The sequence below is a fragment of the Quercus suber genome, unplaced genomic scaffold, assembly GCF_002906115.3.
Source record: "Quercus suber isolate HL8 unplaced genomic scaffold, Cork oak 2.0 scaffold_522, whole genome shotgun sequence".
NCBI classification, from domain to species: Eukaryota; Viridiplantae; Streptophyta; class Magnoliopsida; order Fagales; family Fagaceae; genus Quercus; species Quercus suber.
The window spans coordinates 473,962-546,050 of record NW_027069971.1 but is presented as its reverse complement, the minus strand read 5'-3'; the positions used below and the strand labels follow the sequence as shown (position 1 = coordinate 546,050).

At 32.8% G+C, this 72,089-nt stretch overlaps 3 protein-coding genes, 2 long non-coding RNA genes and 2 other non-coding genes across 7 annotated transcripts; 2 read left to right on the top strand and 5 right to left on the bottom strand.

Annotated features, from left to right (window-relative positions):
* The first annotated feature begins 26,986 nt into the window (after nucleotides 1-26,986).
* On the top strand, nucleotides 26,987-30,235 carry LOC136063398 (receptor-like protein 33). Its single transcript, XM_065763746.1, has one exon. It carries the CDS (start codon nucleotides 26,987-26,989, stop codon nucleotides 30,233-30,235), a length of 3,249 nt encoding a protein of 1,082 aa, XP_065619818.1.
* A 3,494-nt stretch (nucleotides 30,236-33,729) lies between these two features.
* LOC112015467 (DNA polymerase zeta catalytic subunit) lies at nucleotides 33,730-45,033 on the top strand. The gene is made up of 8 exons (XM_065763745.1): nucleotides 33,730-33,971; nucleotides 34,634-34,716; nucleotides 35,217-35,274; nucleotides 35,537-35,586; nucleotides 35,717-35,829; nucleotides 35,923-35,965; nucleotides 37,010-37,094; nucleotides 44,651-45,033. The coding sequence occupies exons 1-8, from the start codon at nucleotides 33,860-33,862 to the stop codon at nucleotides 45,031-45,033; spliced, it is 927 nt and encodes a 308-aa protein (XP_065619817.1). The 5' UTR covers nucleotides 33,730-33,859.
* A 4,524-nt stretch (nucleotides 45,034-49,557) lies between these two features.
* Nucleotides 49,558-49,997, bottom strand: LOC111991081 (uncharacterized). The gene is made up of 2 exons (XR_002880732.2): nucleotides 49,883-49,997; nucleotides 49,558-49,797 (listed from the first exon to the last, which is right to left on the bottom strand). It is a non-coding gene; the product is annotated as an uncharacterized LOC111991081 (long non-coding RNA).
* A 1,164-nt stretch (nucleotides 49,998-51,161) lies between these two features.
* LOC136063400 (uncharacterized) lies at nucleotides 51,162-51,601 on the bottom strand. The gene is made up of 2 exons (XR_010625069.1): nucleotides 51,487-51,601; nucleotides 51,162-51,401 (listed from the first exon to the last, which is right to left on the bottom strand). It is a non-coding gene; the product is annotated as an uncharacterized LOC136063400 (long non-coding RNA).
* A 1,471-nt stretch (nucleotides 51,602-53,072) lies between these two features.
* TRNAS-AGA (transfer RNA serine (anticodon AGA)) lies at nucleotides 53,073-53,154 on the bottom strand. The gene has a single exon. It is a non-coding gene; the product is annotated as a tRNA-Ser (tRNA).
* An 82-nt stretch (nucleotides 53,155-53,236) lies between these two features.
* Nucleotides 53,237-53,309, bottom strand: TRNAA-AGC (transfer RNA alanine (anticodon AGC)). The gene has a single exon. It is a non-coding gene; the product is annotated as a tRNA-Ala (tRNA).
* A 4,880-nt stretch (nucleotides 53,310-58,189) lies between these two features.
* LOC111991028 (probable proteasome inhibitor) lies at nucleotides 58,190-66,535 on the bottom strand. The gene is made up of 8 exons (XM_065763744.1): nucleotides 66,212-66,535; nucleotides 65,930-66,101; nucleotides 65,707-65,838; nucleotides 61,386-61,472; nucleotides 60,473-60,550; nucleotides 60,310-60,373; nucleotides 60,163-60,257; nucleotides 58,190-58,464 (listed from the first exon to the last, which is right to left on the bottom strand). Exons 1-8 carry the CDS (start codon nucleotides 66,384-66,386, stop codon nucleotides 58,392-58,394), a joined length of 876 nt encoding a protein of 291 aa, XP_065619816.1. The 5' UTR covers nucleotides 66,387-66,535; the 3' UTR covers nucleotides 58,190-58,391.
* Nucleotides 66,536-72,089: the final 5,554 nt, after the last annotated feature.

Here is a 72,089-nt window from a genome sequence, read left to right as displayed (position 1 = left end):
AACTATGGAAAGTATAGAAATTAAATATTTCTTCCCATTGTATTTTATTTTATTATGATCGTTCATTTTATTTTTTTAAATGTTATCTTGCAAAATGTCTATAATATGCATATTATTAACTTAATTTTCTATTTTTAAATTTCATTAGATCTTATTATCAATAGCTTTTCTGTGCATTATATTCCACGTATTGATAACTAGTCATATATAAAATGTAGTTAATATAAAGTGTAGTTCACGCTAGTTGTCCTCCTCATTGATAGTATTGCGCTGTTTGATTACTGTCACAATTAATGCACTGGTCGTGTTGCCGTGAGGAACTGTGAGGGATCGAGTAAAGGTCAGACTAAAATCGTCGTGGCTTTTACAATTGCTCTCCACAGTTCACACTTCATAAACTCACTGATTGGTTTATTAGGTGAGTCCGTGCTTGACGTTTTCTTGACCAAATGGTTGTGTTCTTAGTTCACTCTTTTTCCATCAATATACTAAGGTCCGGTCGACATATGATACTTTTCAAATGACACGATTATGGACAAAAATTAAATATATAATGCTGTTCAGTTCTTAATCCTTCAAAATTAAGCACTATACACTTATTTATACTTCTATGGTCACAAATATATGTGTATTTCTGTGACGTGGAGCACCAATAATAAACTACAAATCATTCAAATGAACATTAAGATCGCATGAACTTTTCAATTCAAGCCTTCTAAATTTGATAGTTCCATCTAATAGCTGACAAGGTTCTGCACTTTGCTAACTTAATACAATGGTTTATGAGACCTTTAATTTAATCAAGTTCCATATGGACTTTCAAAGCAAACCTATATGGAAATAATGGGTACGTGGAAAAACAGCTTCACCTGTTTGTGAAAGGAATTTTGTGTAATCAACTATGGAAATCCAGTTAATCCTGTCTTTTCAATTCAACTCATTGACAGCATAGTACTCCGGACTATTGTTAGGAACAATCAACTTGACCGCATCGACCAATAACAGTCTCAACCCATTCAGTGGGTTATAGAATAGTAGGAATAAGACAAACAGAGAAATTATTCTGCACACCCAGATGAACATCAAGTCAAGACAGGTGGCTCTTAAAATTCAATTATAGAGGAGGGCGAAACTAGGATTCAAACTTAGGAAGGGCCAAAGTTCTTTGTTCCAAAATTTTAAAAAATTAGAATATTAATACTAGAGGTTGATTGCAATGCATTATTAGCATTAATATTTTTTTTTTTTGTATTTTTTCCTTTCCTAAAAATCAATAATAGATATTTATAATTAAAAGTTGTTTTAAGTCAATTAACACGTTTTGATATTTTCAATGTTTGACTGAGGTTAGACCAATTCTTTATTCTATATTCTATCCACATTATAAATTTTTTTTTTTTAAATCTATTTCTTCTTTTCACATAATTCTATATATAATAACTTCATAATGCTATATATAAAAGATTCTAAAAATATATATATATATATATAATAATTATAGTTAAAATTTCAAATCCATGTCTAGTATTACTTTAATGAAACAACTAAAATAATGGTTAATCAACATCATGCACTAATACTCAGCGAAAAAAAGGTGAGACAATTATTGGTGTCTTGGTTAAGGATTTTTATTATTATATTTATTCTATAATTACTTGGTTAAGGTTGAGGTAGCATAAAGATGTGAGATCTTTTCCTTTAAAAATTTGTCATTTTGAAAAAGTAGTAAAAAAGAAAAGAAATAGAGATCTGTTAAACAATCACATGATAATGAACGGTAACTTTGAGTCTTCAACTATGTAAATAATAAAGTTTTTCCCATCACTACCTTAATTAGTTAAGGCACAAAGTTTATTATCAATAAACTAATCACACACATGCTCTAGTGGCAGTTTAGGTAAAGCATAAAACAATAGATTGTTGTTATTTCACACATGTATTACATCTATGTAAGCATACCAAGTGTATCGCAAAGTTAATAAACATTAAAAATTAATAAAATTCTATCATTCAAAAATAAAAATTTCCACAGGTTGTGTTAAAGAGTAGTAGCTCTTTAAAAAAATAAAACTTTTCATGGATTGATTTAAAGACACCAACTGATTCAAGTTGCTGGTGACAGTAATTGGTGTGTGAATGGAGTGATAAGCAGTATAGAAGTTGTTTCTATGACTATGGAGTGGAGTTATTTGAGAGGAACAAAGAGCTCTTAAATGAGAGGTAGAAATTTGGTAAAGATTATTGGGTTTTTGTAATTTTTTGCTAGGATTTATATTTTTTTGTTATAATTTTTTTTTTTTTTTTTAACTTAGACCATGTCCAAAGATATTTATTATTATCTGAATATGTGAATTGTTTTGTATATTTTCCTTGTTGTCCAGATTTGTAAATTGTCCAAATGTTTAGCTAAATTTTTTTCTTGATATTCTTGTGACAACCAAACGAGGAATGATTTGATAATTTTTATTTTTATTTTTTTCATTTTTGGTTTCATGGGTCAACTTGTAAATTGTTTGGGAGAGGAGGGCCAAGTATATTAATTTTAGAGCCATAAATATATTTTTTATGCTAATATAAATACTAGGGAATTTTTTTCCAAAAGCTGGAAATGTCACTAGTGTCATTTTCAGAGGAGGTTAAAGTGCCATTTTCAAATATAGAAGGGGGTTTTTAACATTTCCTAAAAACTCATAAGATGTTAGTGTAATTTATTATTAAAAATAAATTCCAACAGTGGACTATGGAGAATTTAACAAAATAAGTGAGGACAAAATTGTTATATTCACTTTCTCTAGGATTACAACTCTGCAATAGTGTGCCAGAGAAGCTTTCACATTAATATCATAACTGCCTGTCTCTCTAACTTGCACCTAACAAATAGAAACAAATTTTCATTTTCCCTTGATAGCCCCCAAATTCAAAACCGTCCTTCCTCCTTCTAGGCTTCTATTCCATTCCTGGAAGCAAGTTCTCATGGCATTCCTCTAAATTCAAAGAGAATCAAGGGCAGATTCAGAGTCAGATATAAACGCCTTCAGCGTAAGGATCGTCACCATCCTTAGAGCATACACAGCCGGTTTTCATATCTCATCTTATTTTACCATCTCAAAAGCAACTTTATCAATTATACCATACCATTTTACAATACACCCAGCATCCCAAAACTCTATTATTTTACTATTTTATTAAAATATTATTTTTTAATCTTTTTTTTTTATATTATTATTTCTCTTTTTCTCCTCCTTTTCCTCTCTTTCACCCTCAACCTCTAGCACCGGCCTCAACCTCTAACAAACCCATACCCAACAAAATCACAAGAAGCAAATCACAACAAAAATTCACCCAAATCAAACAAGCACCAGAACTAAACAATCTCAACCTCTAGCACCGGCCACATCTAAACAAACAATCACCACCATGCCACCACTACCCTCTGCCCAAACAAACCCAACAAACACCGAAACCCACCATCAAACCCATCGGAACAAATCCCCTAACCCATCGGAAAAAATCACAACCGCCAGACCTAAATCCAACCACCCAACACCAACCCAAACACCACCCAACGCCAACCCAAACACCACCCAAATCCGACCCAAACGCCAGAAACCGGAACTAAAAACCCAAAAAATAAAAAAAATAAAACCCACCAAAATATCAAAGCAACCCAACCAACCAAACGCCGGCCACCAAACCCAGAAACCGGCCATCGTGTCAACACCACCAAACGCCGGTCTCTATGCCGATCTCCACATCGGTCTCCACACCGATCTCCACTATGCTGACCTCCAGCCACCACGCATATCGCAGCCGCGCCACCAGCCTCGCCACCACGCCGATCTAGAAATCCAATTCGGCGTGAGCTCCGATCTGGCTTGGTGATTCGACATGAGCTTCGAAAGAGAAGCTTGACAATGGCGAGAGAGAGAGAGAGAGGGGATGAGAAACAAAGAAGGAAGAGAGAGAAAAGAAAGAGAAAAAATGAGAGAGAAGAGAGAAATTGCCAGGCAAAAAGAGCATTAAAATTTTTTTTTATACCATTCAGATACAGTATCATCTTACATTTGAGATGGTACTATAGCTAAATCTAAAAAAAAAATTTTAAAAAGGCTTTTCCCATATGGTCTTCCAGTTGCTGAGCATTTGTTGGGCTTGTATGCCAAATGTATCTTACATTTGCCATATGGGAACCCCACTACGGATGCTCTAACGTGTCATTTGGAAATGTTAAAACCCTCTTCTATATTTGAAAATGTTACTAGGGAATTTCCTAAATGTTACACCACTTAATATTTTAATGTAACGGTGGGTTTGTCAAAATTCGCATTCAATTAAAAAGTAGGGAAAATTACATTTTACCACCCTAAATTATGCACTAGATTACACTTTGCACCCTAAACTATCCGACTGCACACTTTGCACTCTAAACTATCACACTTATCACACTTTCCACCCCGATGTTATTTTTGCTGTTATATTTAACAGAGTCTTGCTACACATGACAAGTACATGCTTCTTGCTTAGGTGGAACAAAGCAAGAAGCATGTGCTTTGACTAATTAATAAATGGAATATTAATTAGTCAAAACGCCCTTCTATTATTTTATTATTTGTTAATATTTTTGTTGGCAAGTTCAATTGATATGGAAAGAAGTTTCCAAGAAAATTAAGCGAATTCACATTACATCCTCAAAATTTTTGTCAAGAAGACTTTGTTAGAAAAGTTATTCATGCATTATGATCTTTATAGTCAATATATTGTCTTCCAAAAGGTCCAAAACTAAGGCACTGAAATTTTAGCCATAGATGATGACCAAAAAACTGCATTATTTTTGTGTAGTGTTGTTCATATTACTTCTAATATTATCTACTTATTTCACACATTTTACTATATATATTTTTTTTCTTCTTAAAAAAATATTATATATTATTTTTAAATGAAATGATGAGATTAATTAAGATGAGTAAAAAGAAACTCCCAAGACTATGTCGTGTTGAATGAGGCCAGATGGGGGATGAGGATTGATTAGTAGACAAGTTGTCAAAGAAAACAAAATTAAGGTTTGAAAAATAGAAATAATCCACTTAACTTTGTCAAGGAGACTTTGAATAGAAAAGCTAAACTAAACTAAACGCGGACGTTTTGTTTAGTGATTATCAAGCAAAGGAACACCAAATGGTGTCGTCCCAAACTATGCAGCCTTTGGTTCCAAAAAAGTCTGTTACAAATACAGCGGAGCATGCGGAATATTCTGTTATAGGAGACTAAAGTTTGTTACAGGGTTTCTTCTCTTTTAATTATGGTGTTATTAATGTATTAGTGAAAATAATATTCAATTTTTACAAATCTCTCTCTAAAGCTCTCTGTATCTTTTCTCAGAATTTTCCTTTACAGTTTCCTGTTTCTCTTTCACTTTCTTTCATTGATCAATTGTGAAATAGTGTTGCTTTGCTTCAATCTCTATCTTTTCCAAAGATCAAAGGTTTACAATTTTTCGATTTAGAGAAAAAAAAAAAAAAAAAAAAAAAAGCATTATTTTTGTGTAATATTGTTCATATTACTTCTAATATTATCTACTTATTTCACACATTTTACTATATATTTTTTTTTCTTCTTAAAAAAAATATTATATATTATTTTTAAATGAAATGATGAGATTAATTAAGATGAGTAAAAAGAAACTCCCAAGACTATGTCGTGTTGAATGAGGCCAAGGAGACTTTGAATAGAAAAGCTAATCCTTCCACACAACTTATTACATTGATTGAAATTGACTATCAGGACACATTATTGTCTTTAATCTTTATTGCCTTCGGATCTGCACTAACGTGCCAACACTAAAGTTCAGTGTGGCACACGCGCTGACACTAAACTAAACGCCGACGTTTTGTTTAGTGATTATCAAGCGAAAGAACACCAAACGGTGTCGTCCCAAACTATATAGTCTTTGGTTCCCAAAAAGTCTGTTACAGATACAGCGGAGCATGCGGAAAATTCTGTTATAGGAGACCGAAGTTTGTTACAGGGTTTCTTCTCTTTTAATTATGGTGTTATTAATGTGTTAGTGAAAATCATATACAGTTTTTACAAATCTCTCTCTAAAGCTCTCTGTTTCTTTTCTCAGAATTTTCCTTTACAGTTTCTCTTTCACTTTCTTTCATTGATCAATTGTGAAATAGTGTTGTTTTGCTTCAATCTCTATCTTTTCCAAAGATCAAAGGTTTACAATTTTTTGATTTAGGAAAAAAAAAAAAGAAAAAAAAAAGATTTTTGACTACAAGATTCACGTGTAAATTAAAATAGAATAAATGGTTTTCACATTTCAGTGCAGTTCGGTCATGGTCTGCCATAATGAATGAATGCATTGAAACTCTCGAAGATAGAAAGTGGAAAAGGAAAATGCAAGGTAGTAATCGATCGATTTGGACATAATTGACTATCAAACTTTGTTTAGAATTACTTTTAGATTTTGGCAGTGTTATACACGTTGATTCATTGTTCTACTATTGTCTTCTCATACTGGTAACCAAATGACTATATTGTAAAATAGTCTAAAAAATTTATTAATAATTTAAAGATCAGTAAGAAAATAACGATAAAATGCATAAATAAATATAAATAAATAACTAATCATAACATTTGTCAAATTCCTAATGCCTACCTTCATTGTCAAGGTCCTCCTGTAACCAGAGTTCAAATCTCTCCTCTTTGGTTTTTATTACAATCAAATTATTAAATAAAATAAAATAAAGAAGTTTACATTCATTACTTTGATTTGCAAAACGATAGTGACCTTTAATGTGGTAACAAATTTCACGTTGTCCCAAATGTCCAATTGCAAATACGACGACGTTCAATGATTCACGACTAGGTCAACCTATACAATATGAGGAACCATCTTCATTTGAATAGTTCTCTCTAGAACTAATTATTTTCTAACAAGAATTTGGAAAGGTCCTCTTATACTTATAGAATACGTGGGACCATATCTAATGTCCTAATTCTCTTGCAATTATATGCTAACAAGAATTTGGAAATTGGTACGGGAGTTTTTCAAAGAAAAAAGGCCTAAGTCAATTTTACGTCTCCTACACTTCAAGGTGACAAATTCATTAGTGCCTCTCCCTCCAAATGCCAAGATAGCAAAAGATTCCCTAATAAAGAAAAAGGAAAAGAAGCTTGTCGTGGGAAGTATGGATAAGAACAAGAGAGAGGAAGAAGATTGATTGGGGAGGATCTTACCATGAAAATGATGCAGAGTTACATCATCTTCAAAACTTTTGTTAAGAAGGCTTTACAAAAGGCTAGCCAATATATATGTTCTGCCAAGATTATTAAGGCACTGAAAATTCTAAGATAGCTTTTGAATAATAAAATTGTAGTAACAAAAAAAATTTCAAATTATAACACTTACTGCTTATTCCTCTTTGGTTCTTATAATTATCAAATTATTAAATAAAATAAAATAAAGAAGTTTACTTCATTACTTTGATTTGCCAAAGATATGACTTTAATGTGGTAACAAATTTCGCATTGTCCCAAATGTCCAATTGCAAATACAACGACATTCAATGATTCACGACTAGGTCAACCTATATAATATGAGGAACCATCTTCGTTTGAATAGTCCTCTCTGGACTAATTATTTTCTAACAAGAATTTGGAAAGTCCTCTTACTTATAGAATAGTGGGACCATATCGTTTAATGTCCTAATTCTCTTGCAATTATATGCTAACAAGAATTTGGAAATTGGTACGGGAGTTTATCAAATAAAAAAGGCCTAAGTCAATTTTCGTCTCCTACACTTCAAGGTGACAAATTCATTAGTCCCTCTCCCTCCAAATGTCAAGATAGCAAAAGATTCTCTAATAAAGAAAAAGGAAAAGAAGCTTGTCTGGGAAGTATGGATAAGAACAAGAGAGAGGAAGAAGATTGATTGGGGAGGATCTTACCATGAAAATGATGCAGAGTTACTCATCTTCAAAACTTTTGTAAGAGGCTTTACAAAAAGCCATATATATTTTCTGCCAAGATTATTAAGGCACTAAAATTCTATAGAGATAGCTTTTGAATAATAAAATGTAGTAACAAAAAAAATCAAATTATAACATTACTGCTTAGTTACTTTTAGTATTTTCTAGTAAACTTGTTAGGCAAAAAACAATGGGCGTATATTGTTTGTTTTACTTGTTTTATATTACACATTAAATTTAAGGTAATAGTGAGAGAGGAAGGTGGAATTCAAACCATAGATATAAAATGCCAAAAAAAATGTCCTACACTTGGAACTTTTTTTTTTTGGTAATTCAATACATACAACAAATTGTCCTTTCTGGCCATTACTTCAAGATAGTAAAAGAATCTCCCATGCTTGGGAAGGAGCCATTTGTTAGAGAATAACATCATTGAAGGATATGAATGAGGCTAGACGAGGGGATGAGAATTGATGGGTGACAACTTGTCAAAGAAAAGAAATTAGGGTAGAAATACTTCCTCTTAACTTTTTCAACAGATTTTAGTATAAAATCTAGTAACATGACATTTTCATTAATTTATTATAATTGTGTTTTTAGTGAGACGTACAAAAAAGTAGTCAATTCAACACACCTAGCTATCGATAACTTGATTTATATTTTCTTATTTTACACTCTCTTTGATAATCAGTCTTTGTATCACACGGCATAATCTGAATATGATGTAGAGGTTTTTTTTTTTTTTTTTTTTTTTTNTGATTTTTTTTTTTTTTTTTTTTTTTTTTTTTTTTTTTAATTTAGTAGGAAAACAAAGATGAGATGTGGTTTTGACATGGAACCATGGGCATTGGAATGCCACGTATTAGAGTTTGAGAGAGAATTTTCTTTTTTACTAATTCTCATTAAGAGAAATGAATAATGAGTGGTTTTTTGCTCACCTAGAGGGCATTATAGAATTTAGAATCAATCAACACATTTTCAAGTTTTTAACTAGTATACGCTAATCTACTTCTATATATATAAAAGATGAACTGTAACATATATTATTATTATATTCATATTGCGCCACCTTGTCTACCATGTTATTAGTCACATAATCTTTTTTTTTTTTCTTTTTTACACATTCATCTTGGGCACCTTTACACATTTTCAAGTTTTTTTTTTTTTATTATACATTTATTTTGAGCATTTTTAACTTTACATTTAACTTTGCCTTTATGTATTCATTTACTTTAATTTATATGTTTATAATTAAACCAAAAAAAAAATCAATGAATAATCAAAAATAAAAAACAATGTTTATACATATCTATTTGTACTATATATAATAATGCAAGTTTTACAATAAATTTTACAAAAATCTTTTAGCACCACATCATTAGCATCTTTTCTTTTCTTTTTTCTCCTCCTCACACTATTGTAAAAGGACTGTACTCTTTATATTATTGCGGTCACTTGCAAGAAAATATAGACATGGAAGGAATCTCCTAAAGAGAAAGAGCTTGTCATTGGATGTATGCATATAAGGTTGAAAGGGAGGATGAAAATTGAGTGGAGGTTTCATTACATTCACAAAAACTTTTGTCAAGATGACTTTTGTCAAGAGGACCTGTAGAAAAGCTAGCTAGTTAATATGGTCTTTAAGACACTGAAAATTTTAGATAGAGATAGAATTTGACTCATTCTTTCTACTATTTCTGAATTGAGATTTTTGTAAATAATAGCTTATATATGATATTCCTCAACATTTTGTGTTGTGTTGTGTGGAGAAACCTGCTCTAGATGGGATTTTAGTAGATAAAGGTGATTTAAGTAACAATTATGGTGTATGGAATACTATACTAGGATATAAAGAAAACCATTTCCTAAATCAACATGCTGCCTGGGAAAACCATTAGAGGCAGAATTGTTCGAAATTAAAAATCATAAAGATGGTTGTATTATAAAACATACCATTTCCTAAAAATTTAGTTGTTCTCTAATATGATCTTAACAAAGTGAGCTACTCAAAATGATAATTGAGTGTAAAAGCATGGCTTTACAATTTTTAGGCTTCATTAGTTAAAAAAAATCTTGAGTCTAACTACAACAGTCTCCTTTAATTACTAAATTTGCAAGTTCATTACTAGAAGGGCTTGTTGATATGGTATTTGTCACCTACAAAAATATTCACCACTAATCTCACTTTGAATCAAAACGAGATTGTTTAAGTCTTTTATAAAAACATTTTATTTGATATTCCTAATGCCTACCTTCATTGTCAAGGTCCTGTAACCAAAGTTCAAATTTGAATAGTCCTCTCTTGCACTAATTATTTGCTAACAAGAATTTGGAAAGTCCCTCTAATAGAATATGAGGGACCATATCTGTTTAATGTTCTCATTCTCTTGCAATTATATGCTAACAAGAATTTGAAAATTGGTACGGGAGTTTATCAAATAATTAAGGCCTAAGTCAATTTTCCGTCTCCTACACTTCAAGGTGACAAATTCATTAGTCCCTCTCCCTCCAAATGCCAAGATAGCAAAAGATTCCCTAATAAAGAAAAAGGAAAATAAGCTTGTCATGGGAAGTATGGATAAGAACAAGAGAGAGGAAGAAGATTGATTGGGCAGGAACTTACCATGAAAATGATGCAGAGTTACGTCATCCTCAAAACTGTTGTCAGGAGGGCTTTACAAAAAGCTAGTCAATATATTGTCTGCCAAGATTATTAAGGCACTAAAAATTCTGGATAGAGATAGCTTTTGAATAATATAATAGTAGTAACAAAAAAAAAATCAAATTATAATATTTTAATGCTTACTTTTAGTATTTTCTAGAAAACTTATAGGCAAAAAACAATGCGTGTATATTGGTTTACTTGTGAGAGAGGAGAGGTGGAATTCAAACCATAGATATAAAATGCCACAAAAAAATTTCCTTACACTTGGAACTTTTTTTTTGGTTGTAATTCAATACATACAACAAATTGTCCTTGCTAGTCATTACTTCAAGATAGTAAAAGAATCTCCCACTGCATGGGAAGGACGCCATTTGTTAGAGATATTACATCATTGAAGGATATGAATGAGGCTAGACGAGGGGGATGAGAATTGATGGGTGAACTTGTCAAAGAAAAGAAATTGGGGCTAGAAATACTTCCTCTTAACTCTTTTCAAGCAGATTTTAGTATAAAATCTTGTAAACATGACATTTTCATCAATTTATTATAAGTGTTTGTTAGTGAGACGTACAAAAATAGTTAGTCAATTCAACACCACCTAGCTATTTATTATAAGTGTTTATTAGTGAGACGTACAAAAAAAGTTAGTCAATTCAACACCACCTAGCTATCGTAACATGATTTATGTTTTCTTATTTTACACTGTTTGATAATTAGTCCTTAATATGATGTACAGTTCTTTTTTCTTTTCTTTTTTTTTTTTCTTTTTTAAAATTAGTAGGAAAACCAAGATGAGATGTGGTGTTGACATGGAACCATGGGCATTAGAATGCCACTTATTAGAGTTTGAGAGAGAACTTTTTTTCTTACTAATTCTCATTAAGAAATGAATAATGAGTGGTTTTTTGCTTACCTAGAAGGCATTATAGGATTTAGAATCAATCAACACATTTTCAAGTTAGCTGTACAATTTAATCAAGCTCCATAGAAATAGACAGACATGGAGAACAAAAGCTATATTTGAGACCTTCAATTTAATCAAGCTCCTTAGACATGGAGAACAAACACATCAGAGAATAATAGATATGTAGGAAAAAAAATATTAAAAAAAAAAACTTTTCAATTCAATAAATTGACACCATATAATAAGAAACAGATGAACACCTTCATAACTGTGTATGGAAAGAAATTCAAGTCAATACTACTGATAGCTCCTACGATTAAATTATATGACTATCCTGCAAATAAAACACATCAATTATTTTTAACTCACAAAATTTGAGGGTACGGGTGTGCATGGTCAGTTTAGGTTGAATAGAAGGTTTTTTCAACTCGACTATATCAAGTTAGGTCGATGAGTTGTGCTTATATATATATATATATATATTTTCTAATTACTGATTCTCCCAAAAGGTTAAGTTATTAGGAGATTATGAATTTATTCATTTGATCTAACAATATCAAGCTAACAAACAGTACAACGAAATAAAAACAGACTTCAGTTAGATGCCTATATCAAATAGACATCACAAAGCCCTCTGCAGCAGTAGGCACATAGCCAATAGCTAGAGCTGCTAAAACCAACAAAGCGCACAGCAATGAACTAAAACTCATCCTAATTAAACATGAGACAGGATTTAAGCCCCAATCCAATTCAAATGAGATACATATATCCACTGCTAAAACAGAGGAAAATTTGAGTTGCATCTCCCTCCCCTACTTAAGTAAGCCCCCCCCCCACCCCCCCCCCCCCCCCCCCCAAAACAAAAATATTGGATCAATGTAACAAAATAATAAACTTTATAACAAGAGATATTTATTTCGTAAGGGCCAAACTCTTTACTAATGAGCTCTTTTCTTTTCTTTTCTTTTTTTGAGAAGACCAATGAGCACTAATTGAAAAGAATTTGTTTCTCCTATAACAAGTTGACAGTAAAATTGTGCCTTCAAAATTCATTAGATACGTGAACTTACATGTTAGATAGGTTACACGTTACAAAATACTTACATGTTACATCTTATGCACAACAATTAAAAAAATCCATAAGATGTTTCATCATACATGAACTTTGGTATATTATGTTTCATCTTATGCACAACAATTAAAAAAATCCCCACACACCAATAACTCATCTTGAGACATAAATTATTAATAGAATCAAAGAAATAAATAAATAAACCCATCACTTTGCCGATGGGATAAGAGAGAGACCTAGAGCTCTCTAGGAACAAAGAATGAGATTGGTGATTGCCATTGAATTACGATTCCTTAATCAATCCATGTCCATCTCTTAGAAACAAAATTTATACACCCCTCAATCAATCCACGTCCATCTCTCAGAAACAAAACTTGTACACCCATTCATTTTGCCCATTCATCATCACCGTGAGGAATAACATTGGCCTCTGCCCATCCTTTGGTGCCAATGGTAGAAGCAATGTATGAAAGTTTGATGAACTGAAACTCAAGTAGTGGTAATGCTCCTTCAACAAAGAATTTGCAAAAAAATTTGAGGTCCTATGAGTGTTTTTATTTTGTTTTATTTTTAAAAAAGTTGTATTTGTACTTGACTATTAACGTGAGAGAGAAATGTGGAGGTGCCACAAACCAAAAAAAAAAAAAAAACTATTTTTTTTTAATTTTTAAATTTAACTAAAATTTAGGAGTTTTTAAATTGATGTAGAACAGACAGCACATGCCTTCCTTGAACAGCAGGGGCGCAGGAAGTCACAACGCAAGATCAAATGGGGGGTGCCTGTAGGGGGCATCGGGGTAACAGTGTCGGAATTGCATGAAATTTGGCAGGTTGAAGGGAAACGACGTTCTGATCCAGATTCATGTCATGAATGTCGCCAAAATTTAGGCAAATTCCTTCATTAAGGCCCCGATAACAGCGTTTTTGCTATTTATAGTAATATTTGTTTTTCCTTAATAACTTTTAGTTTAAAAGTTAGAATAAGGTCCCGTCTGTTTTGGGACGACCCTTAAGGTCAGTAGTTTATGATTCTGCAGTTAACTCAATTTTTCCATTTTTGGTAAAATTCGGTAATTTTGTCCCATAATCGCTTAATTAGCGCGAATTAGGGTTTTAAACGTTTTTTCTTAGTATTTATATGTTTTGTAGCCGTCAGAGGCAAATTAGACTATTATCAATAAACACAGACTTTTGTCAAATTTTCTTCTGGTGGATTCCAGTTTTATCTCCTTGTGGATTCAGGGAAACCCCTCGTGGATTCGAGGTTTACTACCAGAAACTAACAGTTTAGTTTCTGTTCCATCAAGAGAGCATCGTGTGTGTTTCTCTTCAGGCTTCCGCGACATCAGTTGGTATCAGAGCCTTGACTTACCCTGGACTTTACACATTTTCAAGTTTTTTTTTTTTTATTATACATTTATTTTGAGCATTTTTAACTTTACATTTAACTTTGCCTTTATGTATTCATTTACTTTAATTTATATGTTTATAATTAAACAAAAAAAAAATCAATGAATAATCAAAAATAAAAAAAAATGTTTATACATATCTATTTGTACTATATATAATAATGGAAGTTTTACAATAAATTTTACAAAAATCTTTTTGCACCACATCATTAGCATCTTTTCTTTTCTTTTTTCTCCTCCTCACACTATTGTAAAAGGACTGTACTCTTTATATTATTGCGGTCACTTGCAAGAAAATATAGACATGGAAGAATCTCCTATACATAACAAATTTCAGCTCATTCAAGGTCACCAATTATGACAGGGAGGAATCTCCTAAAGAGAAAGAGCTTGTCATTGGATGTATGCATATAAGGCTGAAAGGGAGGATGAAAATTGACTGGAGGTTTCATTACATTCACAAAAACTTTTGTCAAGAGGACCTGTAGAAAAGCTAGCTAGTTAATATGGTCTTTAAGACACTGAAAATTTTAGATAGAGATAGAATTTGACTCATTCTTTCTACTATTTCTGAATTGAGATTTTCGTAAATAATAGCTTATATATGATATTCCTCAACATTTTGTGTTGTGTTGTGTGGAGAAACCTGCTCTAGATGGGATTTTAGTAGATAAAGGTGATTTAAGTAACAATTATGGTGTATGGAATACTATACTAGGATATAAAGAAAACCATTTCCTAAATCAACATGCTGCCTGGGAAAACCATCAGAGGCAGAATTGTTCGAAATTAAAAATCATAAAGATGGTTGTATTATAAAACATACCATTTCCTAAAAATTTAGCTGCTCTCTAATATGATCTTAACAAAGTGAGCTACTCAAAATGATAATTGAGTGTAAAAGCATGGCTTTACAATTTTTAGGCTTCATTAGTTAAAAAAAATCTTGAGTCTAACTACAACAGTCTCCTTTAATTACTAAATTTGCAAGTTCATTACTAGAAGGGCTTGTTGATATGGTATTTGTCACCTACAAAAATATTCACCACTAATCTCACTTTGAATCAAAACGAGATTGTTTAAGTCTTTTATAAAAACATTTTATTTGATATTCCTAATGCCTACCTTCATTGTCAAGGTCCTGTAACCAAAGTTCAAATCTCTCCTCTCTAATTCTTATAATTATCAAATTATTAAATAAAATAAAATAAAGAAGTCTACATTCATTACTTCGATTTGCCAAATGATAATGACCTTTAATGTGATAACAAATTTTGCATTGTCTCGAATGTCTAATTGCAAATACAACGACATTCAGTGATTCACGACTAGGTCGACCTATACAATATGAGGAACCGACTTCGTTTGAATAGTCCTCTCTTGCACTAATTATTTGCTAACAAGAATTTGGAAAGTCCCTCTAATAGAATACGAGGGACCATATCCGTTTAATGTTCTCATTCTCTTGCAATTATATGCTAACAAGAATTTGAAAATTGGTACGGGAGTTTATCAAATAATTAAGGCCTAAGTCAATTTTCCGTCTCCTACACTTCAAGGTGACAAATTCATTAGTCCCTCTCCCTCCAAATGCCAAGATAGCAAAAGATTCCCTAATAAAGAAAAAGGAAAATAAGCTTGTCATGGGAAGTATGGATAAGAACAAGAGAGAGGAAGAAGATTGATTGGGCAGGAACTTACCATGAAAATGATGCAGAGTTACGTCATCCTCAAAACTGTTGTCAGGAGGGCTTTACAAAAAGCTAGTCAATATATTGTCTGCCAAGATTATTAAGGCACTAAAAATTCTGGATAGAGATAGCTTTTGAATAATATAATAGTAGTAACAAAAAAAAAATCAAATTATAATATTTTAATGCTTATTTTTAGTATTTTCTAGAAAACTTATAGGCAAAAAACAATGGGTGTATATTGGTTTACTTGTGGGAGAGGAGAGATGGAATTCAAACCATAGATATAAAATGCCACAAAAAAATTTCCTTACACTTGGAACTTTTTTTTTGGTTGTAATTCAATACATACAACAAATTGTCCTTGCTAGTCATTACTTCAAGATAGTAAAAGAATCTCCCACTGCATGGGAAGGACGCCATTTGTTAGAGATATTACATCATTGAAGGATATGAATGAGGCTAGACGAGGGGGATGAGAATTGATGGGTGAACTTGTCAAAGAAAAGAAATTGGGGCTAGAAATACTTCCTCTTAACTCTTTTCAAGCAGATTTTAGTATAAAATCTTGTAAACATGACATTTTCATCAATTTATTATAAGTGTTTGTTAGTGAGACGTACAAAAATAGTTAGTCAATTCAACACCACCTAGCTATTTATTATAAGTGTTTATTAGTGAGACGTACAAAAAAAGTTAGTCAATTCAACACCACCTAGCTATCGTAACATGATTTATGTTTTCTTATTTTACACTGTTTGATAATTAGTCCTTAATATGATGTACAGTTCTTTTTTCTTTTCTTTTTTTTTTTTCTTTTTTAAAATTAGTAGGAAAACCAAGATGAGATGTGGTGTTGACATGGAACCATGGGCATTAGAATGCCACTTATTAGAGTTTGAGAGAGAACTTTTTTTCTTACTAATTCTCATTAAGAAATGAATAATGAGTGGTTTTTTGCTTACCTAGAAGGCATTATAGGATTTAGAATCAATCAACACATTTTCAAGTTAGCTGTACAATTTAATCAAGCTCCATAGAAATAGACAGACATGGAGAACAAAAGCTATATTTGAGACCTTCAATTTAATCAAGCTCCTTAGACATGGAGAACAAACACATCAGAGAATAATAGATATGTAGGAAAAAAAATATTAAAAAAAAAAACTTTTCAATTCAATAAATTGACACCATATAATAAGAAACAGATGAACACCTTCATAACTGTGTATGGAAAGAAATTCAAGTCAATACTACTGATAGCTCCTACGATTAAATTATATGACTATCCTGCAAATAAAACACATCAATTATTTTTAACTCACAAAATTTGAGGGTACGGGTGTGCATGGTCAGTTTAGGTTGAATAGAAGGTTTTTTCAACTCGACTATATCAAGTTAGGTCGATGAGTTGTGCTTATATATATATATATATATATATATTTTTTTTTTTTCTAATTACTGATTCTCCCAAAAGGTTAAGTTATTAGGAGATTATGAATTTATTCATTTGATCTAACAATATCAAGCTAACAAACAGTACAACGAAATAAAAACAGACTTCAGTTAGATGCCTATATCAAATAGACATCACAAAGCCCTCTGCAGCAGTAGGCACATAGCCAATAGCTAGAGCTGCTAAAACCAACAAAGCGCACAGCAATGAACTAAAACTCATCCTAATTAAACATGAGACAGGATTTAAGCCCCAATCCAATTCAAATGAGATACATATATCCACTGCTAAAACAGAGGAAAATTTGAGTTGCATCTCCCTCCCCTACTTAAGTAAGCCCCCCCCCCCAAAAAAATATTGGATCAATGTAACAAAATAATAAACTTTATAACAAGTGATATTTATTTTGTAAGGGCCAAACTCTTTGCCAATGAGCTCTTTTCTTTTCTTTTTTTGAGAAGACCAATGAGCTCTAATTGAAAAGAATTTGTTTCTCCTATAACAAGTTGACAGTAAAATTGTGCCTTCAAAATTCATTAGATACGTGAACATGTTAAATAGGTTACACGTTACAAAATACTTACATGCATGTTACATCTTATGCACAACAATTAAAAAAATCCATAAGATGTTACATCATACAAGAACAACTTTGGTATATTATGTTCCATCTTATGCACAACAATTAAAAAAATCCCCACACACCAATAAACACATCTTGAGACATAAATTATTAATAGAATCAAAGAAATAAATAAATAAACCCATCACTTTGCCAATGGGATAAGAGAGAGTCCTAGAGCTCTCTAGGAACAAAGAATGAGATTGGTGATTGCCATTGAATTACGATTCCTCAATCAATCCACGTCCATCTCTCAAAAACAAAACTTGTGCACCCATTCATGTTGCCCATTCATCATCACCGTGAGGAATAACATTGGCCTCTGCCCATCCTTTGGCGCCAATGGTAGAAGCAATGTACGAAAGTTTGATGAACTGAAACTCAAGCAGTGGTAATGCTCCTTCAACAAAGAATTTGTAAAAAAATTTGAGGTCCTATGAGCCTTTTTATTTATTTTATTTATAAAAAAAAAGTTGTATTTGTACTTGACTATTAACGTGAGAGAGAAATGTAGAGGTGCGACAAACAAAACAAAAAAAAAAACTATTTTTTTAAATTTTAAATTTAGCTAAAATTTAGGAGTTTTTAAATTAGTAATGTTACATGTCAAACCCTATTATTTAAGTTTTACAAAGAGATGGATTTGAGGGTATTTTAGGCATTTAAATTAAGAATTACAAACAAGAGACGCCCTTTAAATAGTAGTATAAATAACTTGATTCATCTCTAACCAATGTGAGACACAAAACTAAAGACTGTGTTTGAAACATAACCCACTCCAACGATGAGTAAGAATTGTGGGTTCAACTCACGATTTTAGTTATAAAACACATGTGCCAATAAAAAATAATCACCTAGGGCTTACCTGCAGGCACTAAATTCTTTTATAAGGCAAAAATCTGGAAACGTTCAATATGTCCTGGTGAAGCTTCTTAAACAATGCCACATTACATAATCTTTTTCAATCCTATAAATACCACGAACCCTTCTCTCATATTTCTCATACAAATTCCTCATACCGTAATATATATATACTTATTTTCACATTAGATATGAAAATGAAATGCATATCTAAAATAAATAAATAAAATGTTTCAATCCAAGTTGGAAATGTTAAAGTAAATGATGCCAACGACATCGTATTAACGAGTCCAAACAGAGATAAACCTTCAGATCAGCACCAACGTGCCAACACTAACTTAGTTCAAAGTGGCACTCGCGCTGACACTAAACTAAACTCTGACGTTTAGTTTAGTGATTATCAAGCAAAGGACACCAAACAATGTCGTCCCAAACTATATAGCCTTTGGTTCCCAAAAAATCTGTTACAGATACAGCGGACTGAGTGGAGCATGGGGGAAATTCTGTCATAGGAGTCTATAAAGTTTGCTACAGGGTTTCTTCTCTTTTAATTATGGTGTTATATATGTATTAGTGAATCAGTGTGAGTGCGGGGAATTATAATCAGTTTTTACAAATCTTGTGAAATAGTGTTGCTTTGCTTCAATCTCTCTCTTTTCCAAAGATCAAAGGTTTACAATTTTTCGAATTAGAGGAAAAAAAAAAAAAGCTTTTTGACCATAATTGACTATCAAACTTTGTTTAGTATTACTTTTTGGCAGTGTTAATACACGTTGGTTCATTGTTCTACTATTATCTTCTCATACTGTTAATCAAAATGACTACTTTTGTGCAGCGTTATTCACGTTCTCTATATCTTTATGAATTGAATTCTAGCTCACTGCATTGGAAAAAAATTTCCAGCGTGCATGGCACGTTTTTAATCATGAATTTATAGAATATATTTAATTAAAACATAATATCTCTAAATGTTTCATAAATTGAACAAAAATTGTGTATCAAGAACTGTTAATCAAAATTCAATTGTAAAACTATTATAAAAAGAAGTATACCTTAGAATTAGTTAAGAGTGTGGGATCTAATTAACTTAACGGATAAAATTTCTTATCAGGCAAGTAATAAATTTATGGTTCAAATTCCACTTACATCAAAACTAATTAGTGTCTTGACTTGATAATAGGAAACAATTATCATAAAGCAGACACTATAAATTTAAATTCTATTATATTTATAAAAATAAAAAGTAATAATGAAAAACAATTAGGTGAGATACCTACTTATGATAACGATGATTTTTAAACTTTTATTATAAGCGAAAAGCATTTTTTAGTCCCTACATTTTTAGGCGATTCCCATTTTAGTCCCTATATTTTATTTTTTCCGCTTTTAGTCCTTATCCTGAAAAACGCTTTTCATTTTAGTCCCTGCCGTTATATCAAAAATGGAGAAAGCTGACATGGCAAACGGCAGGAATAAATAATACTAAATTAATGTCCACGTGGCCTAAATTAATAATAAAAAATGTTTTTTGGCATTAAAAAATGCTATGTCAGCATCTAAATTAAAAAAATTAATTTATTAATTTTAACTAAATAAAAAAAAATTAAAAACAGAATTAAAAACTAAAAATCATATGAATTGAGATCTAAGTGTGTCTTAAACAGGAACACAAACCCAGATCCAAGAACACAAACCCAAAAATTATTAAAAATAAATAAATAAATAAGAACCAAACCTAAAAACACCGCGATCGGGGTTGGAACTGCGATTCTACCATAGGCCAAGGGAGGAGGAGAGGAACTCTTCGGTGGCGCTGTTGAGCTTGGCTATGACGGTGGAGAGCCCTTCGTCGGCCAAGAGCGGGTTGGTCGGCCCGCCAACACAAACCGGGTCGTTATCACTTGATTCGTTTGCAAAAGTCCTCCACTCGGAGATCTCGTTGATCGAGTGCAACTCCAACACCAACCCGCACTCCGAACACACAGTGTCGCAGGCCAAGTGGTCGAACACCACCTCTGTGTACTACTTACAGTCTAAGCAATACGCATCTGACATCTCTACCTGCTTCTTCTTCTTCTCTCTTCTTCTCTCTGTATCTTCTTTTTGTTTAAATGCCAGCAAAACAACCTTGTTTTGGATCAAATTTGAAATTTCAAATGGTGGTGGTGGTGGTGTTTTTGGGTTTGGTTTTTTTATTTTTTTATTATAAATTTATGGGTTTGTGTTCTTGGATCTTGGTTTGTATTCTTGTTGTTCTTGTTCAAGACACACTTAGATCTCAATTCATATGATTTTTAGTTTTTAATTTAGTTTTTAATTTTTTTTGTTTAGTTAAAATTATAAATTAATTTTTTTAATTTAGATATTGACGTGGCATTTTTTAATGTAAAAAAACATTTTTTATTATTAATTTAGGCCACGTGGACATTAATTTAGTATTATTTATTCCTGCCGTTTGCCACGTCAACTTTCTCCATTTCTGATGTAATGGCAGGGACCAAAACGGGAAGCGTTTTTCAGGATAGGGACTAAAAGCGGTAAAAATAAAATGTATGAACTAAAATGGGAATAGCCTAAAAATGTAGGGACTAAAAGATGCCTTTCGCCTTTATTATATTGATAATAAATAGATAACCTTGAGTGACCTTCCATCATGAAAAATTGATAGAAAATGAAAGCAAGCTAAATAATAAGATATAAATTATTAAATCTTGTATAAGAACCATTGATGACAATTGAATGGCACAAGCCAGAGTAAAAACTTATTTATAGAATTTTTTTTTTTTTTTTTGAGAAAGTATTTATAGAATAGTTAATATATTCTTCTAAAAAAAATAGTTAATATGAATTAGATAAGAGTAAGAGAATTATAGATATATAATTCATAACCGGTTATTATTTTTTAGAATTTAATTCTATCAAAACTTATTATAGAACACCATACGACATTTTCTAGTTTAAAAAAGAATGTTGTGTTACTATGTGATTGTATGATAGTGTAGTGAGTAAAAATTAATTGGACTCAACTACAACTTATTTTGTAACTTATTCTGTTTTCTAGACTGAATAGACTCACGGTAGTTCCAAAAAGATAAATGTCCATAGGGAGCCTAGATCACCTCCCAGCATAAATGTCCATAAACAGCAATATATATAAGAATCTCCCAACATCATGTCATTGAAGTTAATTATGATGAACGGTGGCATGCATTTTTCGAAACTATAAATCTTGAAGTCCTTTTTTATCTTTTATTATCGTTTAATCTCTCAATATTACGGTTATAGCATGGTATTTTTTTTTTTTTTTTTTTAAAAAAAGATACTAAAGGATTTGAACCTATACCACAGTATCTTCATACCTAATGCATAGAGTGTTATATGTATTACAATTAGTGGACGACCAGTCAAAGAAACCAAAATTTGGGTTAGAAAATTACATCCTCTTCACTTTTGTCTAGGAGACTTTGACTATAAAAGCTACACTACACATTTTAATCAATTGATTGAAAGTAGAAACCAAAATTAGGGTTAGAAAATTACATCCTCTTCACTTTTGTCTAGGAGACTTTGACTATAAAAGCTACTCTACACATTTTAATCAATTGAATGAAAGTGACCATAAGGACATGTTATTGTCCTTGAGAGGTAGAAGAAAAGTTAGTCAACCTAGCTTTCATAATGTGATATACGTAGTAACTTATATTATGATCTATTTAACGGGTTCTTTTACATTCATTAATTAATCATTTTAGAAAAAAAAAATTATGAGAAATTGAAACAACGATAAAAAATACCAGTTATTTTTTTATTTTTTTCATTAAAAAAAATTTTAAAATGGGTTATTAATAAATGTCCTAAGGGTGTCTATTAGTAAAATCTCTTCTATTATTTTATTATTTGTTAATATTTTTGTTAGCAAATTCAATTGATATACGAAGAAGTTTCCAAGAAAATTAAGCAAGGTCACATTACATTCTCAAAACTTTTGTCACTTTGTTGGAAAAGTTAGTCATGCACTATGGTCTTTATGGTCAATATATTGTCTGCCAAAATTAAGGCATTGAAAATTTTAGATAGAGATAGCATTTAATTGATTTTACCTGTAGATGATGACCAAAAAACTACATTATTTTTGTGTAGTGTTGTTCATATTACTTCCAGTATAATCTACTTATTACACACACTTTACTATGGATTCCAATATTTTTAGATAAGTTTTGGTCCTAAGGGAGAGGGGAAGAGGAGATTAATTCTCATGTTAATATTATCTTCTTACACTCACTATTTATTCCTTTTAAATGGAAATACTGATGGGATTAGAAAAAGACTAATAATAAGAAACTTCCTATTCTATTAAGGACAAAGTTTAGATACAAAATTTGTTGTTGCTTAAGACTACAACCTAATTCAATATCTTTTATTCAAGGTGAATTTTGACAAATCCACCATTGGATTATGTTTTCTTCTTATATCCTCCATGCTTGCAAAATTTCTAGAAAATTAAAGATCAATAACTATATCATCAATAAATTGTTTAAATTGCAACTTTTTGTAGTTTAAAATTATGCATAAAAATATAATCTTTTAGATCATATAGTAAATAATATATAATTGGCACAAAATTTAACATGTGTATTAAGAGTGTAAAAAACTTGCAATCTAACTGTTAGATTTTCAAAATATGTAGTAATGTTAATGATATTGAGTAAGGTTGTAACCTTAGACTATAACTAATTTTGTAGCTAAACTTTGTCCTTCTGTTAATTTCTTTTGTTAATTGTTTGCATTTTCTAAATATTTCTTTATTACATGCTTTTGTAATGTATCTTATAATAACATGCTAATTAAGTTGAAATCCTTAAAATACCTTAGAACCAGATATGAAAGGATTATGCTCTAATACGATCTTGAAAAAGTGAGCAACCAGTAATGCAAAGAAAAACTTGCAAAGAGTCTTGCAATGCAAAGAAGTGTCAATTGGGTTATAAAACTCTTGGCAACCAATAAAAAAACCTATTTTCTACAGATAATTGTGTTTAAAAGTATGGCTTTTAAATTTAAGACTTTATTGGAAAAAAATCATGACAAAGTGAGCGAACTACAAAATTAAAACTTACATAAAAGTGCTAAATGAGCTATAAAAGTATAAAACACTTGACAAACTAAAAATCATATTTGAAACAGATAATTGAAGAAGTGTGGCTTTCAAAATTTTAATGCAAAAAAAAAAAAAAAAAAAAAATCCTGACACTAATATGTAACTATTGCAAACCTCTTCAATTACTAAATTTGTAGAGTTACGAGGAAAGAGTTTTTTGATAGAACAAAACTTAGATATAGTATCTTAGGTGCTGAGTACCTTAAGTGTTGTTCTTTAGATTCCTCTCTTATGATTCAGCCATGTGACTATTTAACTAAAAAATACATTTTCATCCCATGAGAAAAAATCCACATGACAGAATCTTAAGAGGGAAACCTAAGGAACAGCACTTAAGTACTATACCTAAGTCTTGCTCTTTTTGATAAAATTTTTGTCACCTCATCAATCAAAAAATGCCACCGCTAAAATTACTTTTAAATAAAAACAACAATTCTTAAGCCTTTTGAGAATACATATTTGGCATTTGTAATGCTTAGGTCCATTACACTGAGAATACTTATTAATATTAGTAACATTTGTTAATGTTTATCACTCAAAATCTGTTACAAATAATCCTCCCTTCTTATTCTTCTTTTCTTTTGAGGGGAGATGGACAGAAGATTGTAGCTAAACTACAATGTTCTTGGTTCTTTTTATTTTTCAGAGTACATTATTTTTAATTATTATTATTATTTTTTAGGTATATGGTGAGAGAAGTGAAAGATGAGGTTCAAATCAACATATATAGACACAACAAATGATGTAATTACACATGAAATTTTACTCTTTATCCACGTGAGGTTATCTTAATTAGATTTCCATAATCCATCTCTATTAAAAACAAGGTTAAATATGTAATTTTGCTCCACTTTTATGTCTCTCTCTTCCAAAAACACAAAATACATAAAAATACTAGATCAACTAAGATAAAATAAAAATAAATAAAGAAAAATTTAACAAAACACTTGTATCATGAGATTTCAAACCACAGGTAGGCAACTTAAATTTCGATCAAACCTCATACGGGTAAAATGTCAAATTTCAAATCATAGATAGGCAATTTAAATTTAAATTAAATTATTGGTAGGTAAGTTGTAATTTGCCCAATTAATTTTATTGACAGTTTTTTATATTTTTAATAAAAATTTTGTCAAAACTTTTTTCATTTAGTTTATTAACAATTAGCCTAAGCACAATCTGTTAACAATTTTCCTAAAAAGCTCTTGCTAACGTTATCCTTTATAAATTTATAATATTTGTTTGTCAGGAGACATTTTTGTCTTATTTGTTAGGAGACATTATTGTATTTATAGAAGAAAAGCTAGTCAAGTCAATAGAATCTAGCTATCATGATACATCTTTCTCAAAAAAAAAAAAAAATAGCTATCATGATACATGACGTGTTCTATATTTTCTTATTTTACAGACTCTTTGATATTTTACAATTCCTTTAATTTTTCTTATTTGATAGAATAACCACTCTGACATGTGGTTGCACATGAAATCATGGGTATTGATTTGGAATGCCACTGAAAGATTTTTTTTTTTTTTTTTTTTTGAGATAAAAGATATAATTTTATTTGAGTAAGAGAACTATAATCAAATTACAAAGTCTGGCCATTGAAAGAAATTTTTGTTTGTTTGTTTGTTTATGTAGCATTATAATTTAAAATCATAGTTGGATTGCAAGAAACTAACAAGCAAAAATCGAGATCAAAAGGCTATATAGATAGTAGAATTTTTAAAAATCAAAATTTATCAGTTTAAAATTATAATTTAGTGAATGGAATGTAACACAAAGGAAGGAATTTAGTTACAAAAAATCAACTACATATTAAATGTTAGAGGGAATTCGTTTTTCTGTTTATAAAAAAGATTGTCCTCTTTATATTTTTACGGTTACATAAAGGAACTTTTTAATCTAAAGCCTTCTAAATATAAAGAACTTTTTAATATGTTATCACAACCGTGTATGGAAAGCAATTCCAGTCAATAACTGATGACTCATAGATTCAATTATTTCAAACCTTTCAAATCAATATATTTAAAGCCCTTGAAATCCAATTCGATTTAGACCACAAAAAATAATATAAATATCCAATTACCTTTAGTCCTTTCAAATTGTTGTGTGTGTATAAATATCCTCACATATCATTAGTTCTTTATCTGCTCATAACACTTAAGCCACCCAATTTTCCTTTTACTTCCTCTGCTGCAAACATGTGGAAAATGAATCAATACCTGCCCTTACTCCTTATTGCCTCTTGTTTGTTCTTCATTTCACATTCTCAAACCACTTCTAATACTTCCTCTCAACATCGTTGCCTCCCTGAACAGAGCTCTGCTTTGCTGCAACTGAGGAAAGAGTTTGTTGAAAAGAGAATGTATTCTGATTACTATGATTACTATAATGGTTCATATCCAAAGATGAAGTCTTGGAAGGCAGATAGTGATTGTTGTTCCAGCTGGGATGGGGTCAATGGGTATTGATTTGGAATGCCACTGAAAGATTTTTTTTTTTTTTTTTTTTGAGATAAAAGATATAATTTTATTTGAGTAAGAGAACTATAATCAAATTACAAAGTCTGGCCATTGAAAGAAATTTTTGTTTGTTTGTTTGTTTATGTAGCATTATAATTTAAAATCATAGTTGGATTGCAAGAAACTAACAAGCAAAAATCGAGATCAAAAGGCTATATAGATAGTAGAATTTTTAAAAATCAAAATTTATCAGTTTAAAATTATAATTTAGTGAATGGAATGTAACACAAAGGAAGGAATTTAGTTACAAAAAATCAACTACATATTAAATGTTAGAGGGAATTCGTTTTTCTGTTTATAAAAAAGATTGTCCTCTTTATATTTTTACGGTTACATAAAGGAACTTTTTAATCTAAAGCCTTCTAAATATAAAGAACTTTTTAATATGTTATCACAACCGTGTATGGAAAGCAATTCCAGTCAATAACTGATGACTCATAGATTCAATTATTTCAAACCTTTCAAATCAATATATTTAAAGCCCTTGAAATCCAATTCGATTTAGACCACAAAAAATAATATAAATATCCAATTACCTTTAGTCCTTTCAAATTGTTGTGTGTGTATAAATATCCTCACATATCATTAGTTCTTTATCTGCTCATAACACTTAAGCCACCCAATTTTCCTTTTACTTCCTCTGCTGCAAACATGTGGAAAATGAATCAATACCTGCCCTTACTCCTTATTGCCTCTTGTTTGTTCTTCATTTCACATTCTCAAACCACTTCTAATACTTCCTCTCAACATCGTTGCCTCCCTGAACAGAGCTCTGCTTTGCTGCAACTGAGGAAAGAGTTTGTTGAAAAGAGAATGTATTCTGATTACTATGATTACTATAATGGTTCATATCCAAAGATGAAGTCTTGGAAGGCAGATAGTGATTGTTGTTCCAGCTGGGATGGGGTCACATGCGATGCACGCAACGGCCACATCATTGGCTTAGACCTCAGCAACAGCTGGCTTTGTGGGCCTCTCAACTCTAACAGCACCCTCTTCAGGTTGCGTCATCTTCGAAAACTCAACCTCGCCCTCAACAACTTCTCTTCCTTCACCACAATCCCATCTGAGTTTGGGCAGCTTGTGAGGTTGACCCATCTTAATCTCTCTCATTCCTTCTTACATGGCCGAATCCCATCGGAAATTTCATGGCTCTCCAATTTGGTTTCACTTGATCTCTCTTTCAATTATTTTCATTACTTTGTTGCTGCTGATTATGATTATAAATATTTGAAGCTCCGAAGAATTGATCTTGAAGCACTTGTCCAGAACATGACACATTTGAGAGAACTTCATTTGGATGAAGTGAATATTTCATCGTCGCTACCTCAATCCTTAACAAATTTGTCTTCCTTGACATCTCTTTCTCTGTCTGACTGCAGATTGAAAGGTGAATTTCCCTCAAATATTTTCCTACTGCCCAAGATACAAGCCATTGATGTGTCACAGAACAACGAGCTTGCTGGTTTTCTTCCAGAATTTAATTCTGGCAATTCGTTAGAGCTATTGGATCTTTCCTGGACAAATTTTTCTGGGGAATTACCCGATTCAATCAACAACCTGAAATCCTTAAAATATTTGTATCTTGGCTCAACAAACTTTTTTGGGGAAATACCAAATTCAATCGGCAACCTTGAGTCTTTGATTTGGTTGGATCTTCCTACGACAAATTTTTCTGAGCAATTTCCCAATGCAATCAGCAACCTCAAGTCTTTGAATGGTTTGGTTCTATCCGGAAATTTGTCAATGGAAATTTTCCATTCTATCTTGAATCTATCTCAGCTTGTTCATCTTTCCATCTCATCCAACAATTTCCATGGTCAACTTCCATCTACGTTGGGAAACCTTACAAAGCTCATTTCTCTAGATCTTAGCAATAACCTTTTTCACGGGGAAATACCGTCTTTCCTAGGAAATCTTACTCAACTGGAATATTTATCCCTTAGTAATAACACTTTTGATGGCAGGTTCCCAATTTTACTAACAAATCTGACTAAACTCCAAAATCTTGATATCTCAATAAATCAGTTGATAGGTCCAATTCCATGTGAAATAGGTAAACTTCCTCAATTATCTTACATCGACTTGGGTTCTAACTCACTCAGTGGATCCATCCCGTCTTCTTTGTTTACAATGCCTTCATTGTCTAGCCTATATCTATACCAAAATCATTTGACCGGCCCTCTCAAATTCCAAAACATATCTTCATCCCCATTGCAGACCTTGTTTTTGAGTGGAAACAAATTATATGAACCAATTCCAAGGTCAATCTCTAATTTCAGTCAACTTGAATATCTAGCCCTTTCTTCAATCAACGTAAAAGGCATGATGGAGCTAAACATTTTCTTTGAGCTTAAACGAATTAAATATCTCCGTCTTTCAGGTAATAATTTGTTGATCTCAAAAGGAAAGGTCAATTCCTCCCTTCCAAAATTTGGACTGTTGTATTTGTCTTCTTGCAATTTACGTGAATTTCCAGATTTCTTAGAAACCCAAAATGAATTAGTCTCTTTAGACCTCTCCAGTAACAAAATTGAAGGCAAAGTACCCAAATGGTTTTGGAATGTTGGAAAAGAGACATTGCAGAGATTGAATCTGTCTTTTAACCTTTTGAGCAGTTTTGAGCAGCCCTTAAAAGTTCTTCCTTGGAAAAATATGGCATATTTAGACTTGCGTTCCAACATGTTGCAAGGAATGCTTCCAATTCCCCCATTGTCTACAAACTATTTTTTTGCCTCCAACAATAGTCTGACCGGAAGAATCCCTCCAATGATTTGCCAGGTAAATTCTCTCCAAGTTCTTGATTTGTCTAACAACCAGCTGACCGGTCAAATTCCACAATGTTTAGGTAAGTTTAGCACTTCTCTTGCAGTATTGAATATGAGAAGCAATCGCATTCAAGGAAAATTGCCAAAAACATTCATAAAAGGAAGCAATTTGAGGACATTAGATGTGAGTCGCAACCAAATAAAAGGGAAGATTCCACGATCATTGGCAAAGTGTATAAAGTTGGAGGTTTTGAATCTTGGAAATAACAACATGAATGACATATTCCCCTTTTGGTTGGAGTCTTTGCCGGAGTTGCAAATTCTTATCTTGCGAGCAAATGGATTCTATGGTCCCATTCGGAGTCCTCGTACCAATGTTAGCTTTTCGAAGTTGCATGTTATTGATCTCTCTCACAACAATTTCTCTGGCCGGCTACCATCAGAAAATTTCAAAACCTGGAATGCAATGTTAATGGTCCATGGAAAAATTAATTCAAAACCAGAGTACATGGGAGATGATTCAGGTTATTATGAAGACTCAATAACCGTGATGAATAAGGGAATAGAAATGGAGTTGGTAAAGATCTTGACCATCTTCATATCTATTGATCTCTCTAACAACAGATTTTCTGGTGAAATTCCAAATACCATGGGGAATCTCAAGGAGTTAATTGTACTCAACTTATCAAGCAACAGTTTCACAGGTCCTATTCCATCATGCTTTGGGAACCTAACTGAGCTCCAGTCGTTGGATCTCTCTCAAAATAAGTTCCTAGGGGAAATTCCTCAGCAACTAACAAGTCTCACATTTCTTGCATATTTAAATCTCTCCCATAACCAACTTATAGGTCCAATTCCCCAAGGTAGACAGTTTGGGACATTTCAAAATTCCTCATTTGAGGGAAACTTGAGATTGTGTGGGTTTCCATTGTCCAAGAAATGTGAAAATATTGAGACAACAACTTTTTGGCCAAGCCAAGAATCATCTTTTGGAGAAGGATTCAATTGGAAAGTGGTAATGATTGGATATGCTAGTGGACTGCTAGTTGGATTGGTTATTGGACATGTCATCATCTCAAGGAAGCTAGATTGGTTTGCAAGAACTTTTAGAGTGAATCTACATATTCAATGATGAATGCAAGTAGACTAGTGTAAGTAGTTGTTTTGGATTTATAGTTGTTTTAATAAATGTATTGAAGTATTCAATAAGATAAACTTGGCTTAGTCAAGAACTTTGTAGTTTATTGTCATTGCTTAGTTATCCATGGAGGAAAATTTGATTTGAATCTCCCTCCCCCACTTTTTTTTTTTTTTTGAAGAAATAATTACAATATGCTACTAACCCCGCAGCTCGAACCCTTTCTCCCCTAAACCCCCAAGCACTTTGTGCATGGAGAGGTGTCAATTCAGCTACAAAGTCTTTGGCTCCCTCCCCCACTTAAGTAACCCCCAGAAAAATATTGGATCAATATAACAAAATAATAAACTTTATAACAAGAGATATTTATTTCGAAAGGGCCAAACTCTTTGCCAATGAGCTCTAATTGAAAAGAATTTGTTTCTCCTATAACAAGTTGACGGTAAAATAGTGCCTTCAAAATCCATTAGATACTTGCATAAATTAATAATAATTGATGATGCCGAAAATCTCACCAGTGAGTTGCACGACGCTTGTGCGCTCAAAGACAACACCTGCACAATAAAAAAGAAAAGGACCTTACAGAGAGCACCGGTGTGGTGCCGGCCAAATACCCTCCGAAGGTCAAGTTAGAACTTCTTTCAACTCTAGAGTGCTAGAGAGGGGTTAATTATGCGTACCTCGGCTTATGAGGGTATTGGGGTTTTTATAGTAGTAGTGGATGGACCTTTTTCCTTGGAGTAAAAGTCTTTTCCTTGTAGGAATCCTTATGCGCGTAGATTGCGGAATCCTTTCCTTATAGGACTCTGATACTGGGCGTGGAGTACAAGCAATTTCTAAAACCCATGCGTGATGACCAAGTTATAGTCTTCATATGACCGTCAGCCCTTTAAGACGTCAGCCTGTACTTCCCGTCGGCCTTCAAGCTTCGTCTAGTAACCAAAGGGCTTCAAAAAGCCGTCAGTTGGACTTGGGGACTTCAACCCGTCAGTTTCATCTTGATTTAGTCGGTATGCTTTTCATCACGTTTACCTTACGTCACGTCTTGACCCGTCAGTCAGAACAGAAGCTGACGGGTTAAGTTCATGGCACCTGTTATAATTCTTCCATATCAATAATAAAAAAGAAGTGAAACTTTTATGTGAACTTTTATAATGAGACACAGATTAAGAAGAATATGAGTAGACTATGAAAGACACTTGATAGTAATCTTACTTTTTGCACGTCTAAAAATCTTACCGTTGGATGGAACTGGTTCCTTTTCTCCGTTCTAGTTTCTACTTTCTTTTAAGGAACTGCTTCAAACACCAGGGTCCTTGGTAGTAAAAATGAGAGAATGATACGTTAGAAAATTGAAAAGAACTAAAGAAGTGATGCAATATACATATAGTTTAAGGAGCAATTGGATCACCAAGAGCCTTAATCTGGGCTCAAATAAAAATTCTGGCGAATGCCAGTTTTGATTGAGGTAGAAATTTTGGTTTTTTGATGCTTGATTCCTCTTGTTATTTTGAACTCTCTTGTAATTGGACGAGAGACATGGAGAAATTTGGAGAAACTAATTGAGGCACTATTGGGCTAGCGAGCTAATTTGATTTCATTAGGGTATTTTTGTTTTGTCAAAAACCAATTAGGTTGTATGAGGATTCTTTTCTGAACAAGGATTACTATTCAACTTCAAAAATCTTTAAAAATTGAATTATGTGTATTTTGTATGTAATAGGGCAATGTGTAATAGATACTGCTCATTGTGCTCAATTTCTTATATTTGCTTCATGTATTCACTCATTGATCACACGGAAGCGGAAGACATGATGGTGCTGCAATCCAAGGGCATACTTCTAAATTTTCTTGGCAGCGACCAAGAAGTGGCGGACTTCTTCAATGCAATAGCCAAGGATTTGGTGCCCAATCCACAATCCTTCTTCATCATTTGCTATATTTGCAACTATTTTTGCAGATCCGTTTACATCAAATTTTACATAATCAAAGCTTAAAAGGTCCCGCCCTAAACCAAAGTCTTTTGCATTTTCTATTAACAAGCCTAAATCAGCCAAACTTGGGTTTTTAGAATTGACTAGTCACAGACCCACACATATAATTATTTTGAAATGTGCTATAATTTATTTCTAAATTTTATTATAGTAATTTGTTCTTTCTAAAAATTAAACAATTTTTAAAAGTAATTTCTATTTCTCTATTTTTACAAATATATAATTTTATTATTTTCAGTATTTTTGGTTGATATATATTATTCTTTTTTTTTTTAAGTGGTCCATATTATTCTAACTATTGTTATTATGTATTATATTTTCCTAATTTTTGTTGGTACAACTAAAATATTTAAATTTCAAATTTATTATTCAAATTTCTCATTCTCTTAAGAAGATTATCACTATAATCAAAACTAATCACATATATTGCAATTGGTATTACTCAAATAGTTGATGTTACCAAACTTGTCTTTTCTTATTCTTAAGTAAGTACACTGAAATGGACCAAAGTCAACCAAAATGGATCAAAATTGACTAAATTGGATTGAAGTGAATCAAATAGACCAAAGTGGACTGAACAAATCCAAGTTGACCAAATGGATCAAAGTGGACTGAATTAGATCGAAAGGAATCGAAATGGACTGGATGGACCGATGTGGACCAAATTATACAGAATGGACCAAATGCCAAATTGTAATTAGTAAACATAGCTAATAAAAATTAGGGTAAATTATGAATTTGGTCCCTAACCTTTAGGCTATGTGTCAATTTTGGTCTCCCATGTTTCAAATGTGTCAGTTTCGTCTCCTAACATTTTAGTATTGTGTTAAAATGATCCATGCTGTTAAATGATGATAAAAAAATGCTAATATGGCTAATGGCTAAAATGAGAAAGGTTTTAGCATGGAGGTGAGATATGAGGGTATCATAAGAAACGTTAAGGAGAGGAGATTTAGGAGTTAGGTCAAAGATGCAAAAAGAGACTACTCCATAGTTTAGGGTATAGAGAAGGAAATAGGTTGTTTTTCAGGCATTATTTACTCAAGGAGAACGAGTCTATATGTTTTGGAATTACAAGTGAGATCAACATTAAAATTTTGCCCACCTCTTAATAATTAATTTTATAATAACATTTAGAATAATCTAAAAGTAGTATTTTTCAAATTAAATTCTCCTCTAGAATAATTTGAAAAAAATGCTTAGTAACAATTTTTTTTTTTTTTTTTAAATATCAAAACTTACTAACCAAATTGATTATATGATAAGATTTAAAAAAAAAAAAATAAGAATAATAATCACAGGAGGTTAAAGGGTCTTTTTCAAATAGAAAGGGGTTTTTTGATATTTTCTAAAACCTCAAAAGATGTTAGTGTAATTTATTATTTAAAAAAAATTTCCAACAATGGACTATCCACAATTTTATAAAAGAACTGGGGAGCAAATTGCTATTTTCACATTCTCTGGGATTAGAAATCTGCAATAGTGTGCCACAGAAGCTTTCAAAGTTACTTACAAATTTTCAATTTCCCTCGACACCCCCAAAATTCAAAACCTTTCCTCTTTCTTCCAATTCCATTCCCAGAAGCAAAATTTCATGGCATTTCCGTAAATTCGAAGACAATCAATGGCAGATTCGCAGTCGGATTCAAACGCCTTCAGTGTTCGGATCGTCTCCATCGATCACTACATGGCTCCGCCGATCCATGGCCTTGATATCTCTTACAGTTCCTTCCAAGGTACTCTCTACTTTCACTCTCAAACGACGCCGTTTAATTTTTTTTTTTTTTTTTAACTGTAATTTGTTTGAGTGTTTGATATTAGGAATAGAATTCTTAATTGAAAAGAAAGTGAAACTCATTTCACAATTTTCGAAATATATATTATGAATTTACATTTTTTGGGGGCAAAAATACAATTATCAAGTTGAAATTTTGTCAACTTTTACAAAACTATCATTTTAGTTCCTCTGTCCATTGTTAACTGTTAACAACGTTGTTTTAAATCATCTTCTAATGTTACAAATGCTGCAAAACGTGTTTTTACAAATCGCTTGGCAACTTTAACACTTACTATTGTAGAGAGAGTTAGATTTGGTTTTTTCAAATTTTGATTTACCTAAAAAGTCCTTGTTAAATAGTTAGAAACAGACGGGTAATATTAAAATATTTATAACTGCACAGATTGTAGGTATAATAGAATTTTACTTAATTATTTTTATTATTAAAAAAAAAAAAGTCTTTGAGAATCCGTGAAGACTCTTGCACACTTTGCTGTGGTGAAAAAATGTTCAAGTTAAAATGTAGTTATTCATTTTTTCCAGGGAACCAAACATAGAGCTAGGAAAATGGTATTCATAGAAATGTACATTATGTGTTAAGTGGTTTTTGAATTCTTGAAGGTGGCAAAGTGAATGAGGTTCCTGTTATAAGAATATATGGTTCTACACCAGCTGGTCAGAAGACTTGCTTGCACGTCCATGGGGTAAGATCATTCCTCTTTTTTTTGGCTTCTTATTGAATGTTATCAGAAGCTTGGATTCGTCAATTTTCCTTGAATGCAGTAGTTTAAATAGGGAAAATTAGGACACGCGTTTTCTTCTTCAATATCAAAATTTAAGTCCTGCCTACTTTGAAGTGAAATTTGGTGGGACTTAAAGGATATTCCAAATCCACCTTTCATTTTTTTTCTCTCTTTTCAATTGCACATTGGAAAATTTTATTTCTAAAAAATTATCTTCTTTTCCATTTTCTGGTGGTGAATCAACATTGTGCTAAAGGCGAGTCCAAAGGGTTCTTCTTTAGAAAGGGTCCCTACGTTATCAAGAAAAAAATGTTTGAAATAACAGTTATTGTATGCTATGTAAAGCAATAATTCATGTATAGAGTACTTTAAGCATATGAAAAGTGTTTGAAATTTACTCTTCCTTTCTTTCTTTATTGGTACATCGTTATTCTTGACTAAATTATCCATATTTTTTGCAGGTTTTACCCTATTTATATGTGCCTTGTGCGGATATATCACTCCAACCACATGAGGAAGGTAGATAATATTTTTTGAATTAAACCAATGGAATAAAAATTGGATTTATGTAGCCGCTCCTATTTAGTCAGGGTCAATTTTTTTTAGTTGATATTGTGAATTTGTGCTATATTTTTTTATTTATCTCTTAATTTCATTTTGGATGTGATATCTTCTTCCATCCTAATGTGAAATTAAGTTTGTCTGTCCTGATGTTAAGATGCGCTGGGATTTTTGCTATCTGGTTTTCTGAGTTTATCCTTTTTCTTGTTAATATGCATAGGTGATGCATACACACATGCTGTATCTCTTGCTCTTGAGAAAGCTTTGAAGGTATGCTTGGTTGCAACAGGTTTTGTTCTAACCTCTGTGTTGTTTGTTAATTGGTGTTTCTGCAATTTGTCCTTTGCATTGCTGATCCTGCAGGCATCATATGTTTTTGCTTTGGTTTGAACTCTTACAGCTTAAAGGTAATGTTGGTTCAAAGCGACAGCATGTACATGGTTGCAGCCTTGTACGAGCAAGGAAATTTTATGGTTACCATTCATCTGAAGAGCTTTTTGTGAAAATACATCTGTATCCACATATTATACTATCTTTCTTAGAGTTCTCTTATATTCATATAATAGTCTAAGAGTATGTTTATTGAACACCTTGACAAAGATATAGCTATTATCCGCATGATGTCTCCCGTGCTGCCAAACTTCTTTTGGTAAGCTTCTTGAACCTTTTGACTGATGCGCGGTTGTTTTTTGGAATCCTTTTGTGGTTTGTATGGTTTTTTTTTAAACTACTTTATCTATGCTTGCTCACTTAGTGGAGCTTTTTTCCTTTGCCACGGCAATTTCTTGTCAATTTCTTTTTTTGATAAGTTCTATCATGGTATTTTCTTCTTATGTACTTTATTGAGATTCCTTTACTTATAAGCTCTGTTTGTTTTGATGAAAATTTTTTTGTAAAGATATTTTTCCTTGTTTTCCAGTGTTTGGTAGCATCAGAAAAAATAAGTAAAAGGAAAATTCTCTTTGGTTAACAAAAAAGTATAACTTATTTTTAGAGATTGTTTTCAACTAATTTTTTTGGGAAAACAACTCTATATCACAGCAAGCTAAATAAAAGAAATTAGGAGATTGTTTTTCAACTCATCTAAGGTGTTACCAAACATAGGAAAATGAAATTTTTTTATAGAAAATACTTTTTGGAAAATGATTCATTTTCTAGAAAACATTATCGCCGAAACGAACAAAGTGATAATGTATAATTGTACATTTAAGGTTTGTGTTGTAGATGATTTTTCATCAAGCATATAGGATGCGATCCTTTATGGTTAATGTGCATGATTTGGAGTACTTTCAAAAATAATTTCTCTCTCTCTCCTAGAATTTTAGGATTGATGCATATTAATCACTGCCCTTCTTTCAAATGTTGCGACCAATTGGTTGGAATTTACTGTGAATTTTGCAATTTAGATTAAGAGAAGTATTGTTTGTAGAAGTTTTTGTCACCCAAGCATCCACGTTTTTTAGTTAGGAGATCTCTGACGATATATCTGTTCAGTGTTTAGCATACAAATGCATCATTTATTTTACTGTTTGTAGACATTGCACGGACAATGTCACCTATGTTTGATTGAGAATTTTTTTATGGCCACTAAATTTTGACTAAAGGTGAATTTTATTTAGATTCATCGTTTTATTTTCTTTTTGCAGATGTGTTAGAATGCCTGTTTTTTAAAATAGTAATACTTGCTTTTCAGGGTGGTGCAGTTCTTGATGGAAGTTTACAACCCTATGAATCGCATATTCCCTTTATTCTCCAGTTTCTGGTAAATGCTTCCCCATGTTTGAATTATTTATTTATTTTGTTTTTGGGGGGTGTCTAATAAAATTGAAAACTGTGGTTCCCAAATGATTCTTAGTTTGTAAGATACTTACAATATGGTTATTTTATGATGAGGAATGCTAACATAGTCACCCACTANAAAAGATAATGATGATGAAAGAGTCCACACAGCAAGTGTTGACAGCGAGCACAAAACGGCAAAAGAAGAGGGTCCACATGGCAGGTGTAGTCGTTGGTGCACCACTGAGGGTCGCCGCATGGTGTGCGTGTGTCCAAATTTTAACCACATGGAGTGTCGACATCTCAGAAGCCCCACTTCATCAATCATCTTGTCTATGACTATCATCTACGTTAAAATCATCTCTTACATCCCTGTGATACAGTTAACACAAGGCTTGCACATATTTTTACATAACTTTTACTATATATATATATATATATATTTTAGAATATTAAGTATTTTAGTTCAATTGATAAAATTTTTGATAGTTGAATAAAAGATCTGGAATTCAATTTCCGCCTACATCAAAAACCGATTAATGTTTTGATCTGATGATAAATAGTATCATTAAGAGCGGACGTCATAAATTGAAACTCTCTCAAAAAATATTTTTGATTTATTAATTTGTTATTGAATTATATTACTTATATGTGGTGAAAAGTATCTTGCATTAAATGATACTACGTTAACTTAATTAAAATTTAATAAACGAGAGACATGTGCAAAAAAAAATAATTAATTACAACTAACACACTCTTATTTATTAGTAAGGTAGTATTTTTTCATATATTTCTCTTATTTATTGTATTTTAATACAATTTATGTGGTATCATTTGATATCAAATTAATACTTTCTGAGGATCAGTACTGATACTTGTGAAAATTAATACAATCACCGCTTAACATATATAATAGTTGCGGCAAAATGTGAGTGTATGTCTCTAGATATTTTTGTGGGTTATAACTTGTCATATGAAGATACTATAGGCGTATCGTGGATATCTTTGAACTTTATCAAGATCCCATCATATGTTCTTATAAAAAAAAATAAAATAAAAAGATCCCATCATGTTCATTTGTCAAGTTGAGTCTGAATTGGACAACGTCGTCTTCCACAAAAAGAAGACAATTTGATTAAGTACTCCTATTCAATTTTTTTTATATATATATATATATATATATATATATAAGTGTGTGTGTGTGTGTGAAGTGGATGCTGAGATTCCAAGTTCCGAACTCAATTCAATATGTGTTCCATTGTTTGCTCTTTTAGTTTAAATTCTTCAACTAGTCGAATAACCACATTACCAATAAAAATTGGTCTTATATCAATAATTTTATTATTTAGTTATTTTTCATTTTCTTCCAATAGAGGTATAAAGTTTAATGGGTGATATTGTGATAACAAGAATCCATGAGGTTAAGAATTTACAGGGTTTGATAATAAAATAATAAATGAAAGTAGAGGATAGAATCCAATATCACGTATTGAGTTTTGAAAATATTCTCTGGATTTCGGTTAACTCAATTGGTAAAGTCTCTAATGTTTTTTTTTTTTTTCTTAGAGTCTCTAATGGTTGAATAAGAGATTTGGAGTTCAATCTTTGCCTACACAAAAAATCAATAAGTGTCTTCATTTGATGATAAAAAATTATCATCAAAAGCAGATGTCATAGGTTGAAACAATGGATATCAATTTAGTCCTGTTAATAATATTTAGGTCAAATAACATTTTTTTTTAAATGTTTTTAATGAATACATTCATGGTTTGAAATCTTCTCTCCTATTTAAAATGCAATAAAAAAATCCTGCAGTTTAAATTTTAATAATTATACCTTGGACATTAATTATTCAACCTATATATCTACCCAAAAAAAAAATATTCAAACCATAAATATAGGGTCTAAAATGGCTAAAGTCTAATGATGATATTTGTAAAACAACCTGTAAAATTCATTAATTGCTTATAGAATGCAATTAAATGACATGTTTACTATTAAGAAAATATAAAGGGGAAATGGAAAAAATAAATAATTTCTATGCTATAGAACTGATTATAAAGCAAATAAAAATGTATTAAAATTAAGGGTATCTATTTTTCTATAATTAAAAAAAAAAAAAAAAATAGGAGTATGCGTCGGTTAACGCAGTCGAGGATGGGAGGATTTCTCCCACCACATCAATTTGATTGGTTTCCCATATTAGGAACTAGATCGACTATGATGTAGTGATGAAGTCACACCACACTAGGTTCAATTATGTCAACTCGGTGCGATTGAAATTTGATCGTGGAATGTACAAAAACAACAAAATTCAATTAATCCAAAACCAAAAAAAGTAGGTGTCCATTCAACACATCAACTTGATGAAATCAAAATACCTCGAAGTCAGTAGGTTGGGTTGGGTTAGAAAATTATTTTGAACCTCGAGATGGATTAGGTGCGGGTTGATAATTTTTCAACTCATTGACCCAACCCAACCAACCATATATGTATGTTTATTTTATTTTCAGTTCGATTTATTTTGGTACTTTGATATTAGTTTTGATAAGTTTATAAATTTGAAAAATAATCTATGCATATTATGTGTATTTTTAAGTTTTTAATTAGTTAATGAAGGTTGTTGGCATGCATGGTGTTTTGATCAATGTTGGGGTTGATGGGTAGGCCATGGTACTGCATGGCTGTGAGGCGTAAGGAAAAGGAGACAGTAGATGCAGTTTATAGGTGGTTTTCAAAACCTTTTGTCTACCAGTGGACTAGCCTTGTTTTGTTTTGGGAAAAAAGAAAAGCCACCCACCATCCTGAGTAAGCAACGATCAGAAATGGTTGGCTCATTGCGAATCGAGCGATGTAACTATAAAATAATGGTGACAGACAAAGCAAAAGCAAGAGAGAGTGAGACTTACTTATAGCGTACATTCATGATGGAAAGTCTGTAGCACCTCTAACAGAATATAGTATGGTATTTATATTAGGCTAAATCCTAAACTAACAAGATTACAAGACTTGTAATACAAGTAGAATTGGGATTTTTCCGCTTGCACACGAAATAGGATTAGACTTGGACTTGGCTAGGATTATTGGGCATTGGCATCTTTAACATCCCCTCAAACTCAAGATGAAAGTTTGAAGACAACTGAATAATAAAATTCTAATGGTAACTACTACGTGAGGCAATATCTTTATCTCAATAACTTATCCTCTAGCCACATTCTGACTCAGCTGCTCCTTCTACTTCCACGTGTCCCTGGAACATAACACCGTCAAACTCAAGATGAAAGTTTGAAGACGATTTGAGTTTGGAACGAAGGCCATATGAAGTGCAGATGACCCACCACCACCAGAATAATGGCTAGATAGATGTGTGTGATGAATGTGACTTGAATGACAAGCACAATACATATTATACTTGTAGTTGTGGAGGTGCATGGTTAGAAAAACTCAGCTTGAAGATGAATAGGAGGTACATGACCATAAGGGAATCCAATAATGACTTCTAATCGAAGGTGTGATCCGAGTAACGCGGTCTAAAGATGACAAAGACACATAGCCAAAGCTGATAGAGAATGCTATCGATCAAATACCCAGTCAAGATGTTGGGCCTGACCTCTTTAATAGTTTTAAAAAATAGTTAATCGTCATGCGAGTTTTAATTTGCTCAAGATTTGGTATATTTAATTATTTATTCCAGTATTGATATACCAATGAATCTTGGAAGCAAGAAAGCAGCCTAAATTTTGAAGGTAATACACCTAACCTCAATCTAACAATCACATCAATATTTGATGCTATTACCGAAATTGAATATTATGGTGAGATACTGAGCATGCCAAATCAAATTCAATGCATCTCATTCATATTATTATAATCGAAAATTCCCCTGGGCATATTCTTTACAAAATTAGGTGGGTTACTATGAAAAAGGATAAAAAGGAAAATCTGTGGGTTTCCAAGGCATTTATGAATGGTCAAAGTCAGAAATTTGCTGTCCTATCTTGTCAGGAAAATTTTCAAGTTATACATACTAGTTAGTTAGATGAGTTTTCAATTAAGTTAATGATATTGTTTTATGTTTTCAATAGATATCAGCTCGAGTTTGTGTTTGGGATTGCTTAAAAAGTTAGGCTTTTTTACTATTTAATTTATTTTTGTTATTATTTACGAGTTTCATTACACATTTTAGTACTATTTATAAGTTTCACATTCAACTACCTTTTAACTTGTACTTTCGGCCAAAAAAATTTAGTTTTAATTAAATAAACCTTTCCTAAACCGACCATCTCTCATTCTCCACATAAAAATTATTTTTAAAAAGTAATCAGAATCTTCAGGGAAATTAGGCTCGTCATAATTTGTGGCTTAAATGAACTAGTACTGTTGACGGTTTCAAAGAGAAAAGTTCAAAGAAGTTTCATCTTAACACGTCAAGTACCTCAATTTCACTAAAAAAAACTACAGTCGCTTCCTTCTTTTTTGGGTCAAAATAAACAAATATATGCAAAACTATATTTTAGCGAGGATGTAAATTCTAAAATCAATAAAGATTCCTTGCAAATTATTGTTTTCCTCTTTAAAATTTACATAAAATTTTCCTTTCTAAACTATCAAAAGTTCTTTTTTCCCATCTATTAAAAACATTGCACTTAATAATCTTGCATCCATTAACGTTAACTTTCTATCTTACTTATCTAATTAATAGAATGTTTAGGAGGCATTATTATTATATTTAATGATTGTTTTGCATTAGTTAATCTGATATAGAGCACTAAATTTAAATAAATAAATAAATAATAGTTAACTGAGAAGGACCGTGACATTTATTTAAAAAAGGGGTCTAGGACAAGTAGCAAGGAAAAGTACGTTAGATTTATTGCCAAGATTTTAACATGTTTCTAGTGTAAAAAAGTACAGGACACAAACTGTATCCGTTCATCAAAAGTCTTTAACTTCTTCTTTCTTTCTTTTTTTGAGATAATTACAATATACTTCTAACCTTACAATTTGAACAATTTCTCCGTCTAAACATTCAAGCATGAAATTATACATTAAAATATGTCAATTAATCTATAAGGCTCCTGGCAGCCTTTTAACTTGTGTCATGTTTATACATGTTCAAATTAATCCTACCAATCAAATGCTGACTTTACTTATACGTCATATAGGTAATTGTCTAAGATGGAATAATTTTGTTCATATATTACAATATCATAAGTTTATAGCAATTTTAAATCAAATGTATCTCATATCTTTTGACACGTACTCCAGCAATAAAAATTCCCAAAACTATGCTTAAAAAAAATGGGTTAGAGACGTTAGAGGCCTAATAATTAATAAATTAGACCAGCCGACTCAAGTCAATCTATTTATTCGGCAAAGCATAGTGCTGTTAATCAGTTGGACAGTCAATTTAGGCCTTTTGTAAGGCCCATTCATTTATCAACCAAAAAAGGCCCATCTGGGCCATTGTAGGTTATTATTCAAAATAATTTGAATATTTGCACACATTCATTGGGTTCAAACATAAAGGCCCAGACTAATATTTCAATAATTTTTTAATGAAACTAAATTCCATATATCAATCAATTAATAAATTAAGGAGTCAATATTCCAAACACCTCACCAATGATGGGAAGAACTTTATGGTTCAATTAGTTGACACATTTTAATATTTTCAATGAAGACTTCTAAGATTCAAATCTCATAATTATTGATTTAAAAAATAAAAAACCACAAATATATGAGCTAATTAATAGTTTTCAATCTAGAATACACGAAACTAACAAATAATAAATATAGAAAAATATTTTTTTTTTAATCCTTATAGCTTAATGATGCAACATACTAAATCTTATAATCTCAAAAATAACAAATTAAACCATATAGTTTCAAAAGTAATAAATTAAGCTCTCAATCTATTAAAGTGGAATGACATCGCGTGTGAAGTTTAATATAAAACTAATTAATAAACCTAGTTCGAAAAAAAAAATGATGTCTTTTTTTTTCTTCTAAATATATACTTTAAAAATTATGGTAGTTATTAATAGGTGTAAGTGATAGTTGAAAGGTGAAACTTTGAGAGTATTAGCTACTAAACATTTAGTACCCATAGATTTGGACACCATAAACATTAGATTAATTTCTAACTTAATAGATTAGATAGCATGCAAAAACATAGTGTGTTACATGGAAAACCTCCTGAGAGTAGGGGTGAATAAACACTGTTGGAGTAGACATGAATCTCTTCTCCAGAGTATTGGATTCTTTTAAACAAAAGTTAAAATATTTTTCGAACTACAAATTACTCTCTTCTTTTCTTCTCCTCTGATTGTCCTCCCTATTATGATTCATTTTGACTGAGCGGAAGGGAAGGAAAGTGGAAAAAAGTATAGTAAAATTTTCAAAAATTAGCTTATTTCCTACCAACTCTAATCTACTCTCCTTTTATCCCTTTCCTCCTCCCTCAATCCACATAGGCCATAAAAAGGTTAGATCCTCTCCTTTGCTTTATGACCAATTATATTTTATTGTGGTACTGCAGTTCTTGTGTTTTTCTTCTTTAACTATTGTACCCATGCACAACTACGGTTGTTACTCCATTTGGTGCTAGGATGTCCTTAGTCACACCTTAAACCTAATCTGGTAATTGACAATCCTGCCATTGGGTATCTTGGATATTTATACTGTTATACAACACGTATACAAACATGTGAGACCTTGGTTTGTTATTAGCAACCCATATGGATGGTTAGAATGAACCCTGAGTTTATTTGAGAAAAGGACTTGCTCACGCCCCTAGAGGTCTGTGACCGTACAAGAGGCATTTATTATGATTTTATTTGTATATAGAATTATTTATTCAAAGTGATTTTATAATGTAGAATGTAAATATAGGAGGTTTATATGCATTGGCAAAGTAATGATTTAATTCCGGAAGTACAAAATTTAACACATATACACACATGACGTTGAACACACACCACACATACATACTACTTGAAAGTTGAAACCAATATGAATATAAAAACTATTCATATGCATACCAATCAAATCTTAAATTTCGACCATTATTCATTAAAATGGACCGAAAAAATTCAAATATTTTCAAAGGCAGAATGAAGGGGTTTCTCATTTTGGTTTGCATATTGATACAACAAGCTATGTCTATTAGGCCTGGAAATAAAGCAAAATTGACAATAATATTGCAATCATAACAAAAAGGCCGTTGGAACATACAATATTTTCAGTTGCCATGGCATATTTTTGTCACAAAAGATGATCCATTCAAACATTTTATCATTTTCTTTTTTCTTTTTTTGAATTATTGATCTCTATTTTTTTTAATAGAAGGTAGAAATATTGATCTCTATCTTAATCTTGACATTTTAACCGCCTTGATACGAGAGATGAAATTAAAATATAAAAAAAAAAAAATGTTGAAATTTCAAGGATAATATTATTATAGTCAGGGTTGACTCTACTCTATAGGCAAGCTCAGCAATTGCTTAAGGCCCATGTGGAAAAAGCTCTAAGTTTTAAGTTTTAATTTACCTAGGGGTGTCCACGGGTCGGGCCGGGTCGGGTTTCGACCCAGCCCGAACCCGACCCGCGGCGTCGGGTGGACAGAAGACTGACTCGAGACCGACCGCCGGCGTCAATCGGTCGGATCGGTTTTGGGTTCGGGTGGATATCGGGTCCGTTTGGGTGGAGATCGGGTTGTCGCCGGAGCTGGAAAAGATCGCCGGAATCTGGAAATCACCGCCAGAATCTGCAAATCATCGTCGAATCTACAGATTATCGCCGGAAAATGTAAAAATTCACCAGATCTGCATCAAAATCGCCGAAATCTGCACCAAAATCGCTGAAATCTGCTGGGAATGGCCGGATCTGGCTAAACCTTTAAGTCTTAAAGGTTTGGACTTACCGGTTATTGGCTGAGTTTGTGATTTCCGACGAGGGAAGAAAAGCTCATCGGGCGGGTCGGGTTCGTCGGTTTCTCAGACAGCCAACCCGCAACTCGAACCGATGGTCTCGGGTGCTTGCGCCGGCGACCCGCATCCGACCGTGAACAAGCTTGGATCCAACGGTTTCGGGTGAAGCTGATCGGGTTTCGGGCGGTTTGGTCGGGCCGGGCGGGTCATGGACAGCCCTAAATTTACCAATAGGTTATCATTTTTCCCATGAAATAGGCCCCAAATAGAAAATGAAAAATGCTACAACTACAAAATGTAATTGATGTACAATGAATTTAATNTTATATAATTGATGGCAGAATTTGTTTATTAAAGTCTACAGGACTGTAATTTTTTACCACTCCTTTTTTTTGAGAGCTCTCTCTCTCTCTCTCTCTCTCTCTCTCTCTCTCTCTCTCTCTCATCAACCGAAGCAAAATTAAAAACACAAGGTTAAATAAATCAATCTCAAACCTTAGTGTTTTTGTGGTCATTGTTAGAAACTTTGCCACTTTGTGTTTAAAAAATTTGAAAAAGGATTCTTTTTAGCCTTCTTGTAGTTGTTGGTACTTGTAGTGTTGTTGCAATTCAGTTCTCTTCCACTTTCCTTTGGGTTTAGCTCTATGCTATACTTCATATATCTTTTAAGCTTTCTATGCCATTTTTTTTGTTTATATAAAAGTTGTGTGGATTTTAATTTTATATCAAGCTGTTTAAGATGTTTTTTTTCATCCGTGCAAAGTTGTTTAAACAGAATAAAGGTTCTTTCCAAACTAGTTTGAAGAGAAACTTTTCAAACTTTTCGTATGTCTCTTTTTTTGGTGTGAATTTTGAAAATCTAATCGTTGAATTTCATGTTCCTTATGTTTTTAAAATGCATATAAAATTTTGTTCAAATCGAATGTTATTTACTATTCGATCAACAAACTTATATTTATATACAATTTTAAATCACAAAAACTTGAAATTTTAATATTTGTTTGATGACATAGCGATTGATCTTTAATTTTCTTGAAATTTTGCAAATATCAAGGATATAATAAGAATATGAGCATGCAATCCAACAGATAAATTTTCTAAACTCGCACTTAATATAAAGATATATGAGGAGTTTGAAGGGTTTCTCCTCAAACTAGTTTGGAGAGAAACTTTATTCATTTAAGCCTATATGGATTTTTTTTCTATAGGACTGTAGACTAAATTTGAGTGTCTAGTTTGTAGCTAAGTAGTTGTACTATGCTTACACTTAGCTAGAATTCACAACAACCAAAAAAAGGCCTAGTGTAGTAGTTTTTGTCCTTTTAGAGGCTTCGATGGCACTCACAAATAATTTTATAATTTGTTTGTTAACTAAATATTGATGCACTTAATTCTAATTTTTTCGGGATCCATGTTTATTATACACAAAGTCTTTCACACAGTTTTACACATGTTCCCAAAAACAATAGAAATTGTGACATAATTTTCAACTTGGAAATCATGACTTCATTGCGATTTTAGTTGTTTAGGAGTGTATAAAACTATATGAAACACTCTGTGTGCAACAAGTTTAAACCTTGTTTTAGTGCTAACTTCAATTGATTTAGTTAGGCCATGTTTGGTTCGATTGAAAAGATTTTATGGAAAACATTTTACAATCTTATAAGTGTTTGGGTTGACTAAAAAACCCAGTTAACTTGAAATCATTTTCCCTTTGACTGTAAAATAGGGCCGGTTTTGGTATAAAATGAAATACACTTTCTTTTTCCCTCATTTTATTTTTAGCCTCTCACTCACACTCACTCATTTGAACCAGAGAGAGAGAGAGAGCATATTCACAAAGCTTGAACTAGACAAAGGAGAGAGCACATAGCCAATTAGACTAGTCGAGAAACCCACCCATGAGCTGATCAGACCACTATGACCACCCAGCCACTAACGCTAACCATTGTGACCACCCTCCCCTAGATCTTGTTGTCTCTACATCACTCTCATCGTTACCGCCTTTAGATCGAACTTCCAATCTCATCGTCTCTACCTTAAGCTCGTCATCGCGCTGCTTTCAAATCGAACCTTTGACCAACCCATGAACCTCTCTCTCTCTCTCTCTCTCTCTCTCTCTCTCTCTCTCTCTGGTTTGATGAATGTTCAAATCTCTTCTTCTTCTTCTTCTTCTTCTTCTTCTTCTTCTTCTTCTTTATGTGTAAACATTTTACAATCTTATAAGTGTTTGGGTTGACTAAAAAACCCAGTTAACTTGAAATCATTTTCCCTTTGACTGTAAAATAGGGCCGGTTTTGGTATAAAATGAAATACACTTTCTTTTTCCCTCATTTTATTTTTAGCCTCTCACTCACACTCACTCATTTGAACCAGAGAGAGAGAGAGAGCATATTCACAAAGCTTGAACTAGACAAAGGAGAGAGCACATAGCCAATTAGACTAGTCGAGAAACCCACCCATGAGCTGATCAGACCACTATGACCACCCAGCCACTAACGCTAACCATTGTGACCACCCTCCCCTAGATCTTGTTGTCTCTACATCACTCTCATCGTTACCGCCTTTAGATCGAACTTCCAATCTCATCGTCTCTACCTTAAGCTCGTCATCGCGCTGCTTTCAAATCGAACCTTTGACCAACCCATGAACCTCTCTCTCTCTCTCTCTCTCTCTCTCTCTCTCTCTGGTTTGATGAATGTTCAAATCTCTTCTTCTTCTTCTTCTTCTTCTTCTTCTTTTTTAGGTGTGTATATTGGAATTTTCTATTATGATATTTGTTTAGAAGCTGAGAAAATGTGAAAAACTAGTAGAAAATGTGTTTTCCATAGCATTTTTCATAACACAACCAAACATCCAAAAATGTTTTTCAAAGCATTTTTAGGACTGCAACCAAACACTTGAAAATATTTTTTAATCCGGAAAATGTTTTCACCAAAAAATATTTACACTATGAAAAAATTAATGTGGAACCAACCATAGGCTTAATGAATCGAACAAAATTTAGATATAATACCTTAAGTGTTGTTCCTTAGGTTCCCATCTTAAAATTCAGCCATGTGACCTTTTTCTCATAAGATGGAAGTATATTTTTAGTTAAGTAGCTATATGGCTAAATTTTAAGAGGAAAACCTAAGGAATAACTCCTAAATACTGTACTTAAATTTTACCTTAATGAACCAATGGAACCATAAAGAAGATTTTATACTTCAAACTCAAAATATTTATAAAATACTATAATTTTATAAGAATATTAAATAAGTAACTTTAAAAAAATTAAATATAGAAGGCCACAATTTGAGTTTTGTCTTAGGACAAAAGCATATAGAGCTGGCCTTATATGTAGTGAGAAGACAAATGAAATAAAAGCTGTAATAAAAGTTGAAGAATCAAAATATACTTTACCTTAAAACTTAATTAAGAAGCTGTTAGTTTCATTTTGTTATAAATTAAGTTGTATTCAATGACTACAACTCCACTCAATATCTTTTTATTTGATACAATTTTGACAAATTTATCACTGAATAAAATTTTCTTTCTATATCCTTATCCTCTATACTTACAAAATTTCTAAAAAATTAAATATCAATAGTTATACCATCAATCAAATGTTTAGATTTCAAGTTTTTGTAACATGAAATTATGCATAAATAATAAGTTTCTAACATATGCGTTGAGAACGTAAAGAACATGCAAACAACAATTAGATTTTCAAAATATGTAATTATATTAATTTTTTTAGTAAGAGTTATAGTCATTGACTACATCCTAATTTGTATAAAAACTTTGTCTTACCTTAAATATTTACCATCAAATAATGGGTGACAATTCATGATTGCGTTTCAAATTCACGTCATATCGACTTATAAGTATTCAACTATATAAGTCAACACCTATCCAACACATTTATTAAACAAGTCAAGATTACTCAACCCTAACATAACATATTTATTAAATAACTCAGTCGTGTCGACTCGTTTATCAAACTTTATCAAAGTGAAAAAAAATATATATATATATATATATATTTAATAGTAACCCAATTGATTTGAACTATGAAAAACCAAACAAATAAAAAAAATTAAAAAAAAAACTTTAAAACTTACAAATAACTGTATCATAAATAATTATTCAAAATAAAAACATATCCCAATATCACTAATAATAAATTACAATATGTTAAAAAAATAAAATATAAAACTAATAAATTTATATACTTAAAATTTTAAAAAATATATTAATAAAATAACATTTAATAAACATGTCAAACGGTTTCGTGTGTTGAATACAAACATGAGGCGTTTGTTAAAAGAGTAAGTTGTGTCAACGTGAGTAGTACTGCACAGTCTGTTAAGCCTCAACTCTTTACTACTAACTTCTTGATGTCGTGTTAACTTCTTGATATCGTGTTAACGGGTTGCGTCGGCAAAAATATCATATAGGAATAACGCTGCTAGTTTGGTGTGCGTACTTCCTAGTTCCTAAGCTAACGCAGTGATCATTATGTGAAATTGTAAATGACTACAGAAAGTAAAATAACCCAATTCGATTAACGCATATCATATAGATATAGTTGGTAAACAGAACACTGAACTATGTACAACAACGTACCCCAAAAAACAAAAATTACATTGTAAAACAAGCTAGTTTAATTTCCAGGGAAGGCACTGGAGCTTAGAGCAAGACCCTGTCCATGTACTCTTGCATTCACCTTTTTCGCCATCACAACACTTGCAAGCAACTCCAAGTGTCGAGAAAATCTCTGAAAATCCTGTAATTCAAAAGATACTAAACAATATAAGCGAAAATCACCAAATTTTAGGGGAAACAAAACAGAGAGATAGTGTAATTCTTACTTTGTTGGGAAATTGGCCTTGCTTCTGTAACTATTGGTTTCTGTGATGTAGAAACAATTGTTATAAGCAACAGCAGAAGAAGCAGTGGCTTAGGTGAACCCATATGTTTATGTTTATTGATTTGAGTAGAACTAAACCTCAGATGCCATATATTTCATTGCCCAGAGGACAAGACAGAGGCTGGCAATGTCTTGAAAATACCCAGGCCTCTGTTCTATATTAGTTAAAGAAGATAACATATATATGGATTACTTTAGTGTGGAAAAGTTGTGTTGATAATGAATAATCTAGAAGGGTGGCTATTTTCTGCTTTAATAATTGGAGCATATTACAGATATTATCTCTAGAAGACACAGAAAGACATAATTGGCCGTGTCACACGTTTCCAACTTCTTTACGACTCTATAGGGGGAGGTACTTGGTGGAAGTTTCCCCAAGTCTCTTTACTTTTAAGTCAAGTGGGGAAGGCGGGACCTACCAACTACTTCATTACTTTGTAGTTTGTACGATCATTCTATAGTCTAGACAAATATAAACAAGCGAATTTTTGGCTTTTTCCTTTTGTGGTTGTATCATTTTGTTCACTTTCTATCTGAGTCCTTTGAATTTTTGCGTTGTTCACACTTCACGATATGAGATTCATCGAAAGTGGCCATCATTGATTTTAGAGCATCTTTTTCGTATTTTTCTTAAGTATTTTCGTGTTGGTGTGTCATCAAGGCCTTCGTTGAAATTGAACCCATTACCATTTCCCCTTATGCCAGGGTAAAAGGGCAGTTAAGCGATAGATTAGCTAATGACTAAAGCCTATAACTAGGAGTGGACACNATTAAAAAAAAACTTTAAAACTTACAATTAACTGTATCATAAATAATTATTCAAAATAAAAACATATCCCAATATCACTAATAATAAATTACAATATGTTAAAAAAATAAAATATAATAACTAATAAATTTATATACTTAAAATTTTAAAAAATATATTAATAAAATAACATTTAATAAACATGTCAAACGGTTTCGTGTGTTGAATACAAACATGAGGCGTTTGTTAAAAGAGTAAGTTGTGTCAACGTGAGTAGTACTGCACAGTCTGTTAAGCCTCAACTCTTTACTACTAACTTCTTGATGTCGTGTTAACTTCTTGATATCGTGTTAACGGGTTGCGTCGGCAAAAATATCATATAGGAATAACGCTGCTAGTTTGGTGTGCGTACTTCCTAGTTCCTAAGCTAACGCAGTGATCATTATGTGAAATTGTAAATGACTACAGAAAGTAAAATAACCCAATTCGATTAACGCATATCATATAGATATAGTTGGTAAACAGAACACTGAACTATGTACAACAACGTACCCCAAAAAACAAAAATTACATTGTAAAACAAGCTAGTTTAATTTCCAGGGAAGGCACTGGAGCTTAGAGCAAGACCCTGTCCATGTACTCTTGCATTCACCTTTTTCGCCATCACAACACTTGCAAGCAACTCCAAGTGTCGAGAAAATCTCTGAAAATCCTGTAATTCAAAAGATACTAAACAATATAAGCGAAAATCACCAAATTTTAGGGGAAACAAAACAGAGAGATAGTGTAATTCTTACTTTGTTGGGAAATTGGCCTTGCTTCTGTAACTATTGGTTTCTGTGATGTAGAAACAATTGTTATAAGCAACAGCAGAAGAAGCAGTGGCTTAGGTGAACCCATATGTTTATGTTTATTGATTTGAGTAGAACTAAACCTCAGATGCCATATATTTCATTGCCCAGAGGACAAGACAGAGGCTGGCAATGTCTTTGAAAATACCCAGGCCTCTGTTCTATATTAGTTAAAGAAGATAACATATATATGGATTACTTTAGTGTGGAAAAGTTGTGTTGATAATGAATAATCTAGAAGGGTGGCTATTTTCTGCTTTAATAATTGGAGCATATTACAGATATTATCTCTAGAAGACACAGAAAGACATAATTGGCCGTGTCACACGTTTCCAACTTCTTTACGACTCTATAGGGGGAGGTACTTGGTGGAAGTTTCCCCAAGTCTCTTTACTTTTAAGTCAAGTGGGGAAGGCGGGACCTACCAACTACTTCATTACTTTGTAGTTTGTACGATCATTCTATAGTCTAGACAAATATAAACAAGCGAATTTTTGGCTTTTTCCTTTTGTGGTTGTATCATTTTGTTCACTTTCTATCTGAGTCCTTTGAATTTTTGCGTTGTTCACACTTCACGATATGAGATTCATCGAAAGTGGCCATCATTGATTTTAGAGCATCTTTTTCGTATTTTTCTTAAGTATTTTCGTGTTGGTGTGTCATCAAGGCCTTCGTTGAAATTGAACCCATTACCATTTCCCCTTATGCCAGGGTAAAAGGGCAGTTAAGCGATAGATTAGCTAATGACTAAAGCCTATAACTAGGAGGGGAACAAAGGGTTTGAACAAACACCTAGAAATTTTTTTCCTCGTGGTGAAATTTCTAGTAAATTTTCCACCAAAACAAATGATGTGTTCATACCATCCATGGAATTTCCATGGATGGTAAGAAAACACATCATTTTGAGTGCATCACATGGGTCCCTCTGTGCTCTAATAATGCATATTATAGTCCCCAAGTCTTCGTCAACCAAGGACAAAAACGTCAAGCAATAATTAACTACGCATATTTTGAGTCACAGAAGCAAGGATTGTACTAAAGAATATGAAGTTCTGTCCAACTAAAGATATGATCTCAATAAATAAATAAATAAATAAAAATCCAAACCCACCCATTTGACACCCTTAAAAAAAAATTAACCCAACCACCCACTCGTCTATAGATTACTATGTACTTCTTAAAAAAAAGAAAAGATTACTTTGTAGTATGTTGCTTCCGAAGTACTAGTCACTAGATATATACAAATATAAACCATAGGCAGTCTTTGTCTTAAGTAAATTGCACACGGTAGGCCGTAGCTATTGATTAAGTTAATTTAACCTTATCCTTACAACAAGTTCAGTTTGCAGGAGCTCTTAATTAACCTGGAACTATGTTCACTTTGCCAGACAAATCCACCACTCAAAACGTATGTCACACAATTTGTGGTTTGCTAATGATTCTTGGTTTGTGGCTATAATCTTTAAGAACTTGAACTTTGGGTTCATCAGAGGATTTAAAAATATAAAAATAAAAATTTAATTTAATGGAAACGTGAGCGGCAGGATTCGAACCTGCGCGGGCAGAGCCCACATGATTTCTAGTCATGCCCGATAACCACTCCGGCACGCCCACGGCGATGCTATTTCAGCCCACTTTTGCCTACTTAGTCGATTATTTCTAATACTTGGCAAGTCCAAAAATGAGAAAACAGCAGTGGAGATGCGGGGTATCGATCCCCGTACCTCTCGCATGCTAAGCGAGCGCTCTACCATCTGAGCTACATCCCCAAGCTGTGTTGGTTTCTTATAGTGTATTGTAGTCTAGTTTAGTAACATATGTACAGTCAATCCACATGCACTAAAAAGCTAACACACAAGTTTCAGTAGTTTTATCTATTTCTTTATTTATCCTCTTTTGATTTCTTCTGTCCAAATCAGCAGGACGACTATGAAATTCCTCTCTCAAACAATATTAGAATAATTAATATTCTTCTTTTCAGGTTTTCACTCACATTTCCAAACCAAATCAATGTCTCAACCCATCTATCTTTTTTCTCCCCCAAAAGAGAAAAAAAAATACTAATTCTCTCAAGTATTTTCGCATGTCACAAATTAAAGCAAAATATTCAATTATTTTAATACATTGCCAAAAAACAGAAGGACAAAGGTAAAATTGGAAAGTATTTTGATTTCAAGCACAATCAAATGCTTATTTTTGAACTTTTTTCTTTTTGTTTTTGCTAAATAATACTTCATTGAACAAATACCAAAAGACAAGATCTTTTGGTGTCTCTGATGAGGACTTCAATAGAGCATCGAGGAGAATTTGATGGACTTTAAAGGGGCTGTATTACATACAAATTGATTCAATGCACCATCCTCTAAAATAATATTGGCTAATCCTGACTCACGACCATTTGCGATGCCAGTAAATTGTTTTAATTTGAAGGACAACTAGCACTGAATCAAGTTGGTTATGCTTTCTCATCTATTGATTCTGATTTCTGAGTTTCTAACAAGGTGATTTTTTATTTTTATTTTTTTAAGAAACGATCAAGGTGAATTTGAACACACAATTTTCGATACGGGGCACTCAATGAAGAGTTGTTCCACAGATTCAAAGATTGCATTACATTGTGTAGTTTATGTTGTGAATATTTTCTTTATGTTGTTAGATAATAAACAACCATAATATAAATTCTAGGATTTTGAATTATCATGATTTCACAACTACAAAAATTAATTATAAAGCTTACTCTGATCTATTGCTAAAATTTTCTTAAGATCAAATCTTAGTATAAAATGTACTTAATTCTTATAGAATTGGTTTCTCTTTCTTGACCCTTTTTTCTCTTTTAATATTCAATGTCAGTGATGAGGTAGTCACTTTTATAGGTAGAGAGATGACCAAATTCCTTGCACGTATAATCTCCAATTGCCTATCAAAGTTAGAGTTACTTAAGAAACTTACTCCTCCATTAACCAATGTTTTAAGGAAATGTAACATCTTATTCAACCATTACATATATGAAGTTATCAAATGAATACGTTATTATAGGACAATTTATTCTTACATATGTCTTCAAGTGGAACCTTCAACTTAGAATAAAGTTACTTTTGTAGAGATAATGTTTAGCTTCAAATCCATCCCGAACTTGGTAGTTAAACTCTGGGTAGTATCCTCCAAACTTTTATTTTAGTTAAATGTTTAGAAACAGTTTGTCTAGGTTTTTTTTTTTTTTTTTTTTTTTTTATATGATGATGATGAAAAGGAGAGTAAGACCCACAATAAGCTAAATGTGCTTAGCATTTTGAGCAAAAATCATAGGGTGAGATCTGCAAACAGTTTACTTGTACCTAGTTTTTTTTTTTTTTTTTTTTAACCAAAAACATTAGAGTGGGACCTACATTTTGAGCAAAAATCATAGGGTGAGATCTGCAAACAGTTTACTTGTACCTAGTTTTTTTTTTTTTTACCAAAAACATTAGAGTGGGACCTACAAACAGTACCTGGTTGGTTGGGCAATAAGCAACCGAAGCAAAAAAATAAGTTTCTTTTTTACAAAAACCACGTGGGACTCAAATAATAGAAAATCTGGAAGAAGAAAAAAAAAACTAGCTTATAATCACATCCCAAACACACACTATAAACTTTGGTATAGTAGCAAATTAACCCCCTTAACTTTATCTTTAACCTATTTTTGCACTAAATCAATATATATAAAATAAATAATAAAAAATGAAGGGGTCTTTCCACAACATAAGAGTTAAAAGGGTCTAGTGTTTACAATACCAAAATATATGTTCTAAATTAACTAAAATAAAAAGTTGAGTTTATTTGTAAAAGTATTAAATTGACTAAAATAAATGTTTAGGAGTATATGTAAAACTATCCTAAAGTTAAGGGCAAGCCTCCATAGTGCCTTCCAATATGCTTTTTATAGAAGGGCACTATCATGGAACTGATCTTTGTTGCTCAATCAGATAAGCATTATATCATTGAGAAATTAGGTACTTCGGATCCAAATGTACTTAGGTTGTGTTTGGATGGCAACATTTGGATTTGGATTTGGATTTGAAATCCATTAATTTAAAATGTCTTTGATTTGAAATCCCTTAATTTTAAAATTTCTTGTTTAGGTCTTTTTAAACAATGAAGGATTTAAAATTCATCATTTGAAATCCATTGTTTAGATGCCTAAAATTGGATTTGAATTTAAGATCAATAAATAAATTATTTTATTATTTTTCTTAATCCTTCTACATTTTTTTAAATACATGAGGTAATATTGATAATCGAATTGACAAGATAATGGCTAAATATTTTTAGTCATAGCCAACTAAAAAAATATCTTACCAGCTATTGACAACTAAAATGTTTTATATCAACTAAAGAGGACACCCAAATGCATGGGTCTTTTTTCACAACATTCAAAATCTCAAACGTGATTGGAATTATATTTGTTACTTATTTATTATGTTATGACATTCATGATGACCATCTACATTTAAAGCCAAAGGTTAGATTATACATGTGCAACCTTTATATTTAAGGTTACCTTTGAATTCTAATTCCCAGCATAAAATGAGAAGGTAGCAAAATTATGTTCCCAACCTCGAAGGCAGCTTAGAAAATGAATTCAATGTTGACCGGTACCATAAACGTATTTAGAAAAATCAAATTTTAAACAGAGCAACTGAAACACCTTCCACTTGATGTTATTATAGATCTTTTTAATGACAACTTCTAGTTACAGTTTGAACTAAACATAAAAAGGCCTATAGCAAGAACTCTATACTAGCAATTATGAACTTTCTTTACATTATTTCAAATGAATATTTTCTCACTTATTACTTCACAACTCATAGATTGTTCATAGAAGCATTTCATCAAACACATAATTTGCATCTCACAAACGAAAATACAACTAGAAAATAAAGACAAACCCAAAATAAATCATTGAAAATACCATGAAACAAGATGCATAAACAAATCAAACAATACCCACAAACAGATCAAATGAAAGCCAAACAAACCCACAAATAAATCAAATAAATCTCACAGCCTTTGGGATTTAGGCTGCGTTTGGTTTGGCTTCAAACCACTTCTGGAAAAGCATTTCCGTAAAATTGGAGTGTTTGGTTGATTTGGAAAATTCAGTCAACTTCAAACCATTTCCCCTTTGACCGGAAAATAACCTAAAAATCCTGTAAAACCATTTCCATTCCTATTTTCACTTCAAATGACTTCCGGAGAGAGAGAGAGAGAGAGAGAGAGAGAGAGAGAAGATCGCACGCACCAGTCCGACGATCACGCCTTCGTCGTCGCCAACAAACCTCGAGCTCCAGTCCGACGATCGCACGCACCAAATCGCACCAGTCTCGTCACCGGCGAACCCTGAGCATCACGCCGATCGATCTTGCCTTTGATCTCGCCTCCGCCGCGCGTTCTTGCCTTCGACCCAAACCTTCGACCCACCGATCTTCGACCTTCGACCTTCGACCTTCAACTCGCTTGGTTCCTATGTGATTTTTTATTTTTGTTGTTGTTGTGATGGTGTGATTTGGCTGAGAAAAATTTGGCTGTGATTATTTCATTTTCTGTAATTTTCTATCATAAAATTTGGCTGTGGATTGAGATTTGGCTGTGATTTTAAAATTTTTTGCAATAAAATTTGTTTGGATGCTGAGAAAATAGCTGAGAAAATATGAAAAATTTGTAGGAAAATAGTATTTTCAGAATAGAACCAAACACATGAAAATATTTTCTACAACAATTTTCATAATACAACCAAACACTTAAAAATATTTTCCTTTTTCGAAAAATAGCATTTCCAGAAAATAGCTATTTTCCGGAAAATATTTTACGAGAACTAAACACAGCCTTAAATTTAGTAGAAAGAGAGAATTAGAGAGGTTAAAGAAGAAGATACGTTATAAGAGTTGAGAAAACAAACTTGAAGTTGCCAAGAGAGAGAGAGAGAGAAGAGCTTGTGAGTTGTCGCTAGAAAGAGAGACACGAAGAGAAATGAGCCGAGAGAGAAATAGAGCACAACGTGCATGAGAGTCCTCCAATTTCCACCGTGTGTGATGGAATTTGAACTCTATGAATTTGGGTCTATCAAATTCTAGTTGGATTTGGAACCAATTCAAATCCATTTCTTTTAACTTACCCAAACAAGGAATTTGAATTTGACCCCCTCAAATCTAAATCCAAATGCAAGTCCAAGGGATCCAAACAGACCATTAGAGTCTTGTGGATTTTGATAAAAGTGCATTTTGATTTTTGAGGATGTGCTGAGCTGAATTTGGGTCAAAAACTTAATAAACATTTTCCCTCTAGTGGCCTCTAGGATAAGAGGAAATCAAGTCTAAAAATACTAAAACCCAATATCCGTCTTGATTGCTTAGGCTGGCAGGTCTAGTTTGATGAGATCCCTACCACTCAAGATCTATTGTTGTATTCATGTGATTATTTATTGAAAATACTATATAAGCTGCAGTGAAAATAACTTGAGTTTCAAGTCTATCCAAACATAAATTTTGGACGCACGCTATTTGCTTATTTATTGCTGAATGGATTTGGATTTTGGACACATACTAAAATTTAAAACCATCTATACACATGAAAAAAAAATTCTCGAAAGTTTAAAAAAAAAAAAAAAAAAAAAAAAAAAGCGAACTATTGAACATTACACCACATTCGCTCCAATATCTTTAATAACATATATTTCACCCAAAAAAAAAACTTAATAACATATATACAGTGTCTTAGCGCCCCCCCAAAGAAAAGAAAGGTTATGGTCAAGTTCTCTTGAAAGGAAAGTGTCGCAAGAAAACAAAGTTTATTGAAAGAGTGCTCTCTCATAGCTAAATGAAATCTGAACCGCCCCCAAAATGTTCTAAGTCTGGATGTGTCCCTCTCCCAGGTCTCCGCGGGTCTCTGAAAGAAACAGAAAGGAATTATGTTAAATGCTTGTTGTTGCTACTACAGGTTCCGATTTAGTGCTGCATTGCCCTAATTTATGTACCCCAGAACACACTCAATTCCAACATATCATTTAGATAGAAAACCCCTCTAACCTTAACCTATCAATGTCAAATCCCACATACTATGATAAGTCAGCCCATAGGCCAGTTGTATACAACTATACATTTACAAAACGCGAGGCAAAGTACTTAAAAATTCATGTAACTGTTTCAAGTTCATTACCAGTCACGCCCAGAAAATTCACCAGGTGCCTTTAACCCAGTTCAGCAAGTGGATCAGGCCAACATATATATTGCCAGATAGAAAAAAATGGGAGGTGTTCAATTTGGTGGCTTTGGAATCTGCTGTCAGATTTATATTGTCGTGCATGTCTCCCTTAAACCACCAACGTGTGCACTCAAATGCATACTAACTGTTGTAACTATTGAATTATAAAATAAAATAAAAAATAAAAATAAAAAAAGCATACTAAAGCAGTAATATCAAATCCTGTATTATACAAACACGAACACCCTGCAATGGGATAATTAAACTCGGAATGCTCCTAGAGCCCTGTACTTCCTATAAGCATAGGCTGGCACAAGAAACTATGAAGAAAAAGTTCAAATAAATATTTATTTTAATTTAATATCATTACATTTTATTTTCTTAAATTCAATAGTTGGGGTGGGGAGGTGCAAGTTAAACTAAAAGGCTCTTGGCTAATTATTAAATTTTGGAGTCCATTGTATTTTTATTGGTCAATTGTAATTTATTATAAGTCTTAGTAATTAATTAAGTTTTAGTATTTTATTTCCACCAGTAAAGTCTATTTCTGTAACTCAAATAATTGGGTTTTCCAAGTCAGAATTAGGGTTTAGTTTAGTAGCCTATATAAGTACAATATTGTACCCCTACGGAGAGATTACAGTTTGATTGATGACTACAATTTCTCTTTGAATTTTTCCAATGGACTAGTGCCGACTCAAGTTATCCCTAGGTATCACACCTAGATGTTCTCTCTTTACTTGGTGCTGACTCCAAATAGGCCTAAGTGCTGACTCCTAGGCAATTTATCTTTTAATTTCATGTTCTTCAATTTTGTTATTTTTTTATTTTTCCTTTGGCTGAAGATACACGGTAAATTTATCCCTCCCTGGGTCATACAAACTTCCCAATGTAATGTAATAAATAGATGGAAAACATGCTTCAGCCCAAAACTTCGTACAAAAAGCAATTAACTTTCAGCTTTTGGTAAAATAGAGTTTTTTTTCTTCTTCTTTTATTTTGGGAGAACGGTAACATAGGCTTTAAGAATATCTATGAAAAACAGAAGAAGTATTTCATATAATTCAACTGTCTAATGGTAGCTAATGTGAAAACCAGGTGAAAATATGTCCAACTCCAATTAGATCACGCCCAAAAAAAAAAAAAAAAAAACAGTATTAGGGACAAAGTCAGAAATCACCCCAATCCCATTTCCACCCTCTAACTCATTGGGAAACTTGAATCTAGGTCAGGAATTAAACTGATATCTTCTAAACCACCTATCACATTGAAATCCAGCATTATCAATGTATTTCACATGATTAAGGAAACAAGGTTCGGTTTTAATCATAAAACTTCGGAGAATTACTCAGTTATTGTGGTGAATTTAAATTTTTAATGTACCTTGTAAATCGATTTGGCTCAAAACCGGGGACACCAGGTGGGCCATAGGGATCAAAACGAGCACCTGGAGGAACACCCCTGTTTAAAAAAACCAATTACAATTAGAACTTGGCAGTATGATAGCNGGGGGGGGGGGGGGGGGGGGGGGGAGAAGAATGCCTCGTTGTACGAACCTAGATACATGCTCCCACCACCAGTTCCAAAGCCAGGCCTGAGGACAATCAAAAGAAATTTACATATAAACAATATGAGAAATGCAACAACCAAAAAGGTCAGCAATGACCAACAAAGATTTGTGAAGGAAAAATACCGGGTTGGGTACATTCCAGCACCGGGACTGGGAAAAATATCACTAACACCACTAGGATAAACAGGAGGATAAATGATTCTACAAAGCACACCAAACACATTTAATTAGCCTCATACTTTGATGAGTAATTATATAAACATTAATTTTAATTCAGGGACTGTAAAACCACAGTCATCAAGGAAACTGTTTAGGCTACAAATCAGCATTTTAACATGATAGGGTCCAACAGATAATATGCGTTATGACAGGATTCTGGAGCAAAACATAATCATCAGCAAAGGAAATTCAATCCCTTATAAGTGAATGTAGCATAACCTATGTGCTACATTAACATATAATTTTTTTTTTTTTTTTTTGCTAAACTATAATACTTATCACATTAAACAGCACTACTCTAGCTCCTCTATAAAAATAAAACAAGTTTCATTTGCTAAAGGTTAATGGTAAAATACCCACAAACAGAAACAAAAAAGATATTATTAAATTTCTTTTGTGAAAAGAATAATGTAGAAAATCCTGTACTGTAAAAGCGGAACGTGCGCAGAGAAGGGAAACAACTAGCCATTACAAAATGTAAAATTTGTAGGCTGAAATGGCATGATTGGTGTAATGATATTGACAAACTCAGACACCACCTAAGCCCTTCTATGCCTATTGAATCCAAAGAATAGACCCACCACCACAAAGTCCGGGTCAGTGTCACAGAATTTGTTCAACATTCAGAAACTAAGTTTCTACAGTATGTGAAGTATTTATTAGAAAGACCCTACCCTAACTGCAGTTGCCCAAAAAAAAGTTCACACTAATAAATGTATGACAATTATGTATTGGACCACATACACATTGTAAAATTGGCTATTCAAATTATCAATGAGAGGGAGAGAGAGAGGGAGAGAGAGAGAGAGAGAGAGACCCTGAAGGATGGGTTTGAGGGCTTGAAGGTCCGCCAATTGGAACATCAATGTTTACATTCCTGCTTGATGTTTCACTGGTCTCTGAACTGCAGAGCAGAAAGGAAAATAATCATAAATGGTAAATCATAGGATGAGCATTGTTGTTAAGAAATACTTTTATCTTTTTCAGGGTTCAAAATGAAAAGCCACATCTCAAGTCAAATAAAATTAAATCCCTGATCAAGTTATATATAAACAATCACAAATTATTTGATACTTCAGCAAAGAAAATTGTCTTTATTTTGGAAACTAAGGAAATTGAGATGAAGTGAAATGTGGACTGCTTCGAGGGAGCACAACCTCCAAACACAGAAAATTGTCTTTATTCAGATGTCTTGTTTATTTTATACATCTCCTTTCAACATTCATTGACTTAAAACTAGGAACAGAACCAACAATTAGACCGAATAAAATAGGAACAAGTAAAACAACTAACACAACAACTGTTAAATTTGGTGATTTCCATAGAAGTTGTGTTTTGAAAAATCCCTTAATGCCTCCTCCTTAAAAGGAATTAATGCCATCAATATAAGGGATTTTCACCCCATTAGCCTGATTGGTGGCATCTACAAATTATTGGCGAAGGTGTTGGGCCTGTGGGCTAATAGAATGAGGGGGGGTGTTGGATAAACTCATATCAGAGACTCAAAATTCCTTTGTAAGATAGACGACAGATTTTGGATTCAGTGCTTATCACAATTGAATGCCTTGATAGTAGAGCGAAGAGCCATGTCTTGGGGGTGATTTGCAAGCTAGATATTGGGAAAGCTTATGATCATGTGAGTTGGGATTCTTTGTTCTATTTATTGAATAGGACGGGCTTTGGGGAAAAGTGGGTCAAGCGGATGAGAGCTTGTATTTCTACTATTCGGTTTTTTGTTCTTGTTAATGGTTCCCCAGCTGATTTTTCTAGTAGTTCATGGGGTTTGAGGAGGAAACACGCTATCACTATTATTATTACTTCTTATTATGGAGGTTTTGTGTAGGATGTTGAAGAATACTGAGATGTATGCTTTTATCCATGTCTTTCAAGTGGGATCTAATATGGCTGAAGGTTGGAGTATTTCCCATCTTTTATTTGCTGATGACACCATTCTTTTGTTGCGATGCTTCAAGGTTGGGATTAGACGATAATTATTTTGGAGGTGTATTGCCCAACTCCATTGTCAATCTTGCATCCCAACTTAAATACTTTATTAATTGAGGGAATCGAACATATGGAAGTATTCCTATTGGGGTTGAGAACCTTGTTAACATAAGTATACTGGGAATAGGAAGCAATGCTCTTGTTGGTACAATCCCGAGTGGTATTGGAAAACTAAAGAGCCTGCAGTTGCTGGTGTTGTCTAGAAATAGAATTACAGGACAGATTCCTCCCTCCCTTGGTAAAATTACTATAATTACAATTTAAAAGGCTATATACCCAAAACTTTGGGGAATTTTCAAATTTTACAACTATTGAACCTTTCTCAGAATGGTCTAAATGGTAGCATTCCCAAGCAAATTCTTAATCTTCATTTTCGGTCCATTTCCTTGGACTTGGCTAAAAATATTTTCTGAGTGGTCCTTTACCACTAGAAATCGGAAATCTAAAAACTCTTGTGGAGCTGTATATCTCTAACAACTTATTCTCTGGTGAGATTCCTAATAATGTTGGAAATTGTTTGACCTTAGAACAACTTTAAATGCACAACAACTTCTTTGGTGGAAACATTCCCCAATCTTTGAGTAATCTTACTGATCTCTGAGTCCTAGATCTCTCACATAATAACTTGACAGGTAATATCGCTCTATACTTTGATAATTTTTCTCTTTTGCATTATCTAAATTTGACTTTCAACAATCTTGATGGTGAAGTACCAATGGAAGGCATATTTAGGAATTCAAGTGCAGTGTTAGTCATTGTAAACAGTATACTTTATGGTGGTATATGAGCATTTCAGCTATCAGTATGTCCTGCCAAACCCACTCAGAGACACAGGAGTTTCATATTGCTGAAAGAAATAGTACCTGTACTTGTTGGGGTTACATGTGTTATTGTACTTTTTTCTACCATCCTTTGCAGTTGTTCAAAGCAACAGAAGGGTTTTCACCAAACAATTTAATTGGCCAGGGGAGTTATGGTTCTGTGTTCAAGGGAATTTTAGATGGAGATGGAATAGAAGTTGCAATCAAGGTACTTAATCTTCAAAACAAGAAGCATCAAAGAGCTTCATGGCAGAATTTAAAGCCTTTAGAAACATTCGACATCAGAATCTAGTGAAGATCATAACTTCATGCTTAAGTGTTGAATTTAGAGACAATGATTTCAAAGCTCTTGTATATGACTTAATGCCTAATGGGAGTCTTGAAAAGTGGCTGCATGTAGAAGAACAGGCTCCCCACCAGAGGGACTTGAACTTAATGAAGAGATTGAATGTAGCAACCAATGTGGCTTTTGCACTTGAACATCTTCATTTCTATTGCCAACCACCCTTTATTACACATTTTCTAAATAATAAGCACTGATCATTCTCATTTTCTTTGAAGCTGTGACAGGCTTGAAAGTTAATCGGGCTAAAACAGAAGTGGTTCCAACAGGGGAGGTTGATAAGTTGGTTGAATTGGCAAACATTTTATGTTGTATTGGTTCATTGCCTATGACATTTTTTTTTATTAGATAAATATTGCCTACAACATATTTGGAGATGCCATTAGGTGCTCCATTCAAAGCCACTTCTGTATGGAATCCTATCTTGGAAAAGATGGAGAGGAGATTCTCTGGGTGGAAGAGACTTTATCTATCCAAGGGCGTGAGACTTACTCTCTTGAAGAGCATGCTCTCAAGTCTGCCAACATATTATCTCTCTTTCCTCTCTATTCCCAGATTTGTTGTTGACAGGCTGGAAAGAATTCACAGAAATTTCTTGTGGGGTTCAACAGATGCAGAATTTAAATGCACATTAGTGGCTTAGGACAAGGTTTGTTCCCCTGTTGAGGTGGGAGGTTTGGGAATTAAGAAAATTGGAAGCTTCAATCAAGCTCTATTGGGGAAGTGCTTAAGGAGGTTTGGACTGAAACTACACATTTGTGGCACCAGGTTGTAGCTTCAAAATATGGTGAAGAATGGGGTGGATGTTGCACAAAAGCAAGTCAAGGATTGCATGGTTGTAGCCTTTGGAGGAGAATCAAAATGGGCTGGTAGACTTTTTTACAACATGTGACTTTTGATGTTGGTGATGGTGCTCAAGCTAGGTTTTGGCATGACTCGTGGTGTTGCCACACGCCTTTAAAGGAGTTGTATCCGGTCTTGTTTGCTTGTTATGTTGACAAGGAAGCCTCAGTGGATGAATTGTTGAACCCCAATGCAAGTGGTGAGGGAAGGAATTGGAAAATTAACTTCCGCAACAAGGTGCATGATTGGGAACTGGATTCAGTGACCTCATTATTTACCCATATTTACTCTCTGGTACCTAATGAGGAGGGGGGAGATAGGATGAGACGGTCTTTAAATGGGAATGGTACCTTTGATGTGCACTTGTTCTATAAGGCTATTCATTGTACAGGTGGTATTCCCTTTCCTTGGAAGAGCATATGGCATGTTAAATCTCCAAAGAGGGTTTCTTTTTTAATGTAGACTTCCGCTTGGGATGAAATCCTTACCATTGATAATTTTCAATAAGAAGGGTATCTCTTTATGGGTTGGTGTTGTTTAAGTATAGTGGGGAAATAGTGAGTCATTTATTGCTTCACTATGATTTTACTTATGCCTTGTGGCGTAAAGTTTTCCCTATGTTTGAAGTTCACTGGGTAATGCCAATGATGATTTCATCCTTATTATTTGGGTGAAGGAATTGGTTTGACAAGCAACTCCTCAGATATTTAGAATTTAGTGTAATCTTGTTTAAGGTGGTTAGCATGGAAGGAGCGCAGTTCTCGCACATTCCAGTATGTCAAAAGATCCCAAAAACAGTTGAAATCATTATTGATTCGCAACCTGTTTGAGTGGTCTCGGGTTTGGAAGTTTAATCATTGTACCTATGTTTCAGAATTTCATGATTCTCTTAGCTTTGCCATGTAATTTTTCAAGACCCTTTGTATCCATCATCGTGAACATTTAAAAGTGTTGGTTTTTTCTTCAACAAGGCAATTATATATAAATCAATGACTAATTTATTTTAGAAAAAACACATAAATAAGCAAATAAACAATGTTCAAATCAGGAACTGTCTCAAATGCTCATATGAATCTAACATTACATTAATGTACAGATAATCTCTGAGAAAGGTTAAGATCAAATACCTTGGAGGAGGTTGTGGAGAAGCATACAATTTAGACAGAAGTTGAGTATCAAGAGTCTTCACGAGACCCTCCAGATTCTTATATTGCGTAGAATAATTGGTGCCCCCATTTCCACCAACATAGTCCTCAGGACTGAAATTTAACATCCCATATTCGCAATTGAATATTTACCAAAAAAAAAAAAAAAAAACCCAACCCAATTGAAAAAGCAGAGAGAACATACTTAATTTCAAGATGTAGAGGCTCGGGAGCCCCCTCAGGGAGAGCATCAACGAGAAACTTGTCGTTGATGACAAGGCACTTGACCAGCACTTTCTTCGAATCCTTTTCTGGGTTTATGTACACGAAGGCGTACTCGTCTTCTTGCTCGTTCCAATCCTGGATACCCACCTCATCTGCGCACACACAAACCCCAAACGACGAGTCGTTTTGCTTTTCTTTAATCATTCAAACCTATAATTTAGAAGAAAAAAAATCGAGAGAGAGAGAGAGGAAGTGTGCGTACCGGTGGAAGTAGAGGAGAGGGCGTTGTCGGAGAAGGCAGGGGGACCGGTGGCGATGAGAACATGGCCGGAGGCCAGGAAGGTGGCGTGTACGGCAAAGGCAATCTTGTCGTAGATGTTGCGGAACGAGGGTCTCGCTGCTCTGATCACCGCCATCACCGTCTTGTCGGTCGCCATGTTATACAACACTTCTTCTTCTTTTCAGAGGAGTTTAGTTAGTGTTACTTGGTACCAGTTACCAACAAGAAAAGTTTTGCTTTTGAGGAAGAAAGAGAACAATAATAAAAAGGTGAGGTTTCGCGGTTCAATCTAGAGACTCTAAAAAGTTCATAGAATACATATCTTGCGTTGCAAGACAAATCGGTCTCGCTTATTTTCATCGCTGTGTTTGGTCGGTTAAAAGCCCAACACCAACCTCAAGCCCATTTAGGTGGATTTCAGAGATATAAAGAAAGGGCCAGAGCCCTGAAGGGGGCACATTAGCTTCGGATTTGTCATGTTTATGTTTATGTAAATCCTGGGCCAAAGTTTACTTAAAAGTTCTTTTATTGGCCCAACAATATCAGGACCTAACGCAACTCAAAAACAAAAACAGGTGGTGTGAGAACGTAGATTTTCTTGTAATACTAGATTTACTTTCACTTACTCAAATCTTTCAATAGCATGAACCCAAGGTTTAGCTAAACTTTAATGCAACATCTTCTTGACCATTGGATTTTGAACTCCACCATCCCCCAAAAGATGTAGGAAAACTAAAAAAATATTGGTCCCTTGCTCCCTTGATCGAACTCAAAAAGGCTTAAAAATAAGGTAAAATCACTTGAAACGAGTTGTTCTGAAAATGGTTTATATTGAAAAGTGCAATGCACATTATCATGGCGAGTGTAACTATGTCAATTGGTCAACTAGAGCAAAGCCTGCACCAAGTTATTTAAATGATTCCATCAAAGTTAAGGAGTCAATTAAAAAGAAAAAGAAAAAATCATTTCAATCTTCACTAATGTAGCTTGCAAATCATGTACTATATATAGATTTCTTTACACTTTTAACCAAAAGAGGGTAACTTCTATAACAAGACCCATATGTGATATGTATACGATAGTCAATATATTACTGGTAATTTAAGCAACAGTCTCTGCTACTGCCTTGTCCTTGTGTCTTCCAGTAGCTCTTATGTAACAAAAAACTGCCACTAAGAAAGTTGTGGCTAGCCCCCCCAGTATTACACCACCTCCAGCAATTGACTTATCCACAGAGTGATGCTGCTTTCTTGGGAGGATCCCCTGCCCTTGATCACTCACATTTTCTTGATTGTTTGGATCAATTGGACTTGTTTGAATCGAAGAACTGGATTCTTCTGTAGAGTGCATTTTCTCAACTGTTTGAGGTGCTTCTGTTGGGCTTGGGCTGATAACATTTTCACCATATGACTTCAACATTTTAGGATGGTGCTTTCCAAGTTTTCTAGTTCTGGGTGCTTCTGTATTACACAAATTTTCACCATTGGATGGACCTGGAGAAGTATTACACCACCTCCAGCAATTGACTTATCCACAGAGTGATGCTGCTTTCTTGGGAGGATCCCCTGCCCTTGATCACTCACATTTTCTTGATTGTTTGGATCAATTGGACTTGTTTGAATCGAAGAACTGGATTCTTCTGTAGAGTGCATTTTCTCAACTGTTTGAGGTGCTTCTGTTGGGCTTGGGCTGATAACATTTTCACCATATGACTTCAACATTTTAGGATGGTGCTTTCCAAGTTTTCTAGTTCTGGGTGCTTCTGTATTACACAAATTTTCACCATTGGATGGACCTGGAGCTGGTGGATTTAAGGTTGGTGATCCATTAGGCTGGACCATAGTCTGACTCTTTTCACTGGCCAAGGCTAGAACAAAAAAAGCTTCTGTTAAAATCAAGTAAAGCAATAGAAATTGAGCCATTTTTAGTATATGGGATTGGGGGGTTATTAGAGATGCTTTTTCTCTTTGAGGGTATGAAGGTAGACATTGGATTTGGGCGCTATATATAGGGCGGTTTGCATTAAAAGCTGATCCCATGCTCGTGTGGTTTGATGGAAATTTCTCTTTGTTTGATTCCAAATATAATTTATTCAATTTTGTACTTTCGGTCTAATGGGGTTGTCTGTGGAATAGGGGGAATTGGGTAAGAGACACGTGTAGGCATTAGAATATTAGAAATACAACCAGGATTTGAATCTAGGGAACATGTAGATCTCTAACATGTTTATTTGTCAACTTGTAATGCAATTAGATTGAAAATTAAATTAAGTGACAGAAATTTTTTTTAAAAAAAAAATTAGGGCCCTAGTCCCCATAAATCTATGAAGTCAGAAGGTGATCAGAAGTTGCTAATTTTTAATTTTTTACATGTTAAGGAAAATTCTGGACCCAACGTCGAAGCCATAGTGATAGAAACTAATACATTTTCACAAATGATAAACCCATTTCAATTAATTTCATTTTGCAATGATGATATCAAATCAAGCCTAAAGTTACTTGGGACTAGAGTAGGCTACTAAAATGTTAGTTGTGTGTGTTACCGCCAATTCAAATCAGCCTAAAATGTGAATTTTAATGACGTACAAAAAAAAAATCCTCCTCAATCTACCGAGGTGGTAATGTAAATGGCAATCATAAGAATAGGTCATTTACTTGGGTGACTCCTCAACCTGTCTTCTTAAGCAGGGGACAGTTGTGGCACTAAATAAGTTCCAATTAGCAATACAAACAGCTTCAATAAAAAAATTTCTCGACATAATTGTGTGAAGGCAAAGTGGAGGCTGAGTTTCATTATGAGATTATCAGGCCTTATATTAAAATTATTCTCTATGATTTGAACTTTCTGAATTATGGTTACTGGTATCATAGCTCCTGGAAAAGTATATATATATATATATATATCTAGAAGGTTGAGTTCAACTTAAACCTGGTGCAACTTAAACCTAGTGCAACTTTAAGCAATGTTCTACCTCCAAATATTTTTAATTAGATGTGAATTTGGATAAATCTACCACTATATTACATTATCTTCACATATTCTCCATACTTACAAAATTTAAAGATGATCGTAGGCTTTGTTTGGGAGTTTATAAAGGAATGAAATGGAATTATCATAAGGGAATTGAAACAAATGGAATGAAATGTATTTAAGTAAGGGAAAGAAATAGAAAAGAAAGGAATATAATGAAATTAAGTAACCTTGATTAGATGTTTTAAAATAAAAGAATGAAAATGAATGAAATGTAAGTAATCTTATTTGGGAGTAACATAGAAGGAATGAAATGTAATCATTTTATGACAATATTACTATCAAACCCCTATTTTAAAATAAAAAGTTGAATATATGAGTATTTTGGGAGTTTTAGTTCTCGTTTGGGAAAATGAAATGAAAATGAATGAAAATAATAATTTTAAAATATTCATTCCTTCCGTTGTTTGGGAGTTTAAGTGGGAGGGAATGGAATGGATAAGAGAGAATACGCATTCTTCTCTATTTCTTTAAAACCTCAAATTTTCATTCCCCTTAAATTGGGAGGAATGAGAATTAATGAAATTAGATTTAATAAATTTTTTACTAAAACTTCCAAAATACCCCTATATTTTAAAATAAGGGTCTAATAATAATATTGTCATAATATGATTCCATTCCATTCCCTCTATATTATTTCCAAACAAGATTACTTATATTCTTTTCATTTTTATTCATTTCTATTCATTTATTTTAAAACATCCAATCCAGACTACTTAATTCCATTTCATTCAATTCTTTTCCATTCTTTTCCCTTACTTAAATATATTTCATTCAATTCCATTTCATTTCTTTATAAACTCCCAAACAAAACCTAATTAGTAAAAAATTTATTAAATTGAATCTCATTCCCTCCCATTCCTCCCAATTTTAGGAAAATGAAAATTTGAGGTTTTAAGTGTGATGGTGGTCTGAATTAAGTTCAGTTCGTCCATGGTGTCCAAGATCAAATCACGTCCAGAGCAGTTCACAAGGGAGGAAGCCCAACAGAAGCACCACGAACATGAATATGATCTGTCCATGAATATTGTGATCATTCAAATCAGGATAGTCGTCCATAGCGTACAAGGGCATGGACGACCAAACAACACTTAGCTAATTTCAAAGGATCTTTCTACACACACCAAGCAATCAGGCCACGATTTATCATTCTAGAATGTGGGGAGGATTCCTCGAAATCCACTCCATTTTCTCCACTAACTATACACATCTCCCATGATGATAATGGATTTGAACAAGTAAACCCACTAAAAACTCTCTATAAAAAGGATCTGAACCCATCAGCCCAAGATACGTTCTACGATTCACTAGTTCACCATCTTTGTGTTCTAGAGAGAAAACTGACTTAATTGTCAGAAGATCCTTGGTCGGTTCACCCTGGTCACTCTTGACAGTCTTTTTTTCTCTTTAGGTCATCAAGCCATCATCGTAGCCTAAAGTATTCAGCCTACTGATTCTCGTGCATCATCAAAGAGATTAGAGAGGAATGAGTGTTCCTTCATACTCATTTCATTCCCTTCTACTTAAATTACCAAATAAGGGAATGAGCTTTCCATTTCCTCCATTAAAACTCTCACACAAGAAAAAGTGAAGAATATTCTAAAATTATTTTTTTCATTCCTTTCCATTCCATTCCCTCCTCTCAAACAAAGGCTAAAAATTAATAGCCATGTCATCAATCAATTGTTTAAATTCATTTTTTTTGTAGTTTAAAATAATACATAAAAGATGAATTTATGGATTGAATAGTAAATCACATCCAACTAGCATGAAAATTGATAGGCATGTTAAGAATATATAGAACATGTAATTCAACGATTGGATTTTCAAAATATGAATTTAATAACAAGTTATTAGGTGGTGTAACATTACTTAGAGTTACACAAGGCATAATTTGAACCCAACCCATATATTATAATATTTATTTATGTAATTAAAAAAATTACTAATAGAATAAATATATTTATTTTGTTATATTTATTACTTTAAATGTTCTTTTATTTTAAATAGTTATTTAAGTATAATAAATTTTGATATTATTTTTCTAAGATTTATATGAGAAATAATTTATTTGAAATATGGTATACTTGCAAAAATTTAGTTATCTTGCAACTGTTGTAACGAAGTCCAACAAAAAAAAAATTAATAACACACAATCAAGAATGTAAAAAAATAACTAAATGATATTTACATTTTTATTTTATTAAAACGATATTTGCATTTTTAAATAGGTATGAAACATTCTTATTTATTCCAAGCACTATATCATGCAATTTTCAAATTTGTAAACACATATAATATGATCAAATCACTACACAAATCTTATTTTCTTTCTATTTTGTTTATAAAATAGAACACTAAAGATTATGTTTTTTTAGAAGGAAAATTATTGAAATATTAGAGGAAACTAACAATAAAATGCACCACATATCGGGACAAAAACTTGTTAACTCTCTCAACTCTCAATCTCACTATCGTAGTAGTTTTTTGAGGGAACCAGCCTTCCAATGATTTCTTTGCATGAATAAATCTGTAAGTAGTTGCATTCTATTTCAATGAGTTACAGAGTACATGACTACAACTTTTATACATGCATCCTTAGCCTTATCTGATCTTATCATCTAATAACTAACTAAAGTAACTAATTAAGCTTGTACCTAATTAGCTAGAGCATTTGGTCTGATGGATAAAGAAACTATGAGGAGTGTACTTAATTTGAAAACCAAGGAAATAGGTTAGAGGGGCTAAATATTTGAGTTCAACATCCATGGGAAGATTCTTGCTGAGATTAGTGACTTTAGAATTCAAATTTCCTGCGTTGGTTATGTCA

Bases quoted from the DNA above. Each gene is read 5' to 3' on its own strand.
- LOC112015467 (XM_065763745.1), top strand. From the start codon at position 33,860: ATGGCAGATTCGCAGTCGGATTCAAACGCCTTCAGTGTTCGGATCGTC. The intron at 35,275-35,536 runs GTAGATAATATT...TAATATGCATAG, and splicing joins ACTCCAACCACATGAGGAAG to GTGATGCATACACACATGCT. The intron at 35,587-35,716 runs GTATGCTTGGTT...GAACTCTTACAG, and splicing joins CTCTTGAGAAAGCTTTGAAG to CTTAAAGGTAATGTTGGTTC.
- LOC111991028 (XM_065763744.1), bottom strand. From the start codon at position 66,386: ATGGCGACCGACAAGACGGTGATGGCGGTGATCAGAGCAGCGAGACCC. The intron at 60,551-61,385 runs GTCTCTCTCTCT...TGTGCTTTGTAG, and splicing joins CCTCAAACCCATCCTTCAGG to AATCATTTATCCTCCTGTTT. The intron at 60,258-60,309 runs CCCCCCCCCCCC...TTCTAATTGTAA, and splicing joins ACAACGAGGCATTCTTCTCC to TTGGTTTTTTTAAACAGGGG.
- LOC136063398 (XM_065763746.1), top strand. From the start codon at position 26,987: ATGTGGAAAATGAATCAATACCTGCCCTTACTCCTTATTGCCTCTTGT.